The 68097-nt window shown below is 32.3% G+C and overlaps 6 protein-coding genes, 1 long non-coding RNA gene and 1 pseudogene across 10 annotated transcripts in view; 4 read left to right on the forward strand and 4 right to left on the reverse strand.

The window, feature by feature from the left end:
* Window positions 1-5978: 5978 nt before the first annotated feature.
* Window positions 5979-49636, forward strand: nau (myogenic-determination protein nautilus). Of its 2 annotated transcripts, XM_089079126.1 has the most exons (6): window positions 5979-6604; window positions 6700-7313; window positions 10302-10611; window positions 12060-12230; window positions 22397-22475; window positions 48257-49636. In XM_089079126.1, the coding sequence occupies exons 2-6, from the start codon at window positions 7039-7041 to the stop codon at window positions 48385-48387; spliced, it is 966 nt and encodes a 321-aa protein (XP_088935252.1). In that variant the 5' UTR covers window positions 5979-6604; window positions 6700-7038; the 3' UTR covers window positions 48388-49636. The 2 variants fall into 2 exon arrangements, with proteins under 2 accessions (XP_088935252.1, XP_088935250.1); XM_089079124.1 differs by having other exon boundaries at window positions 5979-7313.
* On the reverse strand, window positions 30901-32416 carry LOC148936096 (glucose dehydrogenase [FAD, quinone]-like; annotated as a pseudogene).
* On the reverse strand, window positions 33457-37059 carry LOC105425889 (glucose dehydrogenase [FAD, quinone]-like). Its single transcript, XM_011636877.2, has 2 exons — window positions 34876-37059; window positions 33457-34754 (listed from the first exon to the last, which is right to left on the reverse strand). Exons 1-2 carry the CDS (start codon window positions 36652-36654, stop codon window positions 34608-34610), a joined length of 1926 nt encoding a protein of 641 aa, XP_011635179.2. The 5' UTR covers window positions 36655-37059; the 3' UTR covers window positions 33457-34607.
* Window positions 49637-55990: 6354 nt separating the features above from the next.
* On the forward strand, window positions 55991-61329 carry LOC105425879 (uncharacterized). 2 transcript variants are annotated; one of them, XM_011636856.3, is made up of 8 exons: window positions 55991-56303; window positions 56768-56970; window positions 57056-57212; window positions 57535-57623; window positions 57721-57826; window positions 58153-58283; window positions 58501-58799; window positions 59200-61329. In XM_011636856.3, the coding sequence occupies exons 1-8, from the start codon at window positions 56228-56230 to the stop codon at window positions 59330-59332; spliced, it is 1194 nt and encodes a 397-aa protein (XP_011635158.2). In that variant the 5' UTR covers window positions 55991-56227; the 3' UTR covers window positions 59333-61329. The 2 variants fall into 2 exon arrangements, with proteins under 2 accessions (XP_011635158.2, XP_011635164.2); XM_011636862.3 differs by having other exon boundaries at window positions 57056-57206.
* On the reverse strand, window positions 57290-58501 carry LOC148936097 (uncharacterized). Its single transcript, XR_016139799.1, has 2 exons — window positions 58411-58501; window positions 57290-58323 (listed from the first exon to the last, which is right to left on the reverse strand). It is a non-coding gene; the product is annotated as an uncharacterized LOC148936097 (long non-coding RNA).
* A 481-nt stretch (window positions 61330-61810) lies between the features above and the next one.
* LOC105425870 (afadin- and alpha-actinin-binding protein A-like) lies at window positions 61811-64374 on the forward strand. Its single transcript, XM_011636847.3, has 6 exons — window positions 61811-61969; window positions 62673-62816; window positions 62890-63099; window positions 63275-63406; window positions 63474-63585; window positions 63975-64374. The coding sequence occupies exons 2-6, from the start codon at window positions 62679-62681 to the stop codon at window positions 64175-64177; spliced, it is 795 nt and encodes a 264-aa protein (XP_011635149.2). The 5' UTR covers window positions 61811-61969; window positions 62673-62678; the 3' UTR covers window positions 64178-64374.
* LOC105425861 (uncharacterized) lies at window positions 64186-67792 on the reverse strand. The gene is made up of 3 exons (XM_011636835.3): window positions 67277-67792; window positions 66392-66567; window positions 64186-65720 (listed from the first exon to the last, which is right to left on the reverse strand). The coding sequence occupies exons 2-3, from the start codon at window positions 66551-66553 to the stop codon at window positions 64869-64871; spliced, it is 1014 nt and encodes a 337-aa protein (XP_011635137.2). The 5' UTR covers window positions 66554-66567; window positions 67277-67792; the 3' UTR covers window positions 64186-64868.
* The window catches only part of LOC105425792 (dynein axonemal intermediate chain 7 homolog), a 56693-nt gene continuing 54168 nt past the window's right edge, over window positions 65573-68097 (forward strand). The window contains exon 1 of one of the 2 annotated variants that reach the window (XM_011636723.3): window positions 65573-65707. The gene's annotated coding sequence lies outside the window, so the exon portion shown is untranslated. The remainder of the gene's footprint in view (window positions 65708-68097) is intronic. The other variant, XM_089079505.1, reaches the window with a different exon arrangement.

Below are 68097 nucleotides of genomic sequence, written 5' to 3' on the forward strand. Positions count from 1 at the left end.
CCGACTACCAGAAAATGATACAGTCTCCTTATGCAAACAAGACAAAGACAAACTGTTATAATTTATCACAGTTCAAATAGCTCTTCCAAAAACAGCAATTTTATCATATTTTTGTTACTCATAAATTTATTCCGAGTATAAATGTTTCCGATACTTTATATCATCTAAAAAAATAAAATAATTATATAATTAATAATGCCAGAGACGAGAAAATTCAGGCAAGGACATAAATATCTTGCAAGTTGTATCCATGTATTATATCTGTTTGCAAAATCATATTGATTTTGACAAGATAAACTTATAACATATAGTAAAAATGCAAAATTGATTCGTGAGCTAATTTAAGTATATCACATAGGAATAAAAATATAGAAATATTACATTTCATGTTTACGTTTCATGACAAATTTAATACGAAAAATAATGAAATTTGTGCAGATACATGGATTAAATAAATAAATGTTTTAGATCGTTATAATTAATTTAATAATTAAATCTTAAATAATTTATTTTTCGCAAAATTTAATATTTAATATTTAATATTTAATAAATTAAAGAACTTTAATGTAGGTAATTAATTATTTAAATAAAAATATTGTAGAAGATAATTAAAAAATAGATAGATTAATAGATTAATATATTTTGCGTACAAAAAAACATCATAAAAATTTATAATAACAAAAATTAAGAACAACAATAAGAAGTTTCACTCGAATAAGAAAAACAGAAACAAAATCTAAAAATTTAAATTAATTAAAGAGAGATGATACAAAATTGTTGAACTATAAAACTAATAGATTTAATGTTTCTATTTTAAAAGCAAATAGAGGCGCCTACATACATAAAACCAGCACAACACTTGTTATGCGCCTATAATGTGATAAATTAAGCTTGTGAGAAAGAGAAGACGAGAGAGAGAGGGAGAGAAGGAGAAAGAGAGAAATATCTATAGGTTAAAGATGATGTATACGATCTGAAGTCCAAACAAATAAAACTTCAAGCGAATAAAAATTTATCGTGTTATCGTATGATAAGTTAGATAATCTAATAATAAATTTAATTTTTATTTTATTTATTGAATTTGTTTTACGTAAATTGTTTCTTATCATCTCTCATTTTATAAAAAAATAATTATATAAATATATATAAATATATATATATATATATAAATATATATATATATATATATATATATATAAAATATTGATAATAGAAAATATAATATAGGAAAAAAGAGTCGAATCTATTTCACATATCTGATTATCGATTAAATGAGAGAGATTCTTTTGTTTATTATTTATTGAATGTCAATGAGTAATAATTATCAATTAAGCTCAAATAGAAATGTGGCAATCATGAATGTTTCTTTTTTTATTTTCTCTTTAATCTTTAATCTTTAATCTTTTATCAATAATCTTTAATTTTTTATCAATACCTTTTATTTGTTGCATAATATTTTACGACTTGATATATATCTCGGTTTGTTTGATTTCAATGAAAATAAATTTTTTCTTACCATCCACTCTCATTTTATTTTCCCTGTCTCATAGAAATCCGTAATTTATTATGCATTGATCTTATTAAGAACATTATTGTGTATAAAGGTAATTGTTTAATTCTCAAGTCATCATCACAATTGTTCCGATTGACAAAGAGCAGGCGTTTGCATGATTACAAGAGAATACTTGGTAGAAGTCAAGAGAGATTTATGTGACGTCGCGTCGACCCGTCGCATCGTTGTAATGTCCTTCGGTCGTCGCTAGAACCATCCGAGGCATTCAGGCAACGCTCCGGCCGATACACGTCGAAGAGAATTCAAGACGGCTGACGAAGTCACATCGGATTACACCGAAACTACGCGCAACGCGCGAAAGGACATCGGAACGTTGGCTGCCGGGGAGGCAGCCTATTAACCCCCACGGAGCACATACTTTTCATAATAGATGATTTTCTATACAGACCTTTTTCCTGGGAACATTGATTCCAGATTTCAGGAAATTTAGAATTCCGAATTAATCGGGAATAACGTACATCGTAGAAAAATGTGAGAAGTTAGCTTTGCATTAAAATTGCTTGACACGTTTTGAGAACAAATTTTGAAAAAGTATGAACCGATTATTTTAAGATTTCTTAATAAAAACAAACGATTAATCGCACAAAAGTCATTTTATGTAAAATATAGCTTTGATATGAAGTAAAGACGAGAGACTTTTTCAAATGTTTGAAAAAATACTATGAGAAATTTTTGATGTATCTTTAATAATTTTAATAAATTTTTTTGTAATTGTATTGATTAATATTATAAAAAGCATACCTTTTCTAATGAGATTTTAGCTTTTTAAACTCCTAGAATTTCTAACTTTCCCGGCCTGTCATTACTAACAAGAATTTACTGACTTTTTCATTTACGCTCTGTAAGTCTTTAAAGATGCTAGAAAATTGGTTTGAAAAAGAAAAATCCAGGTGGCAAAGAGGTGAGATGTTCGGCGTTAAAGGGTTAAGACATAGTTCCGGTGATGCTCCCGTAAAAGTGGGCGAGGCATTGCCCTCCCGTGAACTTTGGCAGATGTAGGTATCCCAGCCAGCCGAATCCTGAAAGGAGGCGAGAGTGACCCGTTTTGCGTCTCGCTCCTCAGGGGTTGTACTCTTTGCGCCTCGCGGTCCTCCTGCTCTCGCCTCCTCTCGACCCCAGCGAGACGAGCACATCCGAAGCCGTGCCGAGCTTCCACGACGGAGTGCAAAAGGGAGGACTACCCCGTATTTGCGCGCGGGCGCAACAGCATTTGTCAGCGTAGCTGCGTGCTACATGTGCGTATATATTGCACATATTCATGTGTTTACAATATGCATATGTGCGCGTGCGGGCGAATGGCGCACGCGGAGGCATCGCGTGTACAGAGTATGCGGGAATGCGGGAGCTTATGTGGGTGTCTTCGGGTATGTACCACCGGACGCTGCGACATGAGCGAATGAGAAATGAAGTCCGAGCCTCCGCTTCTCACCGGATTGCTTGCGACGTGAAGGGCGCCTCTTTGTGCCCATGATGTATGGCACTGTCCACGGACGGGGGATGATACCCCCCCCCTCCCTCCCCCGTACTCATCTCCAGGATTTCTAACGTCCGATAATAACCGCTTTTAACGATAATTGACCTTGTCTCTTTTGACAAGGGGTACCAGGACCACGGAATTGCGCGGATGAGATTTTAATAAAAGTCCGTGACGCGGATATAGGTGCCGTGATGGCTATTGAACAGTGTTAGTTTTCTTTACGAAGCGATATCAATTTATGATGTCCGATAGTGTGCATCTTTGGTGCATCTTTGTGTAATTTTCAGAGCAAGATTCTAAAATTTATTGCCAACATCTCTCTGGGTGATTTAATGGAATTGCTAGAATTGTTTAGCGATCAACGGCATTATAAGTGTAAATTGATCAATAGTTTTTAATCTCTGATTGATTGAAATGGAATCCTTTGTAAATGAAATTGAAAATAAATAGTGAGACTTTATCTCCCTTCTCATTTTCAAAAGATCTTTCTTATATTTAAGGATTAATTATAAAACATAAGTACCACGATTATTAAATTTATATATATTCTGTAAATTTAGATATTCCTCGAATATCACTTATTTGATTCCGCTGTCCATTCTATAATAATCGGCGGATACAGCGGATTAAACGTTACATAGTGATTTCAGACATTGTGTTTAGACAAGTGACGTAACATGATTCAGCATTCAGCTCTTGTTTCAGCTACAAAGGTGAAATAATTTTATTTAACATCGGTTCCAGAATCGGCAATGTCATTAACGTTAAAATGTATTTTAAAAATATATATGTAATGTATTGTTATTAAATTATTCTAGATGTCTGTTATACTCTTTATTATATACTTGATGTATATAACCTTTTTTAGTCCAAATTATTCCTTATAAACTAGCAAAGACCAAATATCTCGTCTTTAAATCTATCTGCAGGTTGTATAAATAAAACTACATATTATTTAAACAAAATTTGTGTATGTAAAAGAATACCATTAATTGTAATTGTGAATTGCTTCGAACGCTTATAGCATAAAATTATGCGAAGGATAACTACGAAGCATCATGTCAGCATCAAATCAAAATTAATATAAGACTGCAAAGGGTTAATACATTTTTGAAAATCTCTGCTATATCGATTATTCACCGATTTCATCGCTTGTTTTCCGCCGTGAATTATTCTTGTTTTGTCGTAGCCGGCAAACAGTGTGCTGCATGTCGCAGGATTCTGAGCGCGTTTTACGCGAGATATGACGTGATTCGTGATTTGTGTGACGTTCGATCGTTGCTCCACCGCGGAAAACGAGATCCCGTCCCGTTTAACGCCGTCGTTTCCGCGTGGATATGTCTGCGCTTTCGCACGCATGAATGCAGATTATTGGCGATGATCGGTATTCGGTATGAAACCGATGTTTCGGTAGGCTAAAACTTTTCACCCCGTTTTCTATCTCCGTTCGTCTGGATTGCTGCCAAGGTAATTTTAGCTTTTATTCGACGCTCAATAGTCTATTTTAATTCCGTGAAAGCGCGAAGCGTAAAATGTGACAGACGGCGCTAGATTTACATAAAGTTTACGTATCTGCGTAACTAGTCGGCGAACTGGCGAGTTACCTATATAGGCGCCCTATATGCAATTCCGCGGACTATAGGTTTCACGCTCTTTCCCTCCCCCTCTCCGCCCCCCCCCTCTCTCTCTCTCTCTCTCTCTCTCTCTCCAGTTAGACCACAAATCGGATCGACTATCGGATACGTATTGAAATATCTGTCAAAATCCACAGTCCACTGTAATGAACACTTTTTCTTTTTGTTAACGTCCATCTATAAACTCGTACGTTTCAGTTAAACATTTTCGAATCCTGAAACATACCAGAAACTGCTGGCGAGCCGCAATATCCGCAGAAACCATGACTGGATGAAATATGTGTGTACAATTGACGCAGTTATATTAGAAAACGATTGAAATTTCAATCTTGCTATTAATAATTATAAAAAAATTGTTTTATTAGTATATCAGAAATTAGGGCATCGAAAATTAGGTGGAAATATATATCCTTTTTAAGATACCACGGATTAAAGTGTAAGAAAAATATTTTTTTTAACTCGAGCTATACTATTTTGCTATCAATAGTTTTCTTCAATTTTTAAAACTTTTGAAAAAATGTACGACATTATTAACAAATATTACGTGCTCTTTTGTTAGAAATACAAGGATATATTTGAATAAGTTTAATTATTTATCTAATAATAATAAGACCAATGTTGAACGCCGTAGAAATGCCGGAGAAACGTGTAAGTCTAAGAGATATAAAATTTGTATATCTGAATTAATATTAATTAACGCGCGTAAGTGATCATCTATCTTTCTTCAGAGAAAATTAAAAGGAAGGGAGACGGGAGAAGCGGTTTAAATCTCAGTTAACCGCAACTAATGTTCGTGATAGCAGTCCTTAGCCGATTAGCACTTCGTTCGGGTTGTTATGCTTTCGGACCACCGTGCTACCAGCGTTGATTTAAATCCCAGACCCGCGTAATAGTCGACGCTGCTCGTCGGTGATTTCGCCGCGGCCGAAAGCTCTCGTCCGACGAATCTAACTCTCATTAATGATTAAACCACACCCCGTGATGAGTCCCTGCCAAACTCGTGCATCTATGACAGTACAGAGGCGGAGCGACAGCGGATTCGAAGGTGATTTTCCCCGGTCGCGATTGGCCCGGCGTCCTTAAAAATAGTCAGCCTGGGTGTGACCGTCGACAACACACATGTAACACGTAAAATAATCCCGACGCATCTTCTACGCGAGCGTGTGTGCGTGCGCGAGCGACCGAATGAGCTTAACGACACGCGCTCGCGCGCGTCAAGAGATGCCATGTGGCGGAGAGGCCGATACCTACCAAGAGGATATCCAAGTCTTCATTCTGATCTCCGACTACGAGGTTTTCGGATCTGTCCGCGGATCTGGTTCGACCGACTCGGATAGCCCCCGGCGGAAGAATTTTCCGCCGGTGAGAATCGGGACTCGTGATCCGGCATCCGGATGAAGTGACGAAATTCTGAGAATAACATCTTCCCAGTGATCGAATACAGCTCGTTCTCATTTTTTTTTTGTTTTTTTTTGCACGATTTTCATAAATCATAAGACAAAAGTGCGTTTGGTGTTAAGTGCGCTTGTGTGTTTCGTAAGATAATTTTGTAAGATAATTTTGTTCTCGAGAATCGATCTTTTGCCTTGATTCATGACTGATTTAGTTTGAACGGCGTTGATCGTCGGAACCGTAAAGATCGCCGTGTGGTCGAAAAACGGAACAGTGGAGTGAGTTGAGCAACTTAAATAACGAGCGACGATGGAATCTTAGTGGTTTTAGCGAATCAGAGCGGAAAATCCCACACCTTGGACGGAATTGGCCGGGAACCTTGGACTCGGCAAAGTTAACGAAGAAGTTAAAGGAAGAGTTAACACCGACCATCGAGTGCGATCGTGTCCTTACTGGGATTAGCGATTCATCATCCCTCCAAGAGAGAAGAAGAGCAAAGCAAATTAGCCGCTATCGCGACGAGTAAAAGTAAAGAGAAAGCGCTGTCGCAATTTTATGACAGATATCTTTAGCATGGGTCGTCTCTATCTTTAAATCAGCTAACTCCTCTGATTACATTACAGCCCGAGCTGTCATCTCGGAAGATCGTATCTCTCGGTTCTCTTTGCCCAGCAAGCCTCTATCCAAATCAAATCTTTTCCCAATAGTTGAAGTAGAGCCGCAGAAGGTAGACGAGTGGTTGTTCGATAGGAAACACGACGATCAAGGCGCTGATGATGTCGAAGAGAAATTGAATTAAACTACGCGCGATTTCGCACCGTCGATAATCGAGTCCGTGATGAGTTCGCGCGAGGGTGAACACGTGGACGATCGGTGTGCTTCGACGGCTGCTTCGGGTGATCGAGTACAGTGACCGGCACGTGACGTCACACGTTTTTTATCGACAACGAAGACCGCGTGAGATGATGACCCTCGTGACGGACACGGTACCCTACGCCTACGAAGCGGTCACGAGGTCAGCCTACGACGGTTACCGTCACCATTTGCACCACCATCATTATCATCATCATCATCCTCATCACTCTCATCGGTATCGGCGCGTCTACACGCCGACCGAGCCTGAGTATCTGCAAGGATACGTCACTAGGAGGGATACGGACGACCGCGCGAGAATTATCGGCGCTAACAACGCTTTGGCGTCGGCCGGCTCGTTGAATTATCGCAATGACCGAATCAGGTGAGTTTTCATCCAGATTACATTTTTAGTACCGCTCAACGAGCTCAAAACTAGGACATCGTAACCCTAACTATAATGAAATGATATGAGAAAACTTTATAAAAAGTTTGGCTTCAAATCTTTTAATTTAACATTATCAATGATAATGTATTATTGTACATATATTTTATAGAAATACATTTGTATATATATATATATATATATATATATATATTTGTACATATTGTACATATTTTATAGAATGTTATTTATCAAATAATAACGATATTGAAAATTGTTATATGAGATTTTCTTTCTGTAACATCTAATTAATTTTAATTTGATAAACATGTGATTACAACTAATATTCTATCTTATTTAATTAAGCTTAATTCTATTCTATCTTATTAATTAATCTTATAATTATATCTTATTAATTAATCTTATAATTATATTCTATCTTATTTAATTAATCTTATCTTAGAAGTATGTTTAATAATATTATAATTTAATAATTACGGATATTTCTATTGTGACTTGGCCATTCTTATTAAGTTGATTTGTTTCTTTGGATTGTTCCAATTTCCCTCTTTTCTCTTGTCACTTTATCACAACTTTATAGCCTCTTCCTTATTATTCTCTTCTTTTCTCCTTCACTAAAATTTATTGTTTCATACAATGTAGGTATAACTTCGGAAATAAATTTTATAGAAATACTCAGTAAAATGATAAAGTTTTATATATCAGAGTATATATTTTATAAATTACGTATAGATTGTTCTATTATTACATTTCTCATTAGAAATTAGAAATAGGAAATTTATTTCATCAATCGTTTTTTATTTTTTTATACTGTTTCTTTTCTTATTTCTCTTGTAACATGATTTATTTGACATATTTTTAAATTAAATTTATAATTACAAACAGATTTTCATAATTTAAAATGAAATAAAATGAAATCAATTTATATGTAGAATAATATTCTATATTGACCGCATAAATCGATATTGTAGCAGAAGGGTATTAGTTAAGTATGATTACGTATATTATGTTTCCAGAATAAAATTGGGTACCTTATCGTTAAAAAATTGAAATTTAATACTTTTATCCTTTCTGAACTATATTGAATTTTTGCAAGAAGAATGTGACACTTGATGAATTAGCACTTGAAAACTTCAGATACTTTGATGGATACTCTCCAAAATATGACTAATTGTTCTGCATTGCACCAGGTGACAAGATTGATCGCCTTTTCAAGATTTTTTTGTATGTTCTTTTGCTTTCTTTATCATTTCCTAGTGATATTCAACATTATTGGGATTAACTCGATCAATTAGAATTATTCTCGTTTATTATTTTTTTACTGCTTGCTATTTGTTATTTTGCTATATATATATATATATATATATATATATATATATAAGTATGCTCAAAAATTTTTTTAACAATAAAATAATTAGATGACGTTACTCTCTTTTTTATTCATATTTATTTATGTGATATAATAGTTCTTTTTCAGGTTGCTATATTTTATCATATCCTCTAGGATATCGTGAGCTATGATCTATCTTTTATGCATTTCTCTTTTGTTGGCTTTTACCTTTGTAATATCGAAGCATTATTGGGTTTTGTGTAGCCAAATCAGATTTATTCGTACATTGTTTTACTATTCAAAGCGCGAAGCTGCAGTACGTCGCTTTCGTGAATTAATGTTATATTAGCATAACTATATGTATATTTGCATCATGAAAAATTTTTATTTATACAAATTATCCACTAAATTTTACATCTATTTGACATAAATCGAAATATATTTTTTAGTTAGCTTATGTATTTTGTTTCTTTTTCTCTTGCCATATTATAAATCAATTTTGTTGAAAATTAAAATAAAATAAATTAGTTTAAGTATTGAATTAATATATTTTGAGAAATAAGTAAAAAAAATATCTGCTTAATATTTCCATTATTAAATCAAAGTAAGAAATTATATTACACAAATTTACATTTTTGTGTCATATTATCTGACATGTTTTTTTTGAAATTTTTTTTTCATTGTTGGATTCTTATGCTTCATTGATCCGTCTATGATGAAATATGATAAAATTTAAATGAGCTTTTGTGGTTGTCGTATGATCGAATCGAAGCCGCGAGCGAGAATCATTATCCCCAATGAAGACCCGACGACGGATTTACCGCGCATTAAACCATTTTCACTTCGTTCATCGCGTTTCGCCTTTGTACACACGTTCCTCTCGTTAAGACGGGAGGCGTCTCCTCGCGACGAGGAAATACGTTCTTTGCGGGACCACCTGGAACGTATCCAATCGCGGAAACCGCCTCCTGACTGGCCTACGCGCCTGCGTCCGTCATTAACTGCCAGCGATAACTAAAGGATGATTAAGGCAAGAATCCACGCAAATTCGTTCACTCGCTAAAGAGCTATGCCGAACCTTTTAGCATTTGATCAGCGCGGCTTTTACGTTCGATCGCGCGGTACTGCAATAGCTCGTCTTCCACGAAACGAAAATTTATGTCGCAGTATGTATATACAAGCGCGAAGATAAACGTTGCTTTATCAGAAACTGGATATCCTTATGTAATTATTTTGCGACAGACTAATCGAATAAAAATTAATTCGAACAACGGAATTTATTTTCATTTAAAAACTGAAATTATAGAATGAGTTACGTTTCAGCAGAATTTTATTGAGATGTGTGTAATTTTATAACATTCTTGCAAAATGCTATCTATCTATCTATATATATATATATATATATATATATATATATATATATATATATAGATTTTCTTTTCTTGAAAATAAAAGTTTTGTAAAATCTACAAAGAAATATATATTAGGATAAATATCACTTTAAAAATTATTTTTTGTTGAAAATAACACTGGTAACTTACAGTAAGCCAGTAAGAACAAAAGAGATCACTTATCTTTAACACGTTCTTCCTGCAATTCCTGCAATTCCGATGGGTATAAAGCGATTCGTGATGCAGGTCGCAATCTCGGTACACTCTCGATTCGGATGACGCCTCGTCAGTGATATCGGCGGACGCTTCGGCCGACCTCGAGTCTGGTTCCGCAGATGCCGATGAGACCAACGAGACTAACGAGCTCAACGAGACGAGCGAGGCGAATGAAAGCGAGTCGATCGAGCATGTGCCCCATCCTCACGTTTTGGATGCCAGTTCGCCGCATGGACCGCGCAGGTGTCTTCTATGGGCCTGCAAGGCTTGCAAGAAGAAGACCGTCACTGTCGATCGAAGGAAAGCCGCCACCTTGCGCGAGAGACGGCGCTTGAGAAAGGTCAGTTGCCATTTAACCCCTAAAGCACATGTTTCATATATTTCATAGATATCTCATATCTCCTATCGACATGTGTGTGTGTGTGTGTGTGTGTGTGTGTGTGTGTGTGCGTGCGTGCGTGCGTGCGTGCGTGCGTGTGTGTGTGTGTGTGTGTGTGTGTGTGTGTGTGTGTGTGTGTGTGTGTGTGTGTGTGCGTGCGTGCGTGCGTGCGTGCGTGCGTGTGTGTGTGTGTGTGTGTGTGTGTGTGTGTGTGTGTGTGTGTGTGTGTGTGTGTGTGTGTTCTTCAATCCACATCTTTTTAAAGAGCTGATAACACGATGGTGTGTAGAATTTTTAATCTAGATCTAATTTTTAAAATATGCTAATATGCTAGTTCAATAAACAATCTTTTTCTCTAATAATAACATAAATATTCGTTTTTTTTTCATTTAGGATGCACTTTGATGTGTTGACAATATAAAGAGTAGCTTTATGAATTATTACAGCTTTTTAATAAACTCGATTATATAACTATCTTGATTTTTAAAAACTAATAAATGTATGCCGCGGAAATGGCGGAAGAATCAGTTGTAACTGCATCTATATCACGTTTCTCGTTTACTGAACGTTGCTGTTTTGGTCGGTCTGCTCATAATTGCTTAAAGCACGTCACGCGCGAATCGTGTTTTCGAAGTAAACAACCTCAAAGAGAGCGCGCTGACGGAAAGAAAACATCTGCGCACGCGAAGTGATCGTCGACTAAGCGCCGCTTTGGATGATTCGAATGACGAATAGTGTTTCGAGGATGGACCTAAGTGTTAAATCTTGGTGAGAGTCGTTTGAAATCTGACTCCCGTATGCCTGCATATGTAACATCGGGAAAAAGTGAATAAAATAAAAAAACGGAATATTTATGATGAATTTTTATATTTTTATGCAATAAAAGGAAAAGAATAACCTTGCCGGATATGAATTTAGTTACTCAAAAATTTTTCGCTAGTTTAGTTAGAATTTTTAATGTTAAAACGTATCGCTGTTTTTTGTAAAAAATTGTTTGTCGTAAGGTACGTAAAGTTTATAACAATATCTAACGATACATGCAAGAAAATTTAGATCTCATAACTAAATAATAACAATTTTTCTAAAAAGTATGAGAGACTTATCTGATTGGATGCCTCAGAGAGACTTTCTTGTTAAATTTGACAAATTACTCTGATGTCATTTATGTAATTAAATACAAAATCGCAGTGCCCGCTAGTCATTTATTCATTTTAGTATCGAAATCATTTTCGCTATGACTGCAAGACGTTTTCCAACATGTGTATTCGATAGTTTCAGGAAATTCTGATAATGAATAAACGCGATATATTCGTTTTATAGGATTTCCTTCTCAATGTTCGCTGCATTATTGTGTATATTATTCACGCAGTTGGTGACGCGTATGGTTAATTATGCAATTTCTATTACAGGTCAACGAGGCTTTTGAGGTGCTCAAGAGGAGGACGAGCAACAATCCTAACCAACGTTTACCGAAAGTGGAGATATTGCGGAACGCTATCGAGTATATCGAGAGTCTCGAGGCGCTATTACAAGGAAATAGACCTTCCGGACATCAGGATCATCCTTCTGCCGAGAGCATAGTACGTATTACGTGTGATAGCTTAAATTAATAAAATTAATATAGAAATTAGTTTTGATGATGAATTTCGTATCCTAAATTTAAAATTAAATTTATTCATATTGATGTTAAATATTATTAGGGCACTTTATTAGTATTAATTGTTATTGAATTATTAGTATTAATTTAAAATAATTATCGATAATCAGTAACCAGTTTTGGAAACAATGGGAATCTTTTAATTTTTAATATTAAGAATTTTTAATTTAATTTTCAATTTTCAAGATATTAAATTTAGTTTTCAAAATATTAATTATATAAATTTTTCTAAGTATTTTTCAATTTAATTTTGTAATATTTATGACAATATCATTCGTATAATTATTCGTATTATTATATTGCGATATTGTGATATGACAAAATTAATAGGTTTTATGGTAGTATCAAAGAATAATTTGAATGAAACAAAATTTTAATGTATGAATCTATATACGTGTATATAAATGAATTAAATTCATTATATTACATTCGCAATTAATATAAGCAATTAATTTTGTTTCTAATTGATAAAAAGTAAGAATGGTATATTGTGTTTTTGCAATAAGATGCATTTAAGTATTGCAGTCAACATAGTTCACATAGTTACACATGTCTAACATGTGCATCGCAGACTGACTCTAATGGTTTCTGATCCACAACACCATTAAGTTCGTACCATCGTTTTTTGTGGAATAAAAAGGGTTATCTTGAATATCTCGGTTTCAAAAGGATGCACTATCATTTATGATAATGATGACGATAGCAAAAATATATGGCTAGAAATGCAACTCCTGTGCGTAAGTAACTTTTTGAACGGAAATAAGCTACGTGCATTCTCAAAGCACCTTTATAAAATTGTATCTAAATAGATTTTTTTTAGAAAATATTTTACAACATGAAGTTAGCATGTTTATTAAATTGTACATGGAATTATTTTATGTTTGTTAGAATAAATGATTTATTATTCTTTATTTCCATTATATAGCATACATTATAAAAAAAATTTTGTAATATGATTTCATACTTTTACATAGCAGAGTTTACACAAAGGCTAACAAACGATGAATTTGCGAATGAAAATTTCCATTTTGTCAGGTTCGTTAAGTTTTACATCGAGCGACGGTACATCAGTGCGATATATATTGCGGATGGATATCTCGGAGCGATTCCGATTTCAGACGTTAATTGGAATGTAATCGTGTTTCTCTTCCATCGAACTCGTTGTCCGACAATCTATCGGTATGCATATCGGTGCATGCGTACTTGATATGTGTTTCAATAATTACAAATTTTATTATTTCTAAATATTTATCGTTAAGAAATATAGAAATCATAAAAAAAATATTGGATTATCACAAAATTAGTGTAACATATTTATATGATTTTAAAATTCGTGTGATAAATTCGTGAATAACTTAATCGTGCAAATTCATAATTCTTACATTTTGCAAGAATGATTTTCAATTTATATGAGATTCTCATATGTTTTGACATATAAAGTACTTTCGTTCTTAAATTGCAAAATTTCGGTTTAGGTCAAAAAGCGAGAGAATTTAAACGATCGGACTTTTCAGTTTAGAGTAGCGCATAAATTATCTCGACTTACAGTCTGGAAGAGAAATAGATCTGCGCGATTGGCAACGAGAGCAAAATCCAATTGAACTCTGGCGAGCTTATTTTCCTCTGAGAGGTAGCAAGCATGCTTATCCGACTGATGCTTAAAGTGCTTCTAAGTGGCATTATCGAATGATCCCGATCATCTATCCTAACATTCTCTCTTTCTCTTCCCTTCATTATTAAGGTAAGAGGACACTGGCGGAGAGATAAGAGCGGCAAAGAGAAGTTGACCTAATGGAACCGGGACCTAACGGAACGCGGGAGATTTCTTCTTCCCCCGTGTTGTTTTTTTTGCGGACATTGTGATTTGTGGGACTTTGCCGTTACGAGGTACGGCGGGCTTATATTTAACGAGGGTGTGCCGACGTGCGCGCGCGAAAGAGCGAGAAGATATATTTCATTGTGTAATCCCTCTCCCCCTCCCTCCGGCCCCGGTCAGGGGAGAAGAGAATTTCCGCGACAGCGCAATGAGATCGTCGTCGAAATTCTTCGCTCAGGAATCCCTTTTCCCCTCTGTTCGTGTAGCGCTCTTAGGGTGCAGGACCGGAAACGCGGGGAGCTCTCAGCTTCTTCGTCTACCTCCCCCCGAACACCCTCTTATCTTGCAACACAACGGGCAGACTCGCGTTCCTAGATCTTACAAAGCCCGGGCTCAATTTGTCTCGCGCTTTCGTCGACCCCCGTACTTGCCGACCCCCACGTTCGTCGACCGCCGCCGGTGGGTTTGTTCGACTCTAAAACGCGACACGACGCGAACCGCCGTCAAGGGATTTTCATCGGATATTAATACTCGGAGACATCGAAATTGCGCCTTCGCGCCTCGATGTACAACATGAGAACGAGCGGCAATGACGTCGCAATAAATTTCCCAAAATGACAATATATGCACCTTGCGTAAACCGATTAAATTTGATGATTGGGATTCGCAGAAAGAATCTGTAGATTTACATCTGGAAAGAGCGTAGTATATATAAAAGAAGAATGTTTTGTAAAAAAATCTTATTCCGATTTCCGAATTGAAGCTAAAAGACTTAGCGATGACTCAAAGATGCATCAATTTTTATTATCTTGTTCATTAGAGACTCAAGCATTTACGAGATTGACGAGATCGAATCGAATAGAATCTCTTCGAATACGAATCGAATTCGAATTAAATTTTTCTGGATTTACATTGCAAACGATTACAATCTAAAATGGCTTTTATAGCAAATTTGGAAGAAGGCGTAGAAAGAATCTATTAATCATCTATTAACTTATTTGTGATTGTATTGTATTTAATACACGTTATCAGATCAAGACTAAAATGGATTACTAAAATAAATGATTTTTACATACAGTCAGTATTTGATTTGATATAGCGTTAAGGCTTTTGACTAATGAATCGCGGCCATATTGAAATCGTGATGTCATAAGCGCGAAATGATACAGTGAAATTTATTGCACATAATTTGCAAATAAAGAGGTATTTGACTAAAATGACACTTGAGACTTGGCTTTAAGACTTATGAAAATAGACAGCTATTATTCTTCTCTTTCCTGATAGTCAATAAATAGACATAAAAAGTAAAATGAAGCCTATTCAGACAGAAAAACACACGATTTGACAACTGTTGAAAGAAGTGAGTTTTTACATATAAAATTCAAAATAACTTTAGTTGCCATCCATTTTTACGAATTTGGTACAAATTATATCTGCACAATTAAGTAATAACGAAATTAGGTACAATAAAAAATTTCATTGTCAGCACGTCATTTAATATGAAGATGAATAAAGACGAGGATAAGATGAACAAGGATGAATAAGCGTCTAATTTTTACCGCGACATTGTGATATTATAGTCAGCGCGAAGTTCTCAGCTGAATAACTAGGAACCTTAGGTCCATTATTTTTTTAGATACATATAATTCTAAAAACATTTATGACAGTAAATTAATAATTTTTCAATTACATCCAGAAAAGATCCACAATGATTATAGCAGGATTTTAGTGTTCAATAATATTTCCAGTATGCACAGTAATGTACAAGATACAAATTGATGAGAATTAAATGGAGACATAAATGAAGCGATCAAAATAGGCGATTGATTCGAAATTGAATCATTGATTCAAAATTCTCGAACTATTCAATTTCATACCTTTCAGATTCGAAAACCATTATGATTCGATTCAATTCAAATTCGAACAAATTTGCGCTCTATTATTTACTTATAACTTATATTTATTTCGCAATATCTATTAAAATCAAAGAATTAATTTGATAGGAGAAAAGAGAATTTATTGACAGATGACATATTGATTGTTTTTCACATCAGAGATCTATTTTTCCCCGAGTGTATTCGTACACAGTGTGATAGATGTTACTGCGGACTGACGAGTTCTTTTTTATCTTTGATCACTGCTCTCCGTTCGAGCGCGACTGGACACCCCGATTTACCCTCTCCCCCCCCCCCCGCCCCCCCCATTTCTACGGTGGTTGTATATCACTGCCGGGAGAATGTATCGCGCTGGACCTCGGAGTGTTTCTCGAAACACACGCCGCGGCGGTGAACAGTGCGAGAGGAGTCGCTTTCACTCCGAGAATAGTCCGCCGCGATGCCGCATATAGATGCGCCGAGGACAAACAGATGATACGGGACCGAATAAAATGCGCGCGGGATTGCGTTTAGCGAGATACGTTGCCGCCCGTTGAAGCGCGGGAGTGAACGAGAGAGGGAGGAAGGAAAAGAACGAATTCGCAGGCCGAGTGAGCGATTGACATTCCGACACGGCACGTTGATCGATACGTTAAGCGAAGAGAGAGAGAGAGAGAGAGAGAGAGAGAGAGAGAGAGAGAGAGAGAGAGAGAGAGAGAGAGAGAGAGAGAGAGAGAAGGCGAGAAAGGAGAGAAAGAACGCGGCCGATTCTCTCCTCGTGGAAAACGAGAAGCGATGATTCTCGATCACAAACTCTTCATTCCGCGCCTCGCATTCCCCGCCCTCGGAATGCATCCGATGCGCATTCGCCGATCATGCTCCGGTGGTAGCCACTGACGGGGAAAACGAGCTTTCAATGTCGATCGGAACGACCGCTTCCTTGTTAAGCTTTGATTTCTGACTTCACTTCGTTGCGCTCTACTCTCATTCCCGGTTGTTCAATTTTGTTTTATTATTTTTTTTGATCATATTTTTACGCTTTTTGTTTCAACTTCAATCGAAATTCTGATATATCTGATTGTTCTTAAACCCGGGGGAACCGTCGGTTGGAAGCGACGTCGGTATATAACAAATCTTTCAACCCTTTCATCCTCGATAAGTTTATTGGCATAAAATCTATTTATTTAACTATAAATTGTGAGTAACATCGTCTTCTTGTTCCTGATGTTATAACGTGCGAAATAACGGCCAAGATGAGTGGGTGTTGCCCGGAGCTCAATTTTTCGTGACTACAATCTAGATGTATATAATTTATTGTCAAAGTCACAATAATCAGATCAAATTTTTGTATAAACCAAAAAAGTTTATCGGTAAAACTTAAATGACTCAAAGATACGCGATGAAAAATGTTTTTTATAGAAAATCTTTATATTTCCTTTTCAAGTTCACGATGAGTTCACAGAGATACGCACAGAAGCTGCATATCTGGAATGTTGCCCGATAATATTCATTGAGGTCTTGCATTTATAGATCGAATGCAATAATTACTGCTTTCCCGTCCAGACTTTCCTTTGACAAACGGTTTAAATTATATCGGTATAAATAAAAGGTTAAATACATGACATGACGGCGGGTCGCTTGGCGACGCGCCAGGGGTTACCGGAGGATAATCAATGAAAAGAAACGTTAAAAACCTCTTCTTGTATCTATTGCGAAACTGGAATAATCCTAACTTGATCTATCGTACACGTGAATTTTTTTTGAATAACAAAATTTTTCATGTGAAAATACAAGATTAAAAGGAGCCGAATTTAGAATATTTATTTTGTTTACCAAAAGAAAGAAAAAAAAAAGAAACATACGTGAAGTAAACCGCCTCTTACTCTTACGTAAGTACGTATCCAATCAAAGAATCTCTGAGACAAAACTGTGCGCATTTAGAACTTTGTAAGTGTTATTTGTTGCCGTCTCGCGCAATCGATAAATCCCGAGCGCTGAGTTTACGCTTATACGGCGTGACGAATGGAGACAAGCGGATACTTCATGCGGCGGTACTTCGGTACTTCAAGCCGAGCTTCGTCGAGGCACCGCGAGGCATCTCGCGGCTGATCCTTCTCGCTTCCATACGTCTCTGGAGATTTCCGGTAAAACGCAAAGCGATTCGGGTTCCCGCGCGGGCGAGAATATCTCGCACTTAAGCGGGCCTCCCGTATTCCCGGGCACGCGATTATTCGAAATTTATTCAGTCGTCGCGATCCGCGGGTGCATTATCGCCCCTGCCCGCCGGCGGCTACATTAGCACGTTTATGTGTCTCACAAACGTGCGCGCGCGAGGCGAAAACGCGTATTTCGCTGCCAGAATCTACGATTGGTAAAGTAAACGGCCAGTGTTTCGACCCGGTGGTATTTTGTTTCGGTAAATCGCTCTCGGCTCTCGCGCGTGGCCCTAAATCGAGGCGCGAGTCGACGTATCCTTCGGAGTTTACGACGATTGCCGGCGCGAGTCGACGACCGCCGCTAAAAATTATTCTACGTCATGTCGCCGTATAAATATGCATTAGAAATGGGCATGGAAGAGACGGTTCTTTGGTTCTTCAAATCCCCCAAAGACGATTCCACAAATCAAGAGATCACGTATAAAGAGAAACCGAGGAAATGTTTAATTATCATGTCCGTAAAACCATCTACGTCTGGTACTATTTATTCTTGTAGGTTGTTTTTCTTTTTTTTTTTTTTTTTTTTTTTTTTGAAAAATGAGATAATTGTTTCGCTTTCTGTTTTCTGTCTCTCTGCTGTGAAGGAGGCAAATTTTTATTTTCCCTCTACTCTTGTCTCATCATTTTCGGCCAGGTTGCTCCTCCGATATGTGGCTTAAGCTACACGATTTTATCGTCTAATTAGAGCCAAATTCGCGCAACGCTCACAGTCACGCGCGCTACCGCAATTATGTCATGATTACGTGGTGTGATTACGCGGGTTTGTATTACGACGCTGTGTAATGCGCATCACGGAAGCTGTTCGAAAGGGCTTTCGAACGTGGCCGAATTAATTGATTGCAATATGAGGTATTAGCGATTGTATGGGTAATAAAACGTGTGCAGTTGTGACTTTTGAAATACGAATGAACACGAATGGTGAATTTATCGAGAGATATTCCACGAAGTTCAATCCCCAATGGAATACTTCGTCAATCGATACTTTAGACATCTTCGTAAGCACTTCTATCTTACCTCTTGCGCCTCGTCACTTTCGTAATCTTTTTCGCGGTGTAAACCGTAGTTCTGTAATCCCTGAGATAGTAACCGTGTTTAGATAAATCTTCTGATGAAATTATGTTGGAGTGCAAATCCTAAATTTATGCCACATCGTCGTGAATCATCCTGCATATGGCTCTCTTGGCATATACGTTGGTAACTCAAGTACTTGGACGACAAGGCTAGAGACAACTTCAGTTCGTTTGTCATAGTGCATTCTCATTATTTAGAGAGGTTGCATTACATTTTATGCTCTTGGGATTACGCCGAAATATAATAATGTTGATAAGCTTCTATAAGATCTTATTAATGATACAAACAATATTTTTGTAACAAATTATATCCTAATTTCTTAATTTTCGATGCTTTTAAGTATTTTTATAAATATTATTAAATTATTTTGGAAAAAAGTAAAAATGTAATAAAATAATTTGTATTATGAAATATACATTAAAGCGTTATCATATGGTAAGAAATATGAAATGAATTATTATTATACATTTTATGGTATATTTATGACATATCTTTTTTACAAATTTATATTCGTTTGGCAGATGCAAGCAAATATTAATGATTCATGTGAAGTGTACGTCCAAAATGTGCGCGCGTGCGTAAATAATTAAATCTGGCGAAAGTGATATCGAATTCTCGCTACCTCCCAAATAACAGGGAATGGTGAACAAATGTGCGGTGTATTCGATTTTCAATTTGCGCATCCGTCGATGCGCTTTCTGCCTGTCGGTGCACCAGCGGTGACCCAATTTCGCGAACTTCGAGTTCGAGCTGCGCGGCGTCGGAGAAGCACAAATTGGGTAACGATAATTCCAGCGATTCCACCCATCGCCGCTTCCCTATCGTCGTCACGCTCCACTCGTGAATACCTGCAGGATGATCCTCGACTGTAGGATAAACTGATGTTCGGCCGGGTTAATGGTTCACTCGAATACAATCGGAATTTGTATTCGCTATAACGTGGCGAAGATTAATTCGTTACGTCACGAAGTAACGGGTGATTAGGATGTATCACGTCTCCATTGAACGATTCTAACAGTTTGAAGCTATAAAGCCCTTGGTCAATATCGCTATCTATTTATCTTCATGGAAATATATAATATATAGAGTTTCTCTTCGATATATATCTATATCTGTATCTATATCTATATCTATCTATCTATATATATCTATATATATATATATATCTAGATATATATATATATATATATATATATATATCTAGATATCTATATATTTATATATATATATATATATCTAGATATATATAGATATAGATATATATATATATAAATATATATATAAATATATATATATAGATATAGATATATATATATATATATAAATATATATATCTAGATATATATAGATATAGATATATATATATATATATATATATATATATATATATATATATATATCAAAGAGAAACTTTATATGTGCACTTTTATTTCTTCGTTTTAGCTGTTTTGTATTTATCATATCCCAGTCGATTAATCTTCTTAATAAAAAGTGGTAATCTATTTGATAATGTCTTTATAGCTTTGAAGTATGCTATAGTATATTTTAAACTTGATATTTTTTAGTAAAAGAAATGATAAAAATCTTTTTTTGTTTTATTTTAAAATTTTTAATTTAATTTTTAATTTAAATATTATCGTCTTTAAGACCATTCGTTTTCCACTGTATGAAAATCTCTCTCTCTCTCTTTTTCTTTTTGTAAACAATAAATAATAGATAATAAAAAAAAGTATGGAGAAAAAACAACCGCGCTAGACAAGTCTCGCAGGTAGACTTAATAAAAAAGAAGAGTTAAGTCGATTATTCGCATTTCTCGAAGTTTATTGTTACCGCTTTTCCGCGATGCTGATTGGTTCTTTTGCTGCGCTAATTTCGTGAGTTACTGTTAATTTGCAAATGACAATTTGTAAAAGACGGGCGAGGTTAGTAGCGAATGAAACTTTAAATCGAAACCTTTTGAACAAGGACAAAGATAAGATGAACAAGAATGAATGAGTTTTTATTTTTCATCACGACAGTACGTCGCTATCATCAATGAATAATATAAAAATATATAATATGAAAAGCTTAGTGGCGCGCGCTACGCTTTTCATATGTTATGTTCTAGTATGTTTAAAATATTAATGACCAATTATCTTTTCTCTAATTACAGTAACAAATATTAAATGAATAATGTTACAATTTTAAAAGAAAATTTATATTAATAGAACTAGTGTTATTGCACTGTTCTTCGTAAAATAATATACTTTATACATTGCTTTACGAAAAATACAGTGAATGTATTTTCTTTTTTGTAGTCAAACAGAGCATATATTTGGATTGCATTAAACAGCGCGGAGAGGGGGGGGGAGAGAGAGAGAGAGACGTTATAATTAAAAGCCAAATGAATAGAATTTTATCAGACGAACGTAAATATATGATAATGAAAAAGCTACATTTCTTTTCTGATTCTTTATACGTAAAATTAGTTTAATGCCGAAGTTAAATGAATGAAATAGATATTAGTATAATGAAAATTTAAATTATTATATTTTTCTCTTTCCTCTTTATCTCTAGGCAAAATATGATATAAATTATAATATATATTTTATAGATTGATATAATATTATTTTATACGAAACATTAATTTTTTCATTATTTTCAGTATTTGAATATTATAAATATCTAAATAATTTTAATAATAAATATCTAAATATTTTAATAATATTTAAATATCTTAATAATTTTATGAAATCGAAGGAATATACATATTTGTCTAGGGTTTAGAGGTAATGAAAAGAGACGGATAAAATGTAAAAAATGGCGCGATTAAAATCAATGGACTTTATTATTATACGTACTATGAAAATCAAATAAAGTAGCGCGATCGATGGTCTCCTATTGGAGGGCATTCGTGCGATATAGAATTCGTCGATTTAATTCGAATCCGTCGTCTCCCCTAATCCACCCTATTGAAGAGAATCCATTATTCCCGAGCACGCTCGACCGGTTTCCATCGTGAATGATGTGCTCGCGACGTGCCGTGTTTCATTTGCGTCGCGAAACGAAACGTCGTGAGCAGAAACAGCTACATCGAGAGAGCGCGGCTCTACATTCGTTCTCTTATTTACAGAATGGAGAGTCACCGCAGTACGTGACGGACAGACTTCGGCAATTCTCGGATCCTTTGGCAAGGTTTCAACCAATTAACGGTGAGTGGTATTACTTGCGTTCCACCCTGCGTATATACGGTTGCTTACAAATTTAGGCTCTCGGGGGGGAAAGTACTTAACTCCGAGATACCCTCTCACCCGTTCCCTTGCTCTGTGACGCATCTTCCAGCGACCGTAACTGGAATTGTATGTGTGCATGTGTGTCTATGTGTGTTTATGTGTATGCGAATTACATAATAAATAATAAATGATACCGAAACGCCAATTACTCCGCGCGATGATAAGTTTACTAACTATTACTTTAATAACGCTGTCGCAGCAGACAATGGCGAGAATATTAAATGCTAAATGCAACAATGAACTCTATTATCTTAGAACGCAAGTGAAAAAGTCATTAGAGGAAAGAAGAAAGAGAACAGTATTCGCATGTGTATTTTTTCATAAACAAAAAGCGAAATGATTAGTGCATCGTGTGCCCGTAGTCCCGTGAATTCTCATCTCGTTCATGATTCGTCCTGTCACGCAAAAAATCAACATCTGCATCGCATAAGGCGGCATTAGTACGCGAGTCATGGTCGTTACGCGGTTGTGCGATTCAAGAGCTCATAAGATTAAATTTGTATTCGTTGTCTCGTTCGCATTTGAGCAAAAATAGATGAGATTTGTGTAAAAATAGATAGTTCAGTATAATTTTCTAATACATGTATATATAGAGTATTCCAGAAGAACTATATATATTTTTAACAGATTCTAAAAATCTATTAAAATGAAATTAACTTTTTTCTGAACAAGCGTTTAATGAAAAATATTTATCACAATTTCTTGATATTTCTTGTATTTTGATAATTATATCAGTCTTAAATTATATATATATATATTTATAATAATATATAAATTGAGTTTTATTTGAATTTTAAAATTAATAAAAATTAAAAATTATATAGTTTCGAATCAAACTTAAAAAATCAAAATTTTATAATATGTTTTATAATATTGTTAATTTAAAAAATGCATGTACATATTGCATTACAAGCAGATTTTCCAAAACGAAATATATAGAATTTATAGTGAATAATCTTCAAGTGTATTTGTTTGGCGTAGATAGTGTATTATTAAAATGTTTGACAACTTTGTATATGTGGAAACAATAAGAGATTCTCTATCGTACAGAGACTATCGAAGATGTTGGCTGGCGGCTATAGGTCAGATATAAAAATAATATCTCATTTCGTCTGAGTCACGATTGGTCGCGTGAACTTATCTAAAATAGTTTAACGGCGCGCAAACAGAAGCGATAAGACCCTCGGGTCGGGTTCGAAACTTCCGTCGTTTCCGTTTCCTTTTCAAGCTGCTGGCTTCACCGAGGAGCATCACCAGAGCGAAAGCGAGAACCTGCACTGAGTATTAACGAGTTAGAATCGGCGCGTGTTTCATGCGTGTCGCGTGATCTCCGAGAGCGGAGGTACGCCGAGGACGCCGCATCTTACAAAGTAAACCGACACGGACGATCTAAAATGGCGGGTCACTCGCGCACATCCCGGTAGGTATTTTTGAGCAGATTAATGTCGGACACGAGACGGGGCATTAAGCAGATCGGTATTAATGAGTTTTGTCATCCTTGAGTGACACCCGAGACTTCGTTCGGTTACATTTGCTGCTATAGATAGCCCACCCGTGCGCGCTTCTGCGATGCGACATTTCTCCTCGCGATCGCTCACACGCGTAAAGACGATATATCGCGCCTACGAAAATCTTCGGTTGCACGTGGAAACTGACGAGAGATTATCCGACACGCTCGCGTTCGTGAGCTCTGCTAAAAGAACAGGACGAGTTGGCGCACAGAATCCGCGGATAATCGGATGTCGTTCGGTTGACATCGGATGTAGAAGCGAATTGAATAAAGCGGGATAAGACATGACGGAATATTACTTGTACTTATTTTGACTGGGGAGAATGGTATATATTTAATAAAATACACAATTTTTTTCCAGAGGCGACAATATTGCATTAACGAAATAATCTCGATAATAACACGAAAAATATCGTTTGGTTGGCTAAATTCTGATGAAATATGAATGATCCAGAAATTTTAGTTAAAATTATTATAATTTAATCTGAATTATCAAGATTTTTGATTAATTTAAGCAGGAATTTGTTAATTTTAATCGGAATTTCTGAATTATTATATTTTCCGCATAATAATTTTGATTAGATGATGTAGAAATATGTCTTATTTTTCTATCGCGAAAAAATTGAAAGATCTTTTGATTAAATTATTTTGATCAAATTGTTTTAAACTTGGACTGTGTGATTAATTTTTGTTTAAAATATGATTTTTTTATATTAGAGCTGGATTCATCAACCAACTTTGCGTTAACAGAAAATACGATTGTTTTAAGATTCAATGCTTATTTAATATTTCTAACTACTGCATAATTGTAAAACCTTTTGCTTTTGACTTAACTAACATTCAATATCTTTGAAAATTCCATGTCACACAAATAATTCATTTGCTTCTTGATCGAGTTTTTCGATTATCTTTCTAAGGTAAAAAGGTTTCTATATTATCCGGTTTCTAAAAACTTTATTTCAGTTTTAAAATTAAAAACTTAATACTGCCCGCGAGTTTTAAACTCTATTAAAAGTTTACACAACGCCTTGAAAGCGAAAGGGTTAAAAAAATGCTTTGTCGCATCTGCGGTGCTTGCCCGCCCTTTCCATGTCAGTAGTAAAACGTATACCATGAATAAACTTTAATACCACAAAGGCAATAACCTGCATCAAGCCGGTATTGCGAATCTTTATTTACGAAGATACTTTATAGTAAACTGGAATTTTTGTTTTTCTTTTTATTTTATTTATTTAACGTATAAAATATCACAATAAGTATTTATATTATTTTGAGAAAAGTAGTTATGAGAAGAGCTTTTAAATAACCGAATAAACGAAACATAAAAGCATTTGAAGGTTCAACGAGATCACTCGAACAATCGATTCGGGCGGGTACTTGATATCCGGTATGGAGACAATAAAAGCAAAATCCAGAATACCATTATACTCGACAGTTTTGCTAACTTTTTTACATTGACCATACAAACTCATACATTGGCATGTTTCAAATGTTTTATTTCTTAGTTTCCTGATATTTTTCGAATAAATGAAAAATCTTTGAAGATCGTAATGTTAAACGTACATGAAATTTAACATAGTTTCACTAAGATAGCAGAAAGAATTTTTCTAATAAACATGATGAAAATAAAATGACATTTAATATTTTTTGTCTCTCCTACATACATTCATCATATTTTTGTTTAGATATTCCATATATATTACATATGTAACATATCTATTTTTGTTTAGATATTCCATATATATTACATGTAATATATCTAATATGCATTATGTATGTAAACTTTATTATTCCCCTTGGGGGTTACAAAAAATCTGCGCCATTTACAATCATTATTTCGCTCGCCGCTAGTCCTTATTCTATGCTTAACCCACTTACTTTATTTAACTATATCATATTTACATATCTATAGTCTAACTACTAGTATGCATTATATATAATTTTGTTGCATACGATATAGTTTATATTTTTTTTTGCATCACAAGAGGTCTGAAATACGTTTTTTGAAAAGAGTATTGATTTCGTGGACTTTGAGTCTTTTGCGATATTTGATCGAGGATTTTAATTGAGTCAAAAGGAGATGTCTGACATATTTCAATTCACAATATTTAGTCCGTCCTTTGAGTATTATTGCCCATTTTCGACGTTTATCAATCACACGATCCGCAATACGGAATTGAGATTAATCCTCCTGTCAATAGCTTGCGGTTAGATCGCTTTCCGGCAATCGATCCTTTCGACAGAGACCAAGTCCTCGCATAGTGCACACAATATATTACTACCATTTAAGGATGAAAAGTAATGTACTACGTATAGATGTCTATAAAAAGAGTGCTGGAAGAAAGTAATACTAATTAAAAATAAATATAATTCTCTTATTAGCACATTTCCATGTAATATTATATCGAGTATATCAAATATATACATAAAGGAATATATGATTAAAATTATAAAATATATTTTATTGTAATTAGAAAAGTTGATATACCAACATATAATTTAATATATAATTTAAAAGGAAAATTTATTTTGATTATACGAAAAGTTTAATACAAAAATACACTTTGCAAGACTTTTCTTGTATTTTGTTGTATCTTAATTCAAACATTTTAATTTATTACACTAAGATATCTGACAATTTCTCGTTAATAAAGTAGCGCGAAATTTTTCACTTTTAGACGTCAAATAAATATCTTTCAACATATTTTTTTTAGAGATATCTCATATTCCGAGCTTGCACTGCAATATTTCTGTTTATAGAGCACGGAAGTAAAATCATTTCTATTATGTAATTTAATACTCTAGCTATTGATTACGTCTAATTGGAATTCAATTAATTTAGCAATTGCTGAGATATGAAAATATGTTTGGCTCCGCTTATCTTGGTGGCTCGTGTTGAAATCACGAGTGAACTTTGTTGAACTTGGCGCACTTTGATAAAGTTGGCGCAAGCCGCTACCGCTTGCTCTTGATTCATCCCATCCGTTTTTTTCGGAGCTTCTCTCTTGCTTCTCTCACTTCTCGAAGGCGACACGACGCGACGCGTTTTGGGATAAATTATTCGGGAGGCAGGAGGCCGCGTGTTGGAGGGCGCGGTCCTATTTTCCGGTCGACCGCCTGTGCAATTTCGATCGCTCGCACGCCAAAAGAGTCTGCCCCGAGTCTGCCACCACAATGCAGCTTCGATCTTCATAATTGACTTTCTATCCAAAACTGACACTTCGTCAATCCATAAACGTTCATAAAATAAAAAAGAAAAAAGAGAGAGATTGCGCTATTGATTGCGTCAAAAAGACGAGCGTGGCGTTGTCAATGCCTATGACAAATGAAATATGGGGAGGGTGGGGAGGAGGGCTGTCTATCTTGCGCTCCTTTTTACGCTCACTTAACTTGACGACATTTATTTCGAAGAATTATTACGTTATCAAAACCAAACGAACATGAGAGGTGAAGAGATTACTGAATGGGATTCAAGAACATGATTAAATCTCAATAAAACGTAAAGTCAAGCGTATAGATTATATTTCCATAAAACATATTTTTCGGATAAAATATAGAAACACTTTTCGTCTGTATTTAAGATTATTTATATATTATGTCTCTAAATTTCTTTTGAGACATGATAATTAAATAATCTTTGCCAAAAACTTTTGTTCCGATTTTATTCAAAGTACATTAATTCATATAACTTTATATATAGAATCCTATCTTGCGTTGAAATGCAATTGCTTAATAGACTCACTTAACTACCATACTATAATACTATGCTAAATTACTTGTATTATTGTATATATTAATTAATGTTTGCACTTTTGTTCATCATAAAACTCATACATGTTTATTTGATTCTAAGCTGTAATCGTTTAATGTGAATATTACTATCAATTTACTCTATTCTAATCCGACTCATAAAATGACGTGATGACAATATTATATATATGCTATTAAATGTTAACAAATTTATTTCTCATCATATTAAAGTGTTTCTCAACACTTCTGTCCAAAAGACATTTTCGTCGTTATGCATGTCGTTAATCTGCTCGTAAACGCTGAATATTGCCTGTGTAACGTTAGAGCCATCGTCAAGATCAAGAGCATTTTGGTGCCCTCCTGCTTGTGCTTAATACAAAATGGAACAGAACATTTATTATTATGAGTTAACTAATAATTTTTATTATATATAAAATTAATTTTACAAATTTTCTATAATGTATGTTATAATATTATTATTACTAATAATAATATATAAAAAATAAAATAAAATAATATAAAATAAAAAATTGCATTAAAGATATATGCATTAATAAATAATAAAATGTTTGTTAAAGAAAAATTAAAATCTAAATATATTCAAGAATGTATAATTAAACTACATTATGTAAATAATGATGGGATTTTCTATACATTATGCGACGACATTATCAGAGAGGGTGTATCGAAGAATCAACGGACTCTTACATATGTACTATATTAAATTATAGTACATTGTGCTTATGCGACATTTACCCTCTCTAGTAACGAATGAACGAGAGAGCAAGGAAGAGCGAGAGAAAGAACGAAGAGTGGAGAGCGACCGGTACTTGGACATTTATCCCCGCGGCTATTTCCGTGAGACACTTGTAATGTTTTCGTTTTTCCCCCGTGCCGAAAATGCGACGGGATTAATTGGCCTACATTCTGAAAATAGATGAGCACTATGGCATGCGTGTATGCGTGCGTATTCCGCGCGTGTGTATGGTATAAGCGCACGAGTCGCACGATACGCACGCGTTGAACAGCGTCGAAAGCTTTCGATAAAAGTTATCGCGAACGATCGCAATCAGTTGATTTAATTTTATTCTTTTAGAACCTTCGAGGTCTACGTGTAAAATAATACACCCAATCAATCTTATTGGTCTTGCATTCTCCGAAATATCTTGATTGTTTTAACGTAAAGTCTATAATCAATAGAGACACAATCACATCAAATTTTTATATTTCTCAATTTCCCACGTGGCATTAATAAAAAAATTATAAGATTATATATTTTTATAGTTATATATAAAATCGTACAAGTAAAATCATTTCCTTTTTGAGCTCAAAATTGAATTTACGATCGCATAAGGTGATTTCTCATGATTTTATCGTTTAATTTTTCATTGCCCATCTGTGCAGTACAAGAGTTATATCGTTGTCGACAAGTTGTCATGATATGGTTACTTCAGCCGTGTGAAAGCCTTGGACACGCCAACTCGTATCACGTAGACATTGCGTAGACATCTGCTTCGTAATAACTTTCGGCAAGATTCTTCTTCGATCAAGTTATATACGTCTGCAAAATGCTGACACATTCGCTGACACATTCGCGAAGTAAAATCTATATTAAAAGAATAAATTATTGTGTTATTTATATACAATCCTTGCAGATTTATTGCCATCTTTATCATATCAATATCCATATCAATACATGTAGGAGAAAGTTATCGAGTGTATATCCGGTTGCCTATCTCATCATTATTTTATCTTATTACGTAATGTGAACCATTCCAAAAATATAAAATAAAAGAGTAATAAATAATATAAATATAATTTCAAAAATATGAAATAATGGAATAAAAAAGTAATGAATAATATAAATTACTTGTCTATAGGATAAGGAAACTTGTTATTTTGCTTTTTCAGATGATGATTGTTATTTGAATGTTGAAAAAGCAATGCAAAATAATAAAAAATTACACCTTTCTGACTACTATATACATACTTGCATTTGAATATATAAATATCAATATATATATATATATATATATATATATATATATATAAAATCACAATTATATAGTTAAATTGACAATTGATATTAATTTTTATTACTCAATAAAAGCATTTCTTTATTACGTGCAAACAGTATGAAATATTATATAAAGTAAACAATAAGATTTATAACTTATTTCAAATTTATGATCATGAATTTTATAAATATATACATTATATAATCATGGAATAAATTGTATGTATCAGTTTTTTTATTGATATCTTACTGTTGCATATTTCACGATTTTTTTCTTTCTTTCTACCATGCAATCATAAGTTTATTTAATAATTATGCTGTCGTTTTAGAATTAATATTTATAATATTTTTCTAATTCACATGTTTAATTGGTCTTATAAAAATTATTCATTGATATTTTTTAACTTTATGCAATTAAATAGTGATTTTTTTTTCTGTATAATATTGATTCTTGAAATTAGCTAAAGTCAGGCTTGTAGTTTTTGTATAAAATTATTAACTGTTATTTTTCCTACATTCAGTATTGCAGCAATGTTTAACAAAAAAAAAAATAAATAATTACTTTATGAAAGTTTCTCGCTATCGTAACTTTTTTAAATAATCCTATTCTTTAGTAAGTAATCCTATTCTTTCTTGACTATACGTGCTGTTTTCTCAGCGATCATAAAAACCGATATATTCGGATGCGCCGATATAATTTCATGATTTACGCATTTACCATTCATAATTCTTGAATTCCAATTATCTGCATTTATAATAAATATAAAACGATAATAAATTAGGATGTAAATTTACGTATCGTAGGATGTAAATTAGGATATAAATTTACGTATCGAATTTATTATACTCTACATAAATATTTCATTTTTTAAAACATCTTTAATTTAGGATTAACAACAGCAGTCAGGTCTTTTCTTGGTCCTATTTTACAGGTACCACAAGAATAAAAAAGTATACTGTTTAACAATCTCGACAAGTATTCCCAATAAGCATCGGATTGTATTTCTACTTGTATTTCTCACATTGAGGCTAAGAAGTGTTCAACAATTGTGATTCGAATGCCTGCATTATACTTGTCCGCCAATACTTATCGCAGTTCTAATCCCAGCGATCATCGTTCTGACGTCGTTTGAATGATCAAAATAATTTGGCACAATCTTTGGTTTAACATTAATGTTGTTAGCCAATAATGTTAAACGACCTCGACTTTTTGGTTTCAACAATGCTGGCACAACGAATAATCGTATCTGTCAACTGTATTTATTCCATGTCTGACGACTTATTAATAACGAAATTAGATAATCTTTATTTCTACTGTCAACGAAAAATATTTTGCAGTCCAATAAACCGTTTCAATCCAGAATTATCGATCCTGATTTATCAATCCAGAAATTTTTCTGGATTGATAAATTCAAGAACAACGGCCAGAATCGTTTTAATAGTTCTGATCATCTTATCAAAAAATTCGTTATGAATTTATAAGATTTAATTCTTCGAAATTATGTAAACTTATTAATGTGTTTATTGTAAATCCATTTATTGACAATCCATAGAAGATTACATGAGGTTCTCGTCAACTGACGCAGTTTAAGTTGTTCCGCTGATCCGATATCGGACAGCATCAACAATTATAATGATCCAATAGCATCTGCACACAGATTTTTTTATTATTTATTTGCGAACATATATATATGATCATTCTCGACTAATTCTACACTGATTACTCGATTTGTTATAGGATTGATCAATATTTTCATCATTGTGCTTTTCAGAGTTAAACGAAGGTTAGTATGATCGCGTGCGAAATGTAGACACGTCCTGCGAATAAATTCGTGATTGTGCTTTGGACGAGAATCCTATCATGTTCTTTCCATTATAATCTACTAGCAGATATCCTAGCTGCTTGACTTCCAGAAATTTCGAGAAAGGCCTTTGCCAAAAGTGTACGAAATGACAGATAAACAATATGTACTTGATATTATGGTATAGGCAATATGCGGCCGTAACTCCGGAATGTCTATTAATTCTATATATATATAAAATTTCTTAAAATAATACTTAATACTTAATATTTAATACTTAAGAACATCCCTGTATGCTTTCGTTTTCCATCTCAATCCAGCGATTCTCAGCGTCGCCTCTACTAACAATCATAAAATTAAGTACACTGATACCATTGACTACTTTTCCCTTTGGATAAAGGCAACTGTTATTCAGCCAACGATAGTACTTGTTGGATGATAATTGTCGCTTGGTTCGAGTTCCAATTAATGTTCAACTGCAGGAACGGGCGCGATTCGCGGATTATCTATGAAGAAGCTTTTATGGAAATCAGCTTCCATCAACAGTACCTTGACTTGAGGAACCTCGTTGAATCTTAGCAGCTATAGTCGCGCCGATCGTACCAGCGCCAATCATTATAAAATCAAATGTTTCTCCGAACTGCGGTGTTGTGTCTGGTACTTCCCGGTCTAAATGACATTGATTCTGCTTTAAAAAGTTTATGATTCCAATACCTAGCTTTTGCAATTTCAGTATCCGCGATTTGTTGATAGCGTTGCTACAAAGATTGCTATAGTTGAATTACTCGAAAAACATGCTACACGCAGATCATGGCACAAAGATTCAGAAGGCATAGGAAACTTGGAATTTCGTCCAGCGTTTGGATAATAATTGACTTTTAAACTGTCTAAAATGAAATACAATAGTAGAAAGTATGCCAGAATGTCCAATATACATATCTATTTTATAAAATAGAAAAATCTATAAAATCTTAAAATCTATATCTTATATAACGATTATATAATCTTATATACCATATGCGATTATACAGTAATATTTTATAAGATTTAATCCATATAAACTCCTCCATATGCTAATAAACAATCTTATCTTCGCATAATGCAAGTAGAAATACAAATAAAAAATATACGGTTTTTGAGCAATCTCATATTTAATAATATCCGTCTAACGAATATGCATGATAAAGAAAAACTCTTTGTAAGAGCTCATGTTTGAGAATGGGGCATCCGACAATACAATTTTAACATAATAATATGAATAATTTTTCTAATCGATTTTAGACGCTTTAAACATTAACCTTAAATGCTTTTCTTAAAAGAGATCATGACATTATTTAAATCATAAATAACATTTATATTTAGTAACAATTCCAAATAATTAAAATTATTAAAAAATTTTTCTATAGTAAGCCAAAATTATTATTATTTTTTAGAATTACTGTAACTTTTTAAAAACTGATTTTGGAAACTATTGCTCGAAGAAAGTAATATAATATACAATAATATAATAATATAATATAATGTAATGTCGCTAAAAGTTACATGCATAAATGCCGTATATTAATTTTTCCATTTTGAAATATATTAATTTTTCCATTTTTCCATTTTAATTTTCAGTTTTTTGTTTACTTGTTTACTTGTTTAATAAATAGTTTTATATTGAAATAATTGCAATAAATATGTATATTATGAATACATTAGGAATCATTTTGTTAATAAATGTAAATTATTTCATTTAAAAAAACTCCTGATATTAAAATATAATTAAAATATAATTCCTAGTATAATGAGTAATATATGTAGGAGAAAAGAACTAAGAAATTATTTATTTTATAAAATAATTTATTTTTACATTTTGTATAATGTTAAAGATTTGTAATAAAATAGATAATTATATTCATTATAAAAATTTTTCCATTATTTTATTTAATGATGAAATAATATGTATCAGTTTATTTACTTACTTGTTGCATCTTGCATCAATATTTAATTATTTCACATTTTACGTTACTTGCCTAAAATAGTATATAAAAAAACAAGTTTTGAAGATGATTTTTAATATAAATAATCATTAAAATATATAAGTACAAATAAAAAATTTTAATTTCATTTACATGCAAAGTGAATGTGTTTTGCTATAAAATATGATAAGATAAAAGTAATTGAAATGTAAAAATTAATGTCACATATGTAAAAATCAGTTAAACTATAAAAATATAAATTAATAGTGATTATATAGATATGTTTTTTTATAATTTTTTACTGTACATATTTATTGATCTTGAATAGAATTTTTTTCTTAAGATATACATATAAAAACATGTATCTAAATAATCACTATTTTTATCTACACACTTTTTAATTAACTATATACGCGCGCGCGCGCGCGCACACACACACACACACACACACACACACGAAGTTGAAAACATAAAAACATACATATAATAACTAAAAATATACATATAATAATAATAATGTTCTTAATGTGAAGTAAATATAATTAGCAAGAAAATCAATTGAATGAACAATACTAAAGTTTAATTAAGTTCATAAAAGTGAGATTTTTTAAAGTGAGATGTTTTAATAAATCTAATTTATCATTTCTAAAAAATACTTTTTAATAAATTACATGCACACACATACACAATACGTGCATGCGTACATTGCTATATGTCATCTTTCAAAAAGAAGGCTCTTTATAAGAGTTTAAATTAACGATTTGTGGCATATCAAAATCAATATTTTTTCTTATTCTTGAATATATTTTTGTAATTTATGAAATACAAATTGTCTAGTATTCAAACTACTGTTTTATGATTTTTTTTCCAAGATACGTTAAATAATATGTCAGATTTATATATGTATGTTGTTGCCGCAATTGCAAAGTGCCTTCTTTCTTTTTCTCTCACTTTTTCTAAAAAAAAAAAAATAGCAAGATAATATAATTATTTTAGAAAAGTTTGTAACTATCAAGACTTCTCCAAGTAACCCCAGTCTTCCTTGATTAAATCTGCTGCTTTCTCGGCAATCATATAAATAGGTAAGCTTATGTGTCCTGATATAATTTCGGGCATAATGGATGCATCTGCCACTCGTAAACCTTGAACACCAAACACCTGTAAAACATCGTATATGAACTCAAAATATAATAAATTCAAAATATAATAAATTCTAATATAGATTTGCACGTTTTATTGTATTCTACATAAATATGTAGTGCGTTTTTCGAGCAAATACCTTTAATCTAGGATCGACGACAGCAGTTGGGTCTCCTTTAGGTCCCATTTTGCAAGTGCCAGAGAAGTGAAAGAGTGTAGAAGCTAGCAGCTTTAGCGCGCATGTCCAATAATCATTAGAATCATACTTGTAGTTATTGCATTCGGTATAAGTAATGTTAAACAATTGGGAATCTAACGCTCGCATCGATTTTGTCTGACTAATATTTAATGCAGCTCTAATCCCGGCGATCATTGTTTTTACGTCATCTGGATGGTCTAAGTAATTCGGTACGATCTCTGGTTTAACATTAATGTCATTAGCGAGGAGAGTTATTCGACCACGACTTTTTGGTTTCAACAGTATTATTCCTAAAGACCAACCATGACTACCGATCTGTTCATCCCATTTTTGACGTAATGACTTGTTTAGTTGTAATATTCTGGAGAAAATATATTCTCCTTTAAATGAAGCACTAGCAAATAATAATTCGACGTCCGGTGGACTATCACGTTTCTCAGGGTCTTCAGTGTTGATGAAGCCGATAACCTCGCACGCGTTTGGAACCGTTAACGGTCCTGATCGTTTTATTAAAAAATCCGTTAGATATGGATTAAAAGGATTTATCTGATTCAATAATTCTATACTTATCGATGCATTTATCATCCATGTCAGACCATAATAAGTAATATGATCCATGAGATTCTCGCCAACTGGCGCATCTCGGATGACCTGTATGCCGAGTTTGTTAAGTTGTTTTGCTGGTCCGATGCCGGATAACATCAACAATTGGGATGTTCCGATGGTACCCGCACACATAATCACTTCTTTGCTTGCGAATGCGCGTATAGTTTGATCGCCCTTAACGAACTCTACACCGATTGCTCGATTCGTGTTAGGATCGATTAACAATTTTTTCACTGTACTTGTAAGAGTCACGTGAAGATTCTTGCGATCGCGCGCGGGATGTAAATACGCCTTGTTGCTGTTAATACGCATGCCATTCATGATTGTGTTCTGTATATATGAGAATCCCATCATACTTTTTCCATTATAATCTACCAGAGAATATCCCAGCTCTTTGACAGCTTTCATAAAAGCCTCTGCCAATGGTGTATGAAATTCTGCTTGGCTAATATGTACTGGTCCCTCGGTACCGCGATAGATACTATCCTTCAATTTTGGCACATCTATTGTTTCCAGTTTTTTAAAATACTTGAGTACGTCCTTATAGGCCCAGCCCTCATTTCCCATTCTAGCCCAGCGATCGTAATCTTCAGCTGCTCCTCTGCTAGCAATCATGAAGTTTAGTACACTGCTACCGCCAATCACTCTTCCTGTTGCCCATGCGCAGCTGTTGTCTTTCATGCCCTGACAGTATTTGTCGGATGGCTTGGTTTGGTAGTTCCAATTGATGTTGGTCAGCTGCAGGAGACCAGTGGTCAGCGGAATGCCCATGAAAAGATTATCGTAGGTTCCAGCCTCAATTAGCAGTACTTTGACTTGAGCAATTTCGCTTAATCTCGCAGCTATAGTCGCACCTGCCGTACCAGCGCCGATCACTATAAAGTCGTATGTGTCTCCGGATTGTGGCGTTACGTCTGGTACTTGCTGAGCTAAATATTGACTATTCTCTCTCAAAAAATTTATGGTTCCGGTACCAAGCATTAGCAGGTTCATCAATCTTGTTCCTCTTGTATCGTTGCCATAAAGATGGGAGTACTTGTTTGGTAGGTACAATTGTAACAGGCCTATCATGACGGCGATGAAAACAAAAAAAATTGATATTTTTCGCAACATATTTTTTGAAAAAATTGAGACAACTATTTCTTAATGACAGAATCGTTCTTTGATTATTTCCCACAATAATAAAGAAATATATTTAAATACTTGATATATACATATATCTATTATGTTTTATATTTATGTAAATATCACTATAAACACATTACAATTTATACAATTTACACACAGACTACACCACAAATAAAAATCACATTATCAAAGCCTCAATTCGAAAAAATCCTTTTTAACAAATTTTGACGAATTGTCTCACAAGCTGTGACTGTTCAGTTCAACTGTTAAGTTTGAAATGAATATCATGTTAAAGTAAATGTCATGTTAAGTATGTTTATATCCCATTTTCAAAGCAATCTCCAGCTCGAAGCACGGTCGAGACACATGTAACGTCCTATCACGAATATTTTCTTGTTCGACCATTAAATAACGCTCGTGACGTCAATGAGATATGAATCACATAAGAGTGAAGAATCTGAATACATAGGAGTTGAATATGTAATGCTATGATGTAATATCCATAAAAACTGACATCTTTGAACTCTCAACTTTGATCTCTAATTAATATTCATTATGTTTCATTCTGTCGAATAATTCAAATTGTATTTACTATAACATTGAACATTATTATTACAATATTGAATATTATTAAAATTATTATGAATACGATATATAAAGAAAATAAATCTGGTTTCTTAATTATATATTATATTTATAAATAAATTAACATGAGTTAAACCTATATGATTTGATTATTTAACTAATTTTGATCTTTTTAATTTATATTTATATATTTTAATAGTTATTTATTTTAATATTTATATATTTTAATAATTTATATATTTTAATTTATGTTTATATATTTTTTAAATTATATGAGAAAGAATGGAATTTATTTTATTTATAAGTCTCATATATTTTTTCTGCCAAGAATATAAAAGCACAATAAAGTAATATCTATTAAAAAAAAATAGGATAAAATTTTAAGATAATCTAACATATATTATATATAAATTAATAGCATTTAATTTAATACTATTCATAACAATTTATATAAAATTAATAACATAGTGTAACAATTAATAACATATACATAGTGTAAATTAATAAATATCAAACTTGTCTAGGATAATAAAAATACTCACATCGTTAATAATCTTTAAGATTTATCGAAATGTTAAAATATACATTTTGTAATGGTAACTTCTTGTAATAATAGCAATGACGTATTTTAATAAACGAAGATTTTATAACGAAGATTAATTAAAGTCCAAAGTTTTTACAAGAAAAGATTAAGGTGATAGCAATTCTAAAATTCTAACATTTAAAAATTTTCAACAATTCAATTTAAATGTTAACAAATGAAGTTTATAGCAAGAACCAAACTTACAACCAAATTTTATAAATAAAATTCACAACATTCTGTAATATTGGATTTTATACTACAACGTCTTCTTTAGAATTTATAATTTGGTTTTTGGTTTTTAAGATAGCAATCTGACATATCTATTTACATATTCTATTTACATATTCCTATTTATATTCTGTATTTCAATGTATGTATCAATGTATGTATGTTTGTATAATTACAACATATATGTATTCTGTACGATTTTTTAACCGTTTTCATAATACATAAGACGATAAGTAAGATACTATTCCGAACTTTGAATGCATCGGGAAGTCTTTGAATGCATCGGGAAGTTATCTCGTTTAACGGAAAAATTTAATGATATGAACCATCTACGAACCATAAGTAACTACAATGCAATATCAACAACAACTTTGTATATTTGTCTATTAACATATTGTGTATTAACATATTCATTAATATATTAGCTTATCTATTTTATTGCTCGCGGTTCATGACTTGGCACTTATCGATCTCAGAGCGCATGGCTTTCCAGATTTTTGACGAAAGCGTGTACCTTGCCAAGAACGCGATGAAATATACGCGCGGGCATATATCGTGGATCGGTTCCAAAACAAACTTCATTTGCATGGTAGCGTTACGCACCGATGACATGGCATTAGGCTCGGTCGCGATGTATATATATATATAACAGATGCATCGGACGGATGTATAAGGGAGGAATATACGAATCAGAGTATATGCATCTCTACCGCGCAGCGATAATATAGCTTGTAGTTTCCAGTCAAACCTGAATGTAACGGATCGAATGTAACGTTTAATGCTCGCCTAGTTGCACGATAAGAGTAATCATCACAGAGTACGAGAGCAGCCAGGATGAAGCGCGAATATGTGAAGAACTCCCGATCTTCCTTCGGATGTTTCGAGTACAGAAGTTTCATAATCACATTGCAGTGAACATTGTTAAGAGGAAGAATTCTCTAAAATAACTTTTTAAAGACTTAATTAAAATCTCTTAAAAGTGATGTGAGAAAAATTTTTATTTTATATAATATGTTTATATAATATGTTGTAAACAATTTTTTTATGTCTATCTGAATTTTATAAATCATTAATTATAAATACCAGTAGTAATTAAGACTTTTATAGCGATATAATTTGTGTAAATCAATTTTTTAATATCAATTTATTGTAATTATCTTAAATAGAAAAAACAATTTAGATAATGATTCAAGAATATAAATTTTTCTCCGAATCGTTTTGCTTTGATAAATATATTTAAACATTTTCAAATATCTTTTATATTTCATATCTTTTTCATAAAAAATATTTTTATTTTAATGCCTTTCTAATATCTTGTTTCTTTAATCAAGTGATTATAATTTTATTTTATAATTATAATTAAAATATTTTAGGAACATATTTTCGAATATTGAAAGTGTGCTAAAAAAATTTTTTTTTAATATTAATAGAAAATAATATAATATAATATTTAATATAATATTTTATATTAATAGAAAATAATTATATTAATAGAAAATAATATAATATAATATTTAATATAATATTTAATATAATATTTAATTTAATATTTTAGAAAATTTTCTTAATCATAGAAGAATATACGTATAATTGAAATCTTTTCAATGTTTATCATCGCACAAACATACAGAATTGTCGGCGGCTTAATTAGTATTGGTTACTAAAAGCTTTTGCAAGAGGACAACGTGAAAGACATACCGGTGATCGTTCATATGTCCGTTTGATAAATCGCAAGACGAGATTCCAGCGTTGTACCGTTCATTTTCAAGAGAAAAACGAGTTCGATAACAATGCTAAAGCCGGTGCCGCTTCGTCGCAACATAGTTGACTAAAATAGAATTAATTAGCATTAATGAATTATTATATGAGAAATATAGAGAATATATATCTTGCGTTATTTTATCGCATAGTTTGTTTTGCATTTATTCACGTAATTATTTTGATGATCACATTCGCTATTTATACAAAAGATACATATAAAGATAGAAGATATATATATAACGTTATTACATAAGAAAAAATTTTTCTTTTCGTGAGGAATCTATTTTTGCTATTATAAATACGTTTGTACTTTTGCATATTAACTTTAATTATTATTATTTTTTTCATTACTAACAGAACTCGAGAAGAATGCTTTTAGAGAGGAAAATTTTAAACAATTAAAAACAATTTATAGATGAGAGGAGGAAATTTTAAATTTAAATTTCTATTAAAATTGCAAATAATATCACGTCTCGAGCTGATAAAGCTCTATCGCAAATAACTCAAAGGTAATCAAGCGATTCTAAGGGTCCAAGCAATATTTCGCGCTCCCCCGTTCTACCCCGTAAACGACAGAGCGCCGCATGGGAAAGAGACTTCGGCTGTCTCCGGGCTATTTCCACCGGCTTTATTAAATCCAACGTCCCATGAGACAAAGTCGTCAATTAGAGAAGACCGGTGGCGGGTATGTATGTGTCGGGAAGAAGCGATTACGCAGCCGTTACGCGTCGACGTGCCGGTCGAGCAAGCGTAAAGCGCGAACGAGCTCGATTACGTAAACAGCGGCCCGTTAGTCCGCGCTGATCAAGACAAATGCGTTCCTTGCGCGCGTGCGCGCGCGGACGGATGTCCGGGCGTTATCCGGAAGCCGCTCGCACCTGGAAGGATATCCCTCTGCCGTCCGTCGTAACTTCGCGGCTGACGCCGATAAATCGCGTGGGCGCTCGCACGCGATTCCTCCTTCCTCCTTCCCTCCCCTGCTTTTCGGATGCTGAGAGGCATCGGAAAATTGGTTGGATCATAAAGCGGTAGAAAAGCGCGCGGCGGTGAAACTCTCTCTCTCTCTCTCTCTCTCTCTCGTTACACGCGGAACGGGCCCATAATTCATAATTGCGCTAGAACGTGTCTCACAGAAATTCGCGCGGGAATTCTATCTATACCGGTAGAGGAAAGGGAGGAGAGAGGGAGAGAGAGGGAGAGAGAGAGAGAGAGAGAGAGAGAGAGAGAGAGAGAGAGAGTGATAAAGAGAGAAAGGGGAAGAGGGAAAGAGTAATGCTGCCAAGCGACTCGACTGAAGCGTGTCCCGCTAGCGCGGTGCCTGATTATTTTAATTGATGCGCCGCCGTTACGTCCCATTTAATGGACGTTATTCGAAAACAGCCGTCGTCTTCCCTCGCGAATCCGAAAAACTTCGCGAGATTCGTGTATATACGAGATGCGACGGATGCGAAATGAGACGCCGGGAGGAGATGGGATATATTTGAGAATGTAGGCGGCACAGTTTGATCTTGTTGCACGGCACATGAGGTTTCAGGCTTCCGGCCCTCGATATCTCTTTTAACATTTTCTTTAAGTAACATTATTCGCTTCTGTGGCATTCATGTACGTTGCCAATTAAATAAAAAATAATAATACACATTTCCACTTATGCAAAATATATGTACAATTTTTTTATTTATCTTTTTTTTTTTTTTTTGAAAAAAAAATGTCTAGAATTATAACTTGAATTACTGAACGATACGGACGCAAGATAAGATTGTCGCTTGCGAGATGCATAAAAATGCATACGTTATAACACAAAACACATCGCACGTTACTTCATATCTAGAATCTAACTCGGCGCAATCACGCAGGACTCGTGTCTGGGCTAATGGTCGCTCTCAATGTGTGTACAATGTATAAGTTTGTTTATCTTCGGCGAATTATTGCTCTTTTGATCGTCGCAATTATGGTAGGGTCATATGCGCGGTTGTGCTCGTAAAACTGCAATACGAGCCGCAGAGGAGAAGACGGCGCTCGGCTCTCTAATGGGTGTTTCTCCCTTGCGTACGTGTCATTTGATTTGGACGCACGGTATGGGGTGTAGGACAGAAGTTTACTCCGCGCTTGACGATCAAACGACCCGTTGTAACACTCAAAGTGACGCATGTTGAACGCGCGTCTTCGTAAAGCAAATCGTTCTTCGAGGGTAATTAGTGATTGTTGCTTATTAATAAACAATAATTGTAATAAATAATACGCATACCCGCGGCATCGAAACTTTCCTTTGAAAGTACCGCAACTTGCTTCGCCTCGATATTTAACGAATTAATTAAACAATTGAGAAAATAATATATTTAAATCCAGCTTGAGCTCTATATAGTATACTGGAGTGAGTCCCTTCAAGGAATGGGGATGTCTTGCTTGCATTAAAAAAAGACAACGTGCGAGTTGGAATCGCTCTCTTTGTTTCAAGAGATTTCCGGATTGGTCAATTCCTTGTTATTCTATTACCGTGAGATTAATCAATAAGTACACTGTAGAAAAGAGATAAAGATTCCAACTTTAGTATGTCCTTTTCTCCGCTGGACCGCGGTTTTCTATATTCGTTTGGTACAGGAATACTTGATATAGGGGGGTTTCTTTGGTATAGGGGGGGCTCACTTCAGTTTACTATAGAGCTCAATATTTAAATCGTAGCGGTAGTTGTGGCACTATGTTCAAATTACTTAACATTCCTTTCTGAGGCTCGGCGCGAAATTGTCGGCGGTGTGTATGCATGTGCGAGAAGTTATCTCAAAAAATATATACGGACCTTCGTCGGGTGGATAAGAAAATTCAAGCCACCGGCACCGGAGTGCCATATATTGTCACGGTACATTAGTATGACGCATCGTCGCCGGAGTCCTCAGCCCGGCGGAACGCGAATTTAAGCACGGACGAAACTGCAGCCAAGGTACATACTCCGCTGCACCAAGAATCCGCTAATGTATCCGGAAACCCCTAAGTTAATTTCCCTAGTCGCTAGTCGATATAGGAATTCGAATATCGCTCGCAACATCGCTCATGTAACGGACCTTTACGGAGTGTTTAATCTCACACATCAAAATTTATAGCCTAATAGCCTAATATTTAATTTATAGTCTAATTAAAATTTTTTTGTAGCATTATTTAAACGACCTTTTACAATCGGAATGTTGTTATTTAAATATTTTTGAACGATTATTATAAAACATAATTTGTTGGATACGGTAAATTATCAAAAATTGGAGGAAACCTTATCAAATTACAAATTATTTGTTGAGTTTATTGATTTTAAAACTTAACCAATTAACAGTGCAATAATTGATCTATTTGTTTGAATTCTGATATGAATAATTTAACTTCTAAATTATATGTTGTGTTTAATATTAAATTAATTTCATGCGGCAAGAACTTGTTATCACCTCTATTTTGACTCATGAATAAGCAAAGCAGATGTCGTTTCTCAATGCATATATAATTTTGCCAACATAATTTTGATTAGTTTATACTAATCAAAAGAGAGAAATCGCAATTACAATAACATTCATGAAACTCTATTGTTTGCATAAATAAATTCACAGTTATAAGCGATATGAAGTCACATATGTAATACACAACTGTGAATTAATGAATATGAAATAGTTTCATTATTCTCGTAAACCAATCGTATATCCAGGACTATAATGTTGAAGTTACGGATGAAATAATTACCGAACTACAATATCGTCAATGATTTGAAAAAAAAAATAAACATAGCGTGTAACGCGTTCAAAAATTGATTTTGATTCGGAAATCTTATTCTGTGAATTCGAGATATTGATGTTTTCGATAATTGCACGTGATCCCACGAACTGATCTTGCGCAAGAAGAAAATGTTCCCGAAGGAGTCGTGATCCATTTAGAACACCGGATGCTTAGGGCAGCAAGTAAATTGAGACGACTTAATTGCATTTCCATCTTCAAAGACGTGTCCTAGACTATTTGCTGAATCCATGCACGCGGACCTCCTCCAACGGCACAACGTACCTTTGATTCTTCCTCATTAGTGAGAAACGCATCGGTGACTCTGAACTTCCCGGGGACAAGAGGCTCTAAGTGCGCCCGTCGCGGCATTACTCCGTCAGAGTTTTTTCTTTTTTTTTTTCCTCCCCCCCCAAGAGAAAATCCATCGAGAACATTAAGCCTTCGCACCCGAAATTATTCTACGTGGGCGAAGTGCAACCCATTTTAATGATGTACACAGGCACGAGTCGGTCAAACTGGCGAACTAATTAGTATAAGATTAGGATGCCTTGTAGCTTCATGTTTGGTCTCAAGGAAAAGATCGTTTATCACATTTGAACCTATGATTCTATTTACTGAAATATTTTAAATCCATGCAAGAATATCGCATCAAAATTTAATCTTTTTGATTATTTATAAAAGACCGGGCTTTTTAAAGTTGAAAGTATTAAATTAAAAGCATTTAGGCAAGCTCCCTGTTTGTGCTAGTAATGTCAATAAAAAAAAATCTTATAACCTTTTTATCCTTAATTTTGATAAAAAAAAACATCTTTATCTGAAATCTTTATTTCTATTTTAGATTAATGCTATTTTCTAATATAGATAACGTTGTATCGCAACAAGTTAAACTAAAAGATATTCAATATTTTATTATATATTATATTAGCGTTATTTTGATGTGTTCTTTCAATAAAAGAGAATACGTTGTTTTCTATACATCTATTTATATATGTTTATAGATATGCTTCCGTTCTAACATCTATCTCTCATGTTTCTTCGTTCATAAGTTGACCAGTTATTTCTGTCATTCTGCCAAATGCCAAATGTTATTGGATATTACGATTTAATCTACTGATTTACTGAGTTGATTAGAGTGTCTCACGATGTAGAGCGTTCTGTATTCATAATTGTAAAATATTGGAATATCTGTTATTTTTCGATCAAATTTTGCTTATCTATTAAAATTTTACTGCTCGATTCCAACGTAGATTAACTTTAATCTCGGTTCAAAGAATTAGAATTAGTTCTAAGAATTAGAAAAAGATAAAGAGCAAGTTAAACCGAGATTAAAGTAAATCTACGTTGATGGAATCGGTCATAAGAGTGTTATTTTGAACTTGATTATTATATCAATTTATGCATTTGACACATCTCATTTTGTATTAATAATTCGCAGAAAGATATGCTTACGTTTTTTCTTGATTTACAATTAGTGTTATGAAAAAGAACTGCATTCAATTTAAATTATTTAAAATAAATTTATGTACAAATTGACTTAAACATCATATTTTTATTTTTTACCTGCACTAAATGTTATAATTAACTTCAAATGTTTAACATAAGAAAAATATAGTTAGAATGTAAGCAAAATGAAATGAAAAATGAATTTTTTTTCAATATTTGAAAATTACATTTATTCATGAAGTGATATTTTTTGCAATATATATTCCTTGTGGAGAAATATTTAAAAGAGCGACATATTTAAGCGACATCAAAAATATTTGATTATCGAATTATTATAGAATTACTGTGTTGTAAATTTGCTAGATATATGGTACATAGTTGGTAATATAATTATTTGAATCTATTTCATATAGATATTTAACATTTGAGAAATCCTGCTTCCGAGAAATTAGCTTTGTTATCTTTCGTACATTTATTTAATTTAATTTATTGCGACACATTCCGTTTTTTATTATATTCCGACAGAAAGTTGGTAAAGGAATCATATATCAGTTTTCTGTCTGTTCGCGTACACGTCGAAAATTACATTGCGGTTGACAGAGTTGTCAGAGTTGTCTGTAAATAATTTACGCCACCATCGAGATCTATTCGGTGTCGTGATTGCGCGGTGTACCAAATGAATTTGGCAAGCAATCTAAGCGATATATCATCTGCAGAAGTATGACAGCGGGTATCATACATCTCATAGTGATTTATAAATAAATATTCGGGTATACCTCAATCTCACGTTTGTGCCTTGCCAAACAATCGTTTCAATCATTAACGTTTGGTATGGTATTTTGGTATTTCTGATTTTCGGAAAGCCTCTTGTTTCGGGGCAATATATATGTGCGCATAATGTGGCGGAAAAAATATGTAATTTTTCTTCAAACGTTCAAAGGATACACGATCAAACAAAGCGGATCTAAAGATCTAGTCTAAAATATCTTGATAAAATATCTTGATAAAATTAATTTTCTATTATAATCATAATAATAATTCTGTTATAATTATAATAAGTTCATTATATTCAGCACTAATATTCAAATTTTAACATATTAATGTAATTCCTCATTTATAGCAGAGAGACTCTATAGTTTCCGATTAGGCGAAAAGACACAGAAGCGGCAAAATAGAACACTAAGGGGAGATTTGTCTGAATTAAACACAGTTTACACGTACAAAGTTTACATTTCCCTAGTTTACAAGTCCCTTCGTGCAATCTCGTTAAACTATCAGTCCTCTGTAATTATCACTGTTATCACTTTTACTTTACGATGTACGCCATTTCCATATCCATCAGATACTCTCTCTTCTCTTTAAACGGAGCTATACAGAATCCTCTTTGCATTTTCTCATTATCTTAGCATCTTAGATCCATGAATATTTATAATCTCCTCATATCTATATTGTTTTTAATTCTATGGAGATTGGAGGCGCCGAGAGTCGGAATTTTTGCAACATTTATGAGAAATTAGGCGTCGATAACGTCGTATATATATTATTTCTATGTAATTTTGTACGTAGAACTTTAACAAGTAACTTTTACAAACTTTATTTACGTGATCGTTTTTTAATGCGGGATCGATTTTTCTTCCACGAAAGTTTTGATTGGACTCCATTTTTTTTTCTCATAACTCTTTTATTTCCTCAACTAAACGTGTTAGTAACTAAGTTTCCAATTAAAATTTTATTAAAATGATATCCGCTTGGAATTAAATGAGAGGCTCTTTATTGATTTTCGCGAAAAATTGCTGATTCTCAATTGCTTGTCATTAAAAGACTATTGTCCCTTCGATGTTCTTAAGTAAACATCGACTTGGCAAACAAGCAGCAATTTAAGAATTAATCACTATCATCCCTTTTAGAGAAAACGAATGGGAAGTGAAGAGAGAAAGAGAAGGTTGAAGCTACCTGTTTTCGTTTCGTATTCATCGGTGCGTGTCGGCGTACTCTCGTCGTTCCAACTAATATTATTAGTTTCATGCCGTCCGTTTTCTCGGTTACGCTCTTAGCAGATATATCTTTATCCTTACTTTCGTGCCAGCAACATGTCTAAAATGCTGGTGGTTGTGGATGACTAATTAGTCATCAGCGCATTCGATGATCTGCCGCGAGAGCTCGTATTTGCTTTATAATCATTATAATTAGGGTTTCCAATAATTTATATATCTAAATATATAAATATTGCATTTAAAATAATTTTCTCGTTATATTCTTATTTCTATGTAAGTAATTAATTAATATCTATAAGTAATTAATATCTTTTAGCTTTCACATTTGTGTGTATGTGTTATATTTAATTTTATCGTTTATCATTTTTGCCTAAAGATAATTGACAAAGATCGGAAAATGTAAAATTGATATAAAAATAGATAAATAATTAAAGTAAATTAATTTAAAGTAATTTATCCACGAATATCTCTATAACTAATTGTTTCGTATAATTGAAAATAAAAAATAATTGTACGCTTTGCAATAATATTTTAGTTAGAAAAAGAGGTATTATCTTTGCAAGAATTTTTCCGAGTGCTGATTTTCGATAAATGCGCCGAAATTACCGAAATTGCATAATAAATAATTAAAATTAATGTGTGGATACGTGTACCTTTTCATCAAGAGTGACTGAAAAATATGAGTTGAATTTAAGACCAAAAAGCGGAGGTGCGCGCCAGTGCCAAGAATAACGGCTTCAAAGCCCCTTACGTTCGCAGTACATAACTTATGCAAATGCTTTCTCCGCGGCGAAGAACAACGAAAAGTGGAAAGAAGAAGCCGACCCCGGGCTCCCGTTCGGGAAGCGCTCGCAATTCATCCGTATCTAGATATACACTGCGACGGAAGGCGGAGGATGGTCAAAGAGCACCTAAAGTTCGCTTAAACGTAGTTTGTACTTTGCACACTAGTACTGTGCAACGTTGCTCTCGTGTTTGCAAGACTCCGCTCGTTGCTTTGGAATTGCGATGATCTTTTTGTGCTAAACGCGGCGTGAAAATGAAGTTTAAGCTCTCTAGCGCTGGAATTTCGACTTGTCAAAAAGAATCCATTCGGAGGTAGGATCTCCAGTCTTTTGCATCTGGCAAAGCGAGATTAAATAAAAGCGATGTTGTAAACGGCGCGAAATAACGGACGCGAAGTGCGAATGATTTTTTTTTGGAGAATGTGATTCTAACATTGCTCGTATCCGTCTATCTGTTCCAGGTTTCGAGCAAGCCGAGGCATTATCTTCGCAAAATAACGGAAGCAGCTTGGACTGTCTCAGTATGATCGTGCAAAGCATCAATGGGCCGTTGCAGCCGTCGTCCGAGAGTCATTATTCGTCACATCACTGAATTTGTACAATAACGAGACTTAATCCTTGCGGATCGGTCTCTTTCCTTAGCCGTTACTGCGGCAATGTGTGCCATTTGATATTTCAAGTGAATGCGCGCACACAGCCAAAAACCTGACTGCCTCTCTCAGAATAATTCTACCATATTACGCGGGGTGATCCAAAATTCGTTAAAGGTGTGCTTTTAGAAATTTGCGATTAAGCATTGTGGAAAATAGATAATATCGTATCATTATTGGATTTATCGTAATTACTAAACATATAAAAAATAAATAAATAACGAGTATATTTCTAAATTTAAAGAAATCCTTTAGTGAAGAAGTACGTGATTTTTGAAACACCATGTAAACGACATGCCAAGTGAACTCGCACTTTTTTTTTTTATCGGAAAAACGGGAATTACAAACATTGCGAGCGTTTTAATAAATCCAGGATGTTCGATGAAAGCGCACAAACATAGGTTTCCGATTGTCATCGATAAATTTTATAGGAAATATCGAAAGCACCGTGGAGTCAAATATTTTAAAAGAGAATCTTAACCTTCGTGCGCTAACATAACTTGAGATGTTATAGTTGATACAGAATGGTTGAGCAGAAAATTATAGCAGAATAAAAAAAATTTATTATTACTTGAGATTATTATTTGTTGACAACTTTTTGACAATTATTTTAAATATTTATAAAGTAAATAATTTTATTAATATTTTTAATATAACATTAATATGATTTTCTGAAAGATTTATTTCCAACTTATTTGCTTTTTTAATGATATCGATTTATAACAAACGAAAAATGCAAAAACGATGAGAGTGTTAAAAATATTCTTCGTGTCTTTGTATTTTTTTTTCTTTTCTTTAAATAATAGATAAACGAAATCTCCCGTATTTTTCTTGTCAAAAACAGCAAATATTTTCTTTTTATTTTCGTTTTTTTTTTTATATTTTTAACATAGAGATTTTTTTCTAATTAAGTGAATATCTTTTTGCATTTGCTTTGTTTCGTACTTCATATTCAAAATAATGACTCCAGTTCCTGATGTGATGAGTTCTTTTAGCTTATATAAGAGTTTCATGCGAGACATTTATCTCTCGATATGCTCAACAATTTTTTTTGGAACAAATCGCCGAATTTTTCATGTGCCTACAAGCGAGCGTATCGATCATGTAGTATGTAAGCGAGCTTTATCGATACCGCGATGGTGTAAATATGTGGAATTATAGAGCAATAAAGAGAAACTCAATGAAAAGGTACACGATTGATTTTCATTCCATTCATCTTTGGCGCAAGTTCACGTTTGCATTGGATTTTTAGAGAGCCCCTTCGTATTCTCTTTAACTAGCTTTCGTCAAATAGCAACCAGAGAGAATCATTTATCAGACAGTAGATAATTAATCAGTCGGCTAACGATCACCGCGCTATTAAGAACCACATATTTTAACGCTACGCCTTAGTCGTTACATGGCCGTCATATATGATTAATGACGTATCAGCGTATGTAAACGTTTAACACGTGTTCTTCAGCATCTAAACGATCTCTTTTGGTCATTTTCACGCAGCTAAAATTCTGGTGATGTTTTATGATCGATTTTAAGGAGGAGACGGACATTTCGTTTCAATACATGCGCGAATATGTCGTTAAATAATGATTTAAAATGCGTTGAGAGGTGTCAGCTTGTTGAAACGACTATGTATTTTCACGATACGTCGCCACTTTCCTCTACTGTTCGACTCTTCTACTCTATTCGAAGAAAACGAAATAAAATGTCAGCTGTCACGCCATCGCTTCTACTCGAAGTACCACTTCCTCCGTTCTTACTTAAACAGAAATCTCGAGTGCCTCGAGTATCGTAAAAAAATCACTTTTTTTCGAACACACACCACGAAAAGCTGCGTCGATAGATATTTATGTTGAACATCAGCACTTTCAGTCTACAAAAACTTTTAATCGAATGACTAAATCTTCAATCTTCTAATCACGCTAAACTGTCACTTATAGTTATTTATGATTCTAATTTCATTAAATATTAAGCATAATATTATTATAAAAAAAAATGTTATCTAAAAATGATACAATGAAAAATCCTGATTTTTCATCATTTTTGACGATGAAAATAAATAACTTATTGACGAGTAAATTTTCTTATCTTAGGCAGCCAGTAATTTGCACTGCATTTGCAAAACAAGATTAATTGTATGAATCGTAGATACGTCTTTCGATGCTTCAAAAAGTAAATGCTACTGCTTTTATCTTCGTGCTAAAAGCTTTCGCGTTACTTTCGTTCGCGCGACTTGGGCGCGATGCGTCGTCTGACCAGGTCAGCGTCGACTCGTCGTATCACCGAGGACAGCTGAAATTGCCGGCGATTTATGAGATACGCACGAAGAGATGCTCGCTAGCCATGACACGGAAAATCGAAGCGGAGGGACCGAAGAGAGACCGGACATGCCGTATATATACCCTACAGTAAATCGGAAAGCTCGTCGATGTTGTCGCACGGCTCCGAGTATCGGCACGTTTTCAAAACAGGGCACGTCCCATGAGGCACATTGAATGCATCTGCGCCCATTCGTCACGTCGTGCTATTAACGGCAAATTTAGAATCGAGGATTCTTATGGGGATTCCTTCCCCTTCCTCTCTCTTTCTCTCTCTCTCTTCTCTGCTTTTTCCGTATCCCGTAAAGTACCCTCATATATTGTGAATGTTTTGTCACGATATATTGTCACCCGATGCCGAAGTCTCTTCTTATGAAGGAGCTATTCTACAATGCCATATCTTCCTTAAAAGCTCGCCGTGAAGCACGGTTTACAGTTCACACGACGCCGCGCACTTCATTATTCCGAGCTTTCGCAGCCACGCATACAAGAGAAACGCGGGGATAATTACAATGCAGATGAAAGGGTGTTTTTAATGCCACGGCTTCTGTATCTTTTTTTCGCAGAGACTAACGATGGCTTTTCAACTAGCTGATGCACATATCGATTAGTCTTCTCGACAGAGATTACGTCGCTTCGAGATTGCAGCCGTGTATTGCGCGATCAATGTATTGAAGCTACAACTGTAATTCTTTTTCTGTCTAAAACAAGAGACGAGTATATATCTTCGTGAAGACAAGGAAAGATAAGTATATATCGGAAATAAAAGTAAAAATGACAAATGGGATATAAATAAAATATTATATTATAAAATTAAATTTTTTTATGCAATCATAGTCGCTAGAAACAAATTCTTTTGATTTGATTTCAACTCGATTTGAAACGAAGCGCTATGATTTCTCTTTCATCTACAATTTTATATCTTGGATTGTAAGGCGCTTCAAATTTTTCTTAATCGAATTTGAACATGTATTAGGAATAATATTTTATTTAATTATTTTTATTGTTTGCATTGAAAATGATATTGAAGATCGAAACGTTTGCGTTGAACTTTAAACGTTAATATTTATTAAAATATATTTAGCATTATCATCTAGCTTCGGCTAGCTCAAATAATTCTTTGTTTATATTCTTGATTTATTTTCAGAGCCTTTAACTCATTATTAATTTTTTATTAAATTAAAAATATAATATTAAATTAAAAAACAGAGTTGTCTGTCTATAAATAAATAGACATATTAGGACAAATAATTTATATTATTTAAAGATATATTATAGATAAGTTTATAGATAAGTTATAGATTATTAGAAGCTAGTATGCTTTTGCGTATGCTATCTGCAACACTCTGCAGTCACCCCCTAAATATGTAGAAAATTTCGGGATCATCTTCCTGTAAATCGGTCATTTATCACTGTAATATCTACAGACATCTCCGGACCCTGTTCGTGGACTGTTTGTTCGCACGCCTGTTTCTTTAACATGCATACATTTCCCGGCGCAGATCCGCGTCGAATTTCAAAGCGCTCGTCCCCTGTCTTCCCTCTGGCCAAGTAATCACGCGCGGAAACTTTCACCGTACGTTTAATACGCCGGAAAGCGTTTTCCAGATGCTCTCCCTCATAAAGCATCGAGATACGACCGACGCGTTTGTTTCGACGCGACGCGTTTGTCTCCCGCCCGCGGTAAACGTCCGCGTTCCGTAATACACAACAGCGAAACGTTGTAATTACTTATTTAATCCGTTGAATGGGACCGCTAGGTTTACGCCGACAGGATATCTGGCTTAAGGGAATTCTATCGTGCATTTACGATCCAGGCACTTCCCCGAGGAATTCATATCTGTTGCACCGCCACCGACGGACACGAATCTCTTGGAGCAATTCCACGAAAACGAGATAAATTAAAAATTTATTACAATTGAATCTTTAAAAATCTTTTTTTCGGGATGAAAACATACATAATCCTAATTTGCATTAACATTTTAGGAAATAAAAACAAATAAAGCTTCAACTCCAAAATAATTTTTTATATCGATTTCTTGCTTTTATGATTAATAGAAGCAATTATCGGTATCAATTTATGTAATTAAATACAGGTAATAAAATTTAATAATATTACTAAATTAGGAATATATAAAAAGGTAAAAGAATCCTTCGTGGATTATTATTCGATAAATTAGAGAGATGACAAGCATTGCCGAAATTAAAAATTTGCATTTCATAGCTTTGAAGGTATTGATATCATTTTTATTAACATCGTGTTCGTGTTTGACTTATTGAAGCAGAGATATTTCTCGATATCGCATATAACGCTTGCAATATTCTAATGGTACACGAGCTATATTGCGACATACAACGACACTCTCAACTTCGGCGCAACATCTGTTGGCCCCCTGCAACGCGCGACTCCCTTTAGACTCCTCGGGAACTTCGATACCTCGAGGGTTCCTTCATAACAAGTGTGCACTCCACCAGCACCTCCACCCATCGCGAAGATGAACTGATGTTACGCCACGGAAGCCTTGGTGCAAGAAGAATAGAGGGGGAGGGAGGGGCGTCAGTTTGCGGAAGATTGCGGAACAATGCAGGGTACAAACACTTATATCGGCGTTTCAAGTTCTTCCCAACAGAAAACATAGAAGACGCAAACGTCAGCCTTTGACATTATCTTAATTTCAAGATTTGTGTATAAATTCTTTATATGAAATTATTTAGAGAGATACAAAATAAGCAATATATTAAATCCTATTATCCGCTGTTTTATTTAAAGATATGATAAATGCGATTTTTTTTCCTTAATCTTACGAGAAATTTTTTATCGAAACAACTTTAAAATAGAGACTAGAGTTGAAATCATCATCTTAAAATCATCTCAAAAATCAATCATCTCAAAAAGAAATATTTAAAAATATTCTTCTAAAGGCTTCTTTAAATAATAACAATATGGTAAAATTTCTCGAATATATGTATGTCAACAAATAATTTCCAAAAGCAAAAAGTAATTCTCAAAATAATGTATTTTGCTTGCATTCGACGTTTAATCAATAAGAAAAATAAACATAAAGAATGTGAGATTTTATTGCACGCTTACGTGCACGATTGTTTATGGAAATGTCACTAGCGACATCAAAATAAATCACATTTTTGCGATTTACGAAACGATATTTTTAGATCACAGCGAATAGCCGTAATTAGGGAAAAAGCAACAAAACGTATACGGGAGTTACCCAACATTAGCCAAAAATATCCATGTCGCGGGTGTAAGAATAGTTTGGGACGACATAAATATTTTCGGAGTTACTGACCCGTCAAAACTCTCCAGAACTTTGTCGAGAAGCTGAAATCTTGTAAGTATCGGCATCTCGCGCAATCTTCCAAAAAAATAAATCCAGTTCTGAGCTTACATATACATCGTTTCAATGTTGCATGCATTTAATGCATTCTTTATGCATGCGGCAATATATAATTTTTCTTTTTTTTTTTAATGAATATATTTGCATGCAAAAATTATGCTATTTTTGACATACATCTTATATAAGAAATACTTTACATTTCATTGCGTTACGGCAAACATATATTCAAATGAATGTGAATATTATGTATAACAACGTAAAGTTTACTATTTATAACATTCTATTAATTCGCAAATTAACATTTTGATAATTTATATTTTGTCGTGAAAAGATTAATCTCTTTCATGAATTCTTCATGATATTAATTGTTTGGTTTTGCTCTTAAACTAATAAAATTTTCATATCTTTAATATAACATATATATAGAATATTTATAACTGTATATTTATTGCAAAATAGAAATGGGACAGAAATTGAAAATTGTAAATAAATTCAAACATAATAATGACAGATACAAATAATTGATTCTTTTATTCCATATGCTTTTATTTAAAGTACAGCCATCTTGTGAGTAAAGCTTAAAACTGGAATAGCTTTATCATCCGACTAGAATTATACAGGGTGTTTTTATGGATTAGTGTTCGTGTATATATACACGGTGTTCCGAAACAATATCAAAAATATTTAACGACTAGTAATGAATGATAATGAATAATAAATTAAGTGATAAGCACTTCTGAAACGACATCTTATATCCAAGAGTGTCATTTTTTTACAAAAAGTTATTTTCTAGAAACGTTTCTAAAACAGATTTTGAAATCTATCGTCAGCATTTATATCATATAATAGATACTTGAAATTTCGTTTTCCGTGCGAATTCACAGAATAGACTAGACTTACTAGATTAGACTGGTTAAAGGCCTTGAAATATTTAAGAAATATGGAGAATTATTTAGATTTGTAAATCATGTATATAAATATTTCACCTATTTTCATTTATAAATTAAATTTATAAACATTTAATTGACATAATTTTTTTATATGTTTACATTTTTTCTGGTTCAAATTATGTAATTTTTCTTACAGAATAATGCCTAAAGTATTTTAGTTTAAATTCTTTAAACATTATTCTTCTAACAATGTTAAGGTTTATATAAATTTTTATAGACTAATTTATTTTTAACCATGTTTGCAAAAATTGCAATTTTGCAACATACATTGCTATATTTAATGTATTAAATATTATTCACATTTATCTCAAAATTAAAAAAAAGAAACGTAAACATATAACAGCAAAAAATTATATATATACGTTTATTATAATTATATATTTATAATTATATATTATATAATTATAATTATAATTATATACATGTTTTTATTTATTTAATAATTATACATATAAATTATTAAAATTATTTGAGAAAATTATTATTCTACAAATATATATTCTACAAATCAATATTAAATTAATTTATAAATTAAATATTAATTATATATATTAATTAACTATATTATATATATATATAAATATTTAGCAATAGTTTATGACAAAATTTATAATTCTTAAACAGCCATTCTTAAACAGAAAATAACATTATATAAATAATTTGCTTATATCAAAGCTATTATTAAAAGTATTAATATCTAAAATTTCATGAATATCTAAGATTTTCAAAGTTGTTAGAATTTCGTTTACAATCGTCCTAACGAACAGTACACGAGCGTGAACGATTTCACGCTATATTCATTCGAACATTATATACACACATTCTTCTTATGTTAGTATTTTTTTCTACATAGATCACAAGCTAAACTTACGAATTGACGGAAATTTCCAGAACAGAGGGTATATGAATGAGGGGATAAGTGGTATCGTCGAGTGATGAATCTCATTCTTCGGTATACCGTTCGCGAATGCGGACGTCGGCATCATGTCTGAATTAATCACAGCAGCGGAGCTGCAGAACTTTTATCAAAATTAAATTTTTCAATAAGACATATTACACAGTGATAATTTGTGTTTAAACGTACTCACTCGCATATATATAAAATTTGTAAATTTCTCGGAAGAATACATTTTAAAATTGTATTTTTAAAATTAATAATCGGACATGGAAGAAACGGTGGCATTGGTCAAATCATGCATAATTTCAAAGAAAGGCGGTGTATCAATCGAAAATCTAAACGGTAAGTATTATTATTTTTAATTAATATCTTTATTTTAAAATTATTATTATAAGAGAAAATATTCATTGTTAAAAGATATCAAGATATAAATTATTAAATACTCTTTATTAAATATTACAATAACTAAGCTCTTATTATTTAAATTTTTTTTAATTTATAAATAAATTACATTTATATAAGTATGAATTTCTTTTGTTTGATAAATCAAATAAATAAAATAAAATTTAAATAAAATTTGTACATTCTTCACATTAAATCAGTTTACAGTTTACACATGAATGTATCAGCTTATTTTCTTAAGATTAATTTAATATAATGTAACAATAAAAATTAACAAAATAAAAGTTTTACATTCAATGGTATATGGAATAATTATGATAAGAACGTATCTAAATCTCTTTATAGAATAAATTAAAATAAATATTATTTATAATTACAAGCTTAACAGAATGATGATTTTACAGATGAGTTTCAAAATCTCGTCGGAGAATCAATTCCGTATCGCAGATTGGGATTCTCGAATCTTCGTTCGTTTTTACGAACTATAGATGGTTTGCAGATTACTTGGAACGAATTTGGTGAACAAACATTAAAGATAAACGATTCTAAAATATCTCATATCGACAAACTTATATGCAAACAAAAAGTCAATTATTCAAAGACAAAAGTATGTTCAGAGAAAATTTTACAAATCAAAATCTATACATAATTATAAATTTCAAAAATTATGTAATAATAATGCTTTATTTCAGAATAAATATTATAAACAATTTACACATAATAATGGCAATCTCAAATACAATAACAATGAGCGTCGAGAAAAGAACAGATTAATTAATAATAACAATCGCATTAATAGACGAAGTCAAGATTTTGCTTATCGTCGTGATCTAAACTTATTTGGTATCAGTAAGATATTCAATCTTTTTTAAATTTAAAATAAGAAAAGAATAATATATAATATTCCAAATTCCACAAAATTACAATTTAGTTTTTCTTTCAAGAACATATAATTTTCTAGAGCACATAATTTCGAAGAGAGAGTTTATTCCCATTTATTGTTAATTTGCTATATTTATAACATCTTTTTATTTTATATTTCTGTTAATTTTACATCTTATAGTTTGAAATTTTATATTTTGATTTTATGGTGACTTAAATCACTTGGAATAATATCGGAACTAGAGATATTTAAAAAAAAGTAGAAAATTTCTAAAATCGTTTATTTTAGATGGTGCCTGTAAAAATAAAAACTTTTTATGTGAAGAAGAAGAAAATCATTATCCAGTAGTAATAGAATCAAATGAAATAAAAAAACATGTGAGTGTAAAATTTCAATGTTTGCTAAATGAAATTTTCTTAAAAGTATTGCAAAATATTTATCATTATTTAATATTATGTGTTGATATTATATTAGGACAATATATATGAACCTATTGCAAACGGCCAACAATTACTTGGCGATGACTTCTTCCTACAACTTGCAATACGAAATCTTCATCTTCCTATTTGGAGATACAAGGGTATAACACAAACTTTCTTTAAAAAAAATTTCCTTTCCAATAAGTCTTATTTATTTGTTGTTACGTCCATAAATTGATTTAATTATAATTTTTATTTCCTTTTCTTCTTTTATTTCTTTTATTTAAAAATGAAATAATTGTTTCTTACTTCGTCAAACTTATTATTATTTTATTAAAATTAAAATAGTTAATAAGTTAAAGAATGAAATATGTTAATTTTTAAAACAGAAGATAAATATATATTTCAGACAAAATATATAAGACAGAAAAGTTGAATTTTGAACTTTATACTTTTTGAAACATGTATTTTTTATTATATTTTGCAGATAGCTTAGCATTGCACTGTGGATTGTGTATCTCTGGACAAAGTATAAGCGACTGTACTCGAGCTTTAAGGAATATTAATACCATCTCCAATCGTGTCGTAATTCTGCTTGGTTCGGTTGATATTTACAATGTAAGTTAATTTTACTTTGCCTTATTAGAACGTGTATGGGCTACACAAATAATGTATTAAAAATTATATATTGAATATACGTGTTAAAAAAAAATTTGTTCAATCTGAGACAGAAATAAGTATTTACAGAAAGCCTTTGAATAAAATCGAGCTTCATTTATTTGCATATAAAACATAATATACTTTGATTCTTGATGAAACATTCAATTCTCTTCAGAACGCCACTTGCGATGAAATGGTGTACGATATGACGGAACTCTTGCAAGTTCTCCGGTCTAAGTTTCACCTTTCAAATACGGCCATCACTATTTGTACTCTTCCACCTTTGGCTAATCTCAGCATTTATGCTTATAAGAAACAAAGTTTGGCGTTCTTTTCCTTTAACAATTGGATAAGATCTCTGGCGGATGATCCGTCTAAGAGAGGTCCCTCCTTTGTGAATTATCCTGTAATAGATTTGTACGAAAAATTTTGCATCGATGAAACGTATATCACAGATTACGACTGGTTCCAAACGTAAGTTAAATGTTAAATAATTCAATTTTAGATTTACGTACTTTCTTTTAGACCTTCCTTTCATCAATTTAATGAATTTACTAATTTCATCCTTTTATCCTTTAGAAATAATCATTTTTAAGGAATATGTTAAAAGTTTTTGAATCATAACCGTTCAATAATTTCTTGTAATTTAAAGTGGACAAAAATAACAAACTTTATATGCTATTTAAATTTAAGTAAATATTACATAGATTTTTTTATTTGAAACTTGGTGAGCGAGAGAAGTTTGCTGAAATTTAAAGAGTCTTCTTTCTTATTGAAAAATCAAATACATATAATTCTGCATATTCGTCAGTTTTTCACAAACCAGTAATTATTTTTGCATTTCTCATATAACATGTTTATTGATCTATTTTAGCCAAGCACGTAGAGTGTCCGGCACTAAACATTCCTATGTGTTGTGGAACAGCAAGGGACGGAAACGAGCTATGAGCCTCATCTGCAAAGAGGAAAATCATTCTAGAAGTCCCAGCTCATTGTCGATGCAATGAGTTAACCGAGGATCTTCCATTGTATATGTATATATATATATATATATATATATATATATATATATATGTATGCGTGATAAACATCGTATAAAGAAGAAGCAGGGCGGTATATTGCGGAGAGCCTTATTCGTTACTTACGACGAAGAACGCTTTTTTGAGGATTTTCCAAGATGTACCTCTCTGCTTCCTTCGCAGATGAGTACCTAATTATCAGAACCATTCACTACACAACATTGTCCACAATTCACATTCACATTATTTGGAAGCTATTTTATATATAGGAAGAAGAAAAATATATTGTTCGAATAAATAGTCGCTTCATTGCGACTAATCAATTACGGTCGTTTTGCATGAGAGACTAATAAAAGTCAACGAACAATGGCCGGATATATGGTCGTTGCTTTATTATAAAGATTATTAGAAGCAAGGCGAAATAATGCTTGTTATTATACTACCAGATATTATATATTTGTCTGGCTATATACATATGTATGTAAACATAGATGAAATATTTATATTTTCAAATATACTTAAGGTAACTGTTAAATTCAATTTCGTTCGTTCGTCTCAAGAATGTAACCGTTGACACAGACTTTAAATTTACACGAAGGATTGAGGTTTTTTTCTGCTCGCGACCAACTTAAACTTTGCTTTTAAACTTTACTTTTAAACTTTACCGCTTTATGGCATCGGAAAAGATTAAACAACAGTTTTATAACAAGCTCGTTTAAAGATGTCGGAAAAGTATAGTGCATTTTTATAATTAAATGCGGGTAATTTAAAAATGTTACACATACTTTTCTAGAAATCTGAACTTTTCCCAATGAACGGAATGTACGAGCCAATTTTAATCGTATTCCTTATGTGCCATGTGTTTAAAAAATTAACTTCTTTGCGAATATATATATATATATATATATATATATATATATAATATTTCTATATAATTTCGATTAATTATTAATATATTTAACATTAATCTTAAAATTTCTAGAAAGTTTACATAACAAGCAGTATTGATATAAAATATTTATAAGTCTCATTATTAGTTTCTTAATGTTTAAATTATTGCAAATTTGATGAAAATTGCCACTTTCAATGCATACAGATTAACGGTTACTTCATAAAATGCGGTCGAAAATGAAAAAAATTTAATAAGTTATAATTATATGATATAAATGTTTGCTAAAAAATTTAGTACTTATGAGAAGGAATATTTAGAGGTGCAGATCACGTGTTTTTTGTGTGTGTGTATGTAAATTATTTCATTGTTGTTAATATTCAAAATATTGGCGTTTTTATTTATTGTATTTAATAATATTAGCTTTTTATATATTGTATTTAATACATACATAGTTAAATTTAAGAAAAATGTAATATTAAATTAAAGAAATTAAATGATATAAGTATTTCATAGTTAAATAAGATTAAATAGTTTAAATGTGATTATTATTATAATGCCAAATTCTACTTTCGAGAAAAATGTGTAAAATAAGCAAAATAATTGATTTTGAAAATCAATTATATGATTAAGATTTAAGAAGGTTTAAGAAGAATTCTTCATAAGTTTAAAAGAAAGAATTTTTAATTCAAAACTTATAATCCAGAAAACGGAAATGTAGTACTTCCAATGTTGTATCAATTCGTTTTAATCTTTAGTAAATTTACCTTAGGAATTAATCTTTAATAAGTGCTTTAGGAATGAATGCAAGAGTGCCTTTTAGCGGAAAGAAAAAGATATAAGTTTATTAAGTTTATTAAGACGTGCAATGAAAGATATTGTGAATAATAATTGCGAATATATAAATGAACATGATAATATAATATTAGCGATATATATTTATAATTTCTATTTGTAACGTATATGATAATGTATATGATGAATAAGTAGACGCGCGTCTAATTTATGTCATCAAAATGCGGGAAACGAGTGTATGATCAATAAATCAGCAATACATATTGTAGTATTGTGATCAATAAATCAGCAATACGTAAAATTTGTCTACTTGTTGATATATTTCTTAATTTTTTTAACACTTTTACATTAAAAATTACAAAAACATTATATTATACATTGCAAGTTAAATCTTTAGAATTAATATTAGATTATATTTGTAATATAAAGAAATATCTTTAATATATAAATTGATTTTCATATATTACATTATTCGAAAGAATAACTCAAACTAGAAAATCAGATTTCTATTCTCTTCTAGAGATTAGAGATTCAGAGATTAAAGCTAACATATATTTTCAAATTTAAGAGAATTTAAGTTAATAATTACTTTAATAGCAATAAAGAAACTTAATTTCATCTAGAAATATTACATATTACTTTTGATTAAAAATTATATGTCTTTAATCATAAAATTACAATGATATTTAACAATTATATAATATTTATGGTAATATTTTTTATAATATTTATTTAAATATTTATTTGAAGAAAAATGAAATCAAAAGGAACGAATCTACAAATGCGATCATGCGCAGGGGCGAGTAAGGTTTAGGTTTCAGTCTCAGTTAGGGGTCACCACAGACAGGGGATTGTTGTATGCAAACGTAGGAGGAACGGAGACAGCAGCGAGGCTAGATCTGTGCAAAATAAGAACGTTGTAACAACATAAGAACGTTATAGTGAGTAAAAATGAGAAAAAAAGACTAATTAGAAAATTTATAAGTGAAATCTTTGGGAAAGTAATATAGATATTAGAAAGATAAATATTGAGGTTAGGAATAACAGAATAAATAGATCAATCTACCTAAGACAAAGTGGGAAATTCTGTATGTTAAATTACGCTTAGAAGGCTTGTCACTCTATATAATAACGAATACATTGTAATTTAGTTTTATGTCATATATTTTTATATAAATTTTGTACAAAATACTGACTATTTTTTGAGTAAGTAAGCATCAACATTGAAAATAGTTAAAGTATATGATGAAGCATAAGAAAATTTAATTAGAAATTTAATATAAGACAAAATTTGTTACATGTTAAACAATAAAAGATCAAATACAGTAAATGTTACATAAAAAATTGTTGAAAATGATTGAAAAATACTTGATAATAATAATTTATTGTAAAAAATAGAAAAATAATATTTTTGACAAATATATTGTAGCATTTTTGTAAAAGAAGTTTAATATAATATTTCATTATATATAATAGAAAAAGAAATAGTATCAGAATTGTTCTGTAAACTATTCAAACTGCATAAGTGTTATAATTTAATTTATTACTTTTCTTATTGGAAACAAAAATATTAAACATACTACTTTTAATAAAAAATTTAAATTTTTTTTACTTCCAATCTAAGTTTTCTAAAAATATATACAGATAAATATGAGTGCAATGTTCAATGGTGCTTACCCAAAAAGGAATCTAAGAAGTATACTTGCCGAAAGGAACAACTTTGTTAGTGAAGAGACTATATTCTGTAAAGATGATAATTTAGAGCAGTCTTTGAAAATATTGAACGAAGTAATGAAGACTAATAATTTTATTAAAGTATACATAAACATATACAGACATTAATCAATATTTAATTTTATAGGATTTTGAGTCATTTGATATATCACCAATATCTATTGGTTATCTATCTATAAACAATGATTTATTAACTCCAGAATTATCAAAAAAACTATCTGTACAAATAATAAATGCTACTTGGAAATTAATACATAAATATAGATATTTAATGCGATTACATGATCAATTAATTAATTTAAATCAGAAAACTCTTAATGATAATGAAAATCTTCAGGTGAGTTTGCTTTCATTTTAAAATATCAATAAATATTGAAATATTTTGTATCATTTCATGCTGCATAGTAAAATGATTGGTAAGTATATGTAAATTATATAATGTAATGTTTAGGAAATTTCTAATATGTAATTACAAACTGTGTATTAACAGAATGTATATTGTGTGTTAACAGAATCATGTAAAACGTTTAAAAGAAGATATACAAAAAAAGGAACGTACGTTATGTCAAGCAGAGGAAAAAGAAAGAAGACTTAATATTAAATGTAAAAATATATTGCATGATCTAAAAGAAGAAAGAGAGCAGGTATTTTAATTTGTATATATTGATTTGAATAATTTCCAAAAACTGAAGTTAAATGTGTGATTTGCAGATGCAAAAACTAAAGAAGCAAGTTCAGTTTAAAGAATCTCAACATGAACATGAAATAAGAAGAATTATGCAATATAATCAGAAACTTCAGGATCAGTTACAAAAGTCTGCCGGTTAGTAGACATGTTTTCTTAAACTTAATTAATTAATTTTATTAAATATATGGCTATATGTAGTTTTTTTATTTATTTGATATTTAAAATATATAGTTTGAAATATTTTCTGTATTTTTATTAGTTGATGTAACATAATAACTTTATTAATTTGTTATGAAATTCTTGTACAAAGATGAATATATCTAATTAATTCAATTCAGCAGCTGCATTGTGAGTTGCCTATTAGTCTTACTCAAAAATAATCTAAGTACAGAAAATATATATATATATATATATATATTATGCGAAATGTTTGATGCCTAATATTTATAAGTATAGTTACAGATATATGTAATAAGATTTGCGAATAATTTGCGATGAATATATAATTTTTTTTATCTGTTTAGGTTCTTTCACGTCAAGAGATAAAATCTTACAAAAAATGCATGAGAAAGAACTAACTTCATATAAGCAAACTGTTTGTCGTTTGGAAGAGAATAATAGGCATATGTTGGAAGAAATTAATGATCTGAAGAAAGCTCTAGAGTTATATCAAACTGGTATTGATTTGCATATTGAATCATCTGGAATATGGACTAATAATGTTTGAGCATCAAATGCAATTAATATTTATAATTTATTATAATTTGAATATACAAGAAAAAATGCATACAATTGCTTGAAATATATGTAATTTGTAGTAATATAATAATATAGACTTTTGTAATAATATTGTTTTTTGTAAGTTTTAAATAAGTTTTGTTATTTTATATATACATATTAAAGTATAATAGAAAGATCTTAAAATTTTGGTCAAGAATATAATATAATATTTCCCGCAGATGAGTTCATCATAATTTATTTACTTAGGCCAGTATTCATAGTCCGTTCTTATATTTAAGATCGTCTTAAGTAAGCTTATACGATTATCTTGGTTGAAATATAATCTTAAAACGACCTTAAATATAAGAACTGACTATGAATACCGCCCTTAGTGTCACTTTGAAATTTGTTTTAGCTTTTGTTTTTTCACAGTAATATTTTTCCATTCAGAATTCTTTGGATATTATGTGAAGTGGTAAGATCGAAAGTGGTAAATCTGAATTTTTAAGTTGATAAATGATTGCTAATTATCTCTAAACTATCTAATATTTCAATAATGTAATTATATGAAACGATCAAGATCTAAAATTATATTATAAGATTAGTTTACACTTTCATATGTTGAATCAAGATGTGACAGTCTTTTCATAAGCCGAATTTATCTCACTCAGATTATAATATATTGCAATATGAAAGTATCAGATATGAAAACGTTTATTACGCATTCTTAACAAACATATGAGGATGTATATTGGGGTGGTCGATGGGCACAAAATTTGTCCACTGCTCTTCGAGCATTCGCAGTTGCCCGCTTTGCAAACCGTATTGTTCTGAATCATAAAAGATTTTCCGTGCTGACTACTTCTCGGATAAGCTATCTCATTTGGCAATCTGTTATCGGCGCTATAAATCTGTTCTGAGCTAAGCCTCAAGGTACTTTTGCCATCCGCGCAAATACCGTTTATCCTGATCGCGAGCGCAATGACTAGATTCATGCTGACGTTTGAGAAGATGCTATTCCTTACAACGGCAACATCGCCTTGGATGGATATTAAGCCCGGCTTCTGCAATTTAAACTTGGAATCGATGATCTCGATGTTCAGAAAGTTCAAATTCAAAGACGTTTCTACATTACGCAGCACGGTATTCACTATGCGCAATGTCACTCCCTTTTCCATGTTGAGTAGGTTTACCCGCTCGATCGTGACGTTCGTAACGTTAAAATGCGACACGTGCACGTAATTGAACTCTTCGTCGAAGTTCTCGATGATCGTGTTCTCGATTACGAGTGTGTCAATAGTTGCCAGAGTCGTGAACGTATAACTCGCGATCGTCGGTATCCGGCCGATGTTTGATAGTTTTAATAATTTCATTTTACTCGATGTAATGAAGACCTCGAAGTCCAAATTGCCACTAATATTCTGAACGATCATCTCCTCGAGATTACTTGCTTCCGGTAGGCTGGAGTAATGAAGATTGGCTGAAACGCATCCTGTGATAAATACGCTGATAATATTTGTGTAATTATATTCCTCCGGTAAGAAAAATTCCTGAAAAATTAAATCTGATCAGTCGTCTCTAATCTTTCCATTATTTTATTCTTTCGAACAACATATTGATAATTTTATCCATGTTAACAAAAATGCTGCAGGTATCGATAAGTTAATAAAGATTTCATTAAAGTCGTGCTAAATTTAAAAACTACATTCGGAAACATCATTCACGTGCCCTCGTGTATCATTTTATGTTTGTTTAACATTTGATGAACAACAGATTAAAATGATACACAGTCATTCGAGTGGTGTTTCCAATTTATAAAAAAAAACATTTAATTGGTCTAGAAGAATTGTTATAATTGATACGAGAAGCAATCGTGTTTAAATCTCGCAATACATATTATAATTTTTTTCTTTTTAACTATATTTTAATAAGAAAAAAAAAAAAAGAAATTGTATACGTTGCCAAAAACAATTTTCAATTGAACAAAATATAATGGTTTTTAATTTTCTTTTGTCATTCTAAAAATGTTTTATTTATAATTGGCTGCAGTTCAGAGACTACTAATATTTTTGTAAAAGAATAATATATAGTTTCAGTCAGTACATGGTCTGCGAAAATTAGCGATTTATTTTAAATCGTTCTGTGCAGAAACATTTGTTCAAATGAGTGCAATAAGGTTATCGTGATTATCAAGTATGGAAATAAGAATTAATCAATATACCTCGTTTCCGATACAACTACAGGTAATCCTTCTTTCATTGTGAACTTGGCATTGTTCGTTGATATTATTCGCAGTCGCGGACAATGCCGCGATGAGTATTACGACGAGCAGGGTCGTTCCCATATTAAATATACAGTATATTTGCGTATAAAATCTTATCATCGATTGTGCTCATGCTAAAATTAGATTCATTACTCAATATTTCATTCTATATTAATAGAAACAGACCTGCGTTATTCTATAACTAAAGATGGATTCTTCTTCTTAAACGATCTTCTAATCGAAGAACATACATGTCGAGTTAAAATTAATCATTGTAAATACAAATTAAAAACAAGCAGATTAACAACATTTTATGAATTTTAAATTAATATAACTTTGATATATTCGGTACTATAAAAGATATATAAAAAATAATATTTTTATTCGTAAATTAAACCTGAATATTGCGATAATTTAGGAGAATTTCAACAAATATCTATTTAAAAATATTTTTCATCATGTTTCGATTTTTTAAATTTAATATTAATATAAATATATTGCGAGTACGTTTCTGTGTAAGAATAAAACAGCGAACAGAATATATCGTATAAAACAAAAGAAATAGATAATACAAAAAAAGATAATACAGAAAAATGGAATCATAGAATCGGATTCCAAAAGAATCGATAAATAATTATGATTATATTTAAATCAAATATTGATTTTAAATTAAGAGATTTTTTTCTCTCTCTCTCGTCTTTTCTTTAATTAAATTAAAATATATATTAAATTCACAGAGAAAACTCTCAGACAAATTCTTTGGTATTAGCGACCATAAATGTATCAATCTCAATAAATGCAACTTTTAAAATTAAATAAAAAAGAAATCAAGAAAGCTCTCACCATATTTTCGAATTTGACAATTCTTCGCACTGTGGAATTGGACTTATTGCCGATTCCTTTTATGCGTCGTTTTCGTTTTTCTTTAAAAGTTCTCTCGTCCGCGCTTTCTGCAAATTTTTTTTCTTTTCGTGGCACTTGGTATTAGTCAGATGGATTTCAAGTTTTCGATAATATTCGATGATTTAAGAAGAACTTGGTGGAACGAGGCGCATCGCATCCTCAATGTACGTATCGCAATGAAAGCAACGACTATTTCGGGGTGTTGTATTCGGTCGACGGATGAATCCACGGTCGAGTGCGCAATTAAGATGGACAGTTCTTTCGCACCGCTTTTTTATGGTGACTGACGTGTGTAAAACGTAAATATATTCCGGTAGCTTTGGAGCGTAAATATATTCCGGTAGCTTTGGAGTATAGGGTATAGTGTGCTTACTATATTACAGTCGATCTGACAATATCAGCACACTTATGTTGTACCGAGACACACCGGAAAAATATGGTCAGTCTGACAGGAAATATGTGAAAACTGTATGATAAACTGTATGATAAACTATATGATGATGTTATTCTATTTTGGTAACACATTATTCTGTTGTAATGCAATGCTCTGGTAGTGACTACAGATCGCATTATAATTAGTAATTCTGATATTAATGATGCATCTGTAGAATATCTCGTATTCTTCAGCAATATTGAAACAAAAAACAGATAATAGAAATATTATTATTTTTAGTAATTCCAAGTAAATTTTACTTTATGAAATCTAGGTTAAGAAACATTTTATTTATTTAAATTTATTATGATAAGATATAACTTTAGAT

This window comes from Pogonomyrmex barbatus, unplaced genomic scaffold (genome assembly GCF_055798465.1).
Source record: "Pogonomyrmex barbatus isolate J1 unplaced genomic scaffold, ASM5579846v1 scaffold3, whole genome shotgun sequence".
In the NCBI taxonomy this organism is placed as follows: Eukaryota; Metazoa; Arthropoda; class Insecta; order Hymenoptera; family Formicidae; genus Pogonomyrmex; species Pogonomyrmex barbatus.

Excerpts from the sequence above, each read along its gene's own strand:
- LOC105425870 (XM_011636847.3), top strand. The coding sequence starts at position 62,679 with ATGAGTGCAATGTTCAATGGTGCTTACCCAAAAAGGAATCTAAGAAGT. Across the intron at positions 63,100-63,274 it reads ATGATAATGAAAATCTTCAG|AATCATGTAAAACGTTTAAA; the intron begins GTGAGTTTGCTT and ends GTGTGTTAACAG. Across the intron at positions 63,407-63,473 it reads TAAAAGAAGAAAGAGAGCAG|ATGCAAAAACTAAAGAAGCA; the intron begins GTATTTTAATTT and ends TGTGATTTGCAG.
- LOC105425889 (XM_011636877.2), bottom strand. The coding sequence starts at position 36,654 with ATGTTGCGAAAAATATCAATTTTTTTTGTTTTCATCGCCGTCATGATA. Across the intron at positions 34,755-34,875 it reads TCGTCGATCCTAGATTAAAG|GTGTTTGGTGTTCAAGGTTT; the intron begins GTATTTGCTCGA and ends GATGTTTTACAG.
- nau (XM_089079124.1), top strand. The coding sequence starts at position 7,039 with ATGATGACCCTCGTGACGGACACGGTACCCTACGCCTACGAAGCGGTC. Across the intron at positions 10,612-12,059 it reads AGAGACGGCGCTTGAGAAAG|GTCAACGAGGCTTTTGAGGT; the intron begins GTCAGTTGCCAT and ends TTTCTATTACAG. Across the intron at positions 22,476-48,256 it reads AAGGTTTCAACCAATTAACG|GTTTCGAGCAAGCCGAGGCA; the intron begins GTGAGTGGTATT and ends TATCTGTTCCAG.
- LOC105425861 (XM_011636835.3), bottom strand. The coding sequence starts at position 66,553 with ATGATAAGATTTTATACGCAAATATACTGTATATTTAATATGGGAACG. Across the intron at positions 65,721-66,391 it reads GTAGTTGTATCGGAAACGAG|GAATTTTTCTTACCGGAGGA; the intron begins GTATATTGATTA and ends TTAATTTTTCAG.
- LOC105425879 (XM_011636856.3), top strand. The coding sequence starts at position 56,228 with ATGGAAGAAACGGTGGCATTGGTCAAATCATGCATAATTTCAAAGAAA. Across the intron at positions 56,971-57,055 it reads TCAATTATTCAAAGACAAAA|AATAAATATTATAAACAATT; the intron begins GTATGTTCAGAG and ends GCTTTATTTCAG. Across the intron at positions 57,213-57,534 it reads TCTAAACTTATTTGGTATCA|ATGGTGCCTGTAAAAATAAA; the intron begins GTAAGATATTCA and ends CGTTTATTTTAG.